This window comes from Homo sapiens, chromosome 7, assembly GCF_000001405.40.
Source record: "Homo sapiens chromosome 7, GRCh38.p14 Primary Assembly".
Lineage (NCBI taxonomy): Eukaryota > Metazoa > Chordata > Mammalia > Primates > Hominidae > Homo > Homo sapiens.
Window position 1 is genome coordinate 106,229,297 of NC_000007.14, and position 71,838 is coordinate 106,301,134.

At 39.1% G+C, this 71,838-nt stretch overlaps 1 protein-coding gene and 1 long non-coding RNA gene across 4 annotated transcripts, besides 5 other annotated features; one reads left to right on the top strand and one right to left on the bottom strand.

The window, feature by feature from the left end:
• Window positions 6,863-7,063: a silencer, noted in NCBI's record as "peak6672 fragment used in MPRA reporter construct". NCBI's record gives its function as "represses an SCP1 promoter by STARR-seq MPRAs in K562 erythroleukemia cells {active_cell/tissue: K562}" and the evidence as "EXISTENCE:reporter gene assay evidence [ECO:0000049][PMID:32103011]".
• On the bottom strand, window positions 19,002-56,592 carry NAMPT (nicotinamide phosphoribosyltransferase). Of its 3 annotated transcripts, XM_047419699.1 has the most exons (12): window positions 56,245-56,592; window positions 55,532-55,685; window positions 47,727-47,883; window positions 45,650-45,753; window positions 43,234-43,362; window positions 39,858-40,016; window positions 39,168-39,304; window positions 34,096-34,321; window positions 32,292-32,411; window positions 25,068-25,208; window positions 23,721-23,855; window positions 19,002-21,897 (listed from the first exon to the last, which is right to left on the bottom strand). In XM_047419699.1, the coding sequence occupies exons 2-12, from the start codon at window positions 55,586-55,588 to the stop codon at window positions 21,787-21,789; spliced, it is 1,476 nt and encodes a 491-aa protein (XP_047275655.1). In that variant the 5' UTR covers window positions 55,589-55,685; window positions 56,245-56,592; the 3' UTR covers window positions 19,002-21,786. The 3 variants fall into 3 exon arrangements, with proteins under 3 accessions (XP_047275655.1, NP_005737.1, XP_047275656.1); NM_005746.3 differs by lacking the exon at window positions 56,245-56,592 and having other exon boundaries at window positions 55,532-55,687; XM_047419700.1 differs by lacking the exons at window positions 19,002-21,897; window positions 23,721-23,855; window positions 25,068-25,208; ... (1 more) ...; window positions 34,096-34,321; window positions 56,245-56,592 and adding an exon at window positions 34,370-35,875 and having other exon boundaries at window positions 55,532-55,687.
• Window positions 30,704-31,230: an enhancer, noted in NCBI's record as "NANOG hESC enhancer chr7:105900446-105900972 (GRCh37/hg19 assembly coordinates)". NCBI's record gives its function as "activates a minimal SCP1, AML or CMV promoter by ChIP-STARR-seq in naive H9 embryonic stem cells {active_cell/tissue: H9 hESC(naive)}" and the evidence as "EXISTENCE:reporter gene assay evidence [ECO:0000049][PMID:30033119]".
• Window positions 31,231-31,755: an enhancer, noted in NCBI's record as "NANOG hESC enhancer chr7:105900973-105901497 (GRCh37/hg19 assembly coordinates)". NCBI's record gives its function as "activates a minimal SCP1, AML or CMV promoter by ChIP-STARR-seq in naive H9 embryonic stem cells {active_cell/tissue: H9 hESC(naive)}" and the evidence as "EXISTENCE:reporter gene assay evidence [ECO:0000049][PMID:30033119]".
• Window positions 55,017-55,376: a silencer, noted in NCBI's record as "silent region_18532". NCBI's record gives its function as "represses an Ori minimal core promoter by ATAC-STARR-seq in GM12878 lymphoblastoid cells {active_cell/tissue: GM12878}" and the evidence as "EXISTENCE:reporter gene assay evidence [ECO:0000049][PMID:35858748]".
• Window positions 55,647-56,186: a silencer, noted in NCBI's record as "silent region_18533". NCBI's record gives its function as "represses an Ori minimal core promoter by ATAC-STARR-seq in GM12878 lymphoblastoid cells {active_cell/tissue: GM12878}" and the evidence as "EXISTENCE:reporter gene assay evidence [ECO:0000049][PMID:35858748]".
• NAMPT-AS1 (NAMPT antisense RNA 1) lies at window positions 55,950-57,030 on the top strand. Its single transcript, NR_186647.1, has one exon. It is a non-coding gene; the product is annotated as an NAMPT antisense RNA 1 (long non-coding RNA).
• The last annotated feature ends 14,808 nt before the right edge of the window (window positions 57,031-71,838 follow it).

The window sequence follows — 71,838 nt, forward strand, 5'->3', positions numbered from 1 at the left end:
TCGCTGTGTTCCCCAGGCTACAGTGCAATGGTGCAGTCTCAGCTCACTGCAATCCCTGCTTCTTGGGTTCAAGTGATTCTCCTGCCTCAGCCTCCCAAGTAGTTGGGGTTACAGATGCCCACCACCATGCCAGGCTAATTTTTTTGGCATTTTTAGTAGAGATGGGGTTTCACCATGTTGGCCAGGCTGCTCTCAAACTTCTGACCTCAGGTGATCCACTCACCTCAGCCTCCCAAAGTGCTGGGATTACAGGTGTGAGCCACTGCACCCAGCCTGGGGTTTTCTCATATAGAATCATGTCATCTGCAAACAGAGATAGTTTGACTTCCTGTCTTCCTATTTGGATGCCCTTTCTTTCTTTCTTCTCCCTGTTTGCTCTGGCTAGAACTTCCAATACTATGTTGAATAAAAGTGATGAGAGAGGGCATCCTTGTCTTGTGCAGGTTTTCAAGGGGAATGCTTCCAGCTTTTGCCCATTCAGTATAATGCTGGCTGCGGGTTTGTCATAGATGGTTTCTTATTATTTTGAGGTATGTTCCTTCGATACCTAGTTTATAATATAAAGGGGTTTTGAATTTTTAATATAAAGGGGTGTTGAATTTTATCGAAAGCTTTTTCTGTGTCTATTGAGATAATTGTTTTTTGTCTTTAGTTCTGTTTATCTCATGAATCACATTTATTGATTTGTGTATGTTGAACGAAACTTACATCCTGGGGCCTACTTGATCATGGTGTGTTAGCTTTTAGATGTGCTGCTGGATTCAGTTTGCAAATATTTTGTTGAGAATTTTAAAATTGATATTCAAGGATACTGGCCTGAAGTTTTCTTTTTTTGTAGTATCTCTGCCAGGTTTTGGTGTAAAGATGACACTGGCTTCATAGAATGAGTTGGGGAGGAGTCCCTCCTCCTCAATTTTTGGGGATAGTTTCTGTAGGAAAGGTACTAGCTCTTCTTTGTACACCTGGTATAATTCAGCTGTGAATCCATCAGGTCCTGGGCTTTGTTTTGGTTAGTAGGCTATTACTGATTCAATTTCAGAGCTCTATTGGTCTGTTTAGGGAATCAATCTCTTCCTGGCTCAGTCTTAGGAGGGTGTATGTGTTTAGGAATTTATCCATCTCTTCTGCGTAGAGTTGTTCATAGTAGTTTCTGATGGTTGTTTTATTTCTGTGGGGTCAGTAATAACATTCCCATCCTCATTTCTAATTGTGTTTATTTGGATTTTCTCTCTTTTCTTCTTTGTTAGTTTAGCTAGTGGCCTACCTATCTTATTAATTTTTTTAAAAAAACAACTCCTGGATTCATTGGCCTTTTGAATGGTTTTTCATGTCTCAATTTTGAGAAAGACTTTTCAAACTGACTCTAAACCACAGTACTTTGACTGTATATTCCCAGTGAGATAAACTCTAAGGATAAAAGGAAGTGTAAAATATTGTATTTTCAATGATTATATTATTGGCAGCAATATTGGTATTATTATTCTAAGTCTGCTTTGTATGTATGGAAGGATAAAACAAAATTTATATATGTGTGTGTGTGTGTGTGTATATATATATATACTTTTTTTTTGAGACAGGGTCTCGCTCTGTTGCCCAGATTGGAGTGCAGTGGCACCATCTTTGCTCATTACAGCCTCTGCCTCCCAGGCTCAAGTGACCCACCTGAGCCTCCCAAGTACCTGGGACTACAGGCACACACTACCACACTGGGCTAATTTTTGTACTTTTTTTAGAGAGGGGATCTCACCGTGTTGCTCAGGCTGGTCTTAAACTCCTGGGCTTAAGCGATCCTCCCGCCTTGGCCTACCAAATTGCCGGGATTACAGGCATGAGCCACTGTGCCTGGTCGCAAAATAATAATTTTGATGGTATTACTGAGAACAGGATTTTTGAAAAGAGAGAAAGGAGATTTAGTGGAATCAATGAGGTAGTTATCAATTGAGCTTAAGTAAAAAATCTAACATTTTAGGTATTAATTTGATATATTTTTTCATTTAAAAAATGTTCAGAATCCCAATTTCTGGAACGGTGAAGTAGGGCCCTTCAAGATTCTTCACCTCTACAAAAGCAGTGAGAACAATGGCAAAAACCGCCAAAAATAAATGTTTTCAGAATTCTGGAAATTGAAAGCATGCAACAATTTGAGGGGTTTCATTCAAGAAATATGGCTGAACAGCAAGCTTTGTTTTATTTTTTTTTTTGAGACAGGGTCTCACTCTGTCCCCCAGGCTGGACAGAGTTGTGTTCACAGCTTACTGCAGCTTCAATCTCCCAGGCTCAAGTGGTCCTCCTACCTCAGCCTCCAGAGTAGCTGGGGCTTACAGGCACGTGCCACCATGCCTAGTTAAGTTATTTTTAATTTTAATTTTATTTTTAGTAGAGATGAGGTCTTGCTATGTTGCTCAGGCTGGTCTTGAACTCCTGAGCTCGAGTGATTCTCCCACCTTAGCCTCCCAAATTGTTGGGATTACAGGCATGAACCACTGTGCCTGGCCCTAAGCTTTATGTTTTGGTTTGTCATAATCTCACTCCTCTAACACCTACCACACAGTTCCCATGTAACAGCCTCACAACTATAATAGCTATGAAAACTAGCAGCTTGGTGGGCACTGGAGGAGGCACAACATGTTTGGGGCTCTCAAAAAACTCATTCCTGGAGAATTGCCACTATTTGACCTGTCTGAAAACTCTCTGGACAGATTCACTCTCGGAGCATTCCTTATGTGACCTGACACAGAGCTCATGCTGTGTGAACAACCCTGCCCTCAGGAAATTTGTTAAAAAATGACCAACAACAATCGTTGAACAATGCAGCTGCCCAAGGCAGCATTATTGGTTGGAACTAAGAAGAGATTGACTAAAAAAAGGAAAAACCAGGGAATGCGGCTTTGAAAACGGAATAGAGCTTTGAAAAACTTCAACATAGTCCATGGAATCTAGAAGGCCACATGCTTGTGCAGGGCTGTGCATAAGCCCAGGAAAGAAAGAGAAGGCTCTGGGTGACCCCGAGGCTTTGCACGGGCAGGAATGAAGGGAAATGCAATGTTGCAAAATGTCCGCTGGAGCACTGAAGGTGTGTTTAAACACACAGAGTTCTCAGCAGAGGCTAAGGGGTTAATTGGCTCAGGCATGAATAAATCTCTGTCCAGTCATTAGTTGACCACTAAGTGAAACAAGCAGAGACTTCAGGGGCCACACATGTCAAAGAATACAGATTTTACAGAATTAGTCCAGAAAAGTCACTAAATAAGCACACAGCAGCAGCAGTAACAATAAACAGCAATAAAAGAAAAATGCTTGGGCTGGGCTTGGTGGCTCACGCCTGTAATTCCAGCACTTTGGGAGGCTGAGGCAGGCAGATCACGAGGTCAGGAGATTGAGACCATCCTGGCCAATATAGTGAAACCCCATCTCTACTAAAAATACAAAAAAAAAAAAAAAAATTAGCTGGGTGTGGTGGCACACTCCTGTAGTCCCAGATACTTGGGAGGCTGAGGCAGGAGAATCACTTGAACCCCGGAGGCGGAGGTTGCAGTGATCCCAGATCGCACCACTGTACTCCAGTCTAGTGACAGAATGAGACTCCGTCTCAAAAAAAAAAAAAAAAAAAAAAAAAAGAAAAAGAAAAATGGTTGATATGGGGAATCTGCTTTTCAGATTTGCCACATTACATTTTTTACAATGCCTATTTTATCAACAAAAAGTTATAAGACATGCAAAGAAACAAGAAAGTTTTCTTAATTTGTCTACTGAAAAGACATAGAAACAATGATCAATCCAGTAGCAATAAGCATCCCTACTGCCAAGATTGTGGTCTCTAAATACTATTTCCTACATCAAGAAATAAAAACAGTGCGGGTGTGGTGGCTCACGCCTGTAATCCCAGCACTTTGGGAGGCTGAGGCAGGGCGGATCATGAGGTCAGGAGTTCGAGACCAGCCTGGCCAGTATGGTGAAACCCCGTCTCTACTAAAAATACAAAAATTAGCCAGGCATGGTGGTGCGTGCCTGTAGTCCCAGCTACTCACAAGGCTGAGGCAGGACAATCACTTGAACCTGGGAGGTGGAGATTGCAGTGAGCTGAGATTGTGCCACTGCACTCCAGTCTGGGCTACAGAGTGAGACTCTGTCTCAAAACAGAAATAAAAACAAAGGGTTTTCTGGAGAAATGGTTGATTGCAGGTCTGAGGAAGGAAATGTACAAAATGAGAGCAAAACTTCTTGTAATACCAGAAAAAAGAAAATTATCAAAACCAAGCAGTGTCATGTCAAAAGGACTCAGAAGCCAGTTGAATACACTCCAACTGACCAAAGATGGGATGATTTGAGTCGATAAGGGTAATAATTGCAATAGATCAAAAGTCGTCAAACATAGTTAAATTTATCTTAATTTGGGTGCATCCCAAAAGAAGACCAGGAGACAATGAATTGAATGCCAGTGGTTTACTTGAAAGGTGATCCCAAGAAACAACACAAATTAGCGAGGAAACTGAGACAGGGAAGGAAGAACAGCAAAATGTGCATGTGACTTGAGAGCCCTCTCCTAAATGATGTAGCATGTCTCTAAAAATTGTCCTGCCAAGGGAAGGTGAAGCCACCCCTCATGGTTAAAGGTTGTCTTTTGAGGCATTGAATCTCTGTCATTTCTGGGCTGCCCACAGGTGGGCTCAGCAAGTTCCTATAGCTTTGGAGAAAGCTCTCAAAGAAGCAAAAGGAGGGTGATAAGAGAAGCTGTCAGTATGCATTGTTACTATCCAGCACAAATGCAGGTGAAATCTGAGGTGAACCCAGGGGATATGGGGTTGGACATCAACAGCATCTGCTAAAAATCCTTGAGTTCATTATGATGATACTAAAACAAAGAAAGAAAGAAGAAACACACCAGCTTATTGTTCTGAAAACCAGTAAATGCAAAGAGTCAGATATTTATTGTGTTTTTCCTGTATGATATGTACCTAGAGGAAATCATATCATTGGCGAAAGAATGATTCTTTTATGGATGTATCCCAGATAATAAATGATAGAGGAATAATGGAATTCAAATACCACCATTTTAAAACCCCAACAGAATTAATGATCTAGGCAAAGATCATAAATGTCTGCTACTATTACAAAAATAGCCAGACATCATGCACCTGTTTATGGAAGTACATAAATCCTCCAACAAAAAAGCAGCACCAAAAATATTAAAACTGAATTTGACCAAGCCCCTAAATTTAACTACCACTTACAGAAAATATAAGCGGTCCAAGGAACATATTAAAAAACAGGGAGACAATCAATACACTCTACATTGCAGGAAGGTCTCCAGGACAAAAGAAACAGTTTACTCAGCAAAATAGATGCAATGAAAGGGGAAAAAATTTTCCCTCATCTTGTTAGGGGTGGCAAATATCTGAGTCTCACAGTACCAAATGTTGCCAGTGGAAGATATCTGAGTCACTGGCAGCAATTCTGTATGGGTCTGCAGCAACCCCAATTGTTCCCTCCTCAGAAGAAAGAATTAAACTGAGGGGTATAAGGCAGAAAAAGAGACCAAGGCAAGTTTCAGAGCAGGAGTGGAAGTTTATTTAAAAAGGCTTTAGAACAGGAAATAGAGGAAGAAATGCAAGTGGGCACGTGAGGGTCAAGTGCAGTGTTTAACCTTGAACCTTTATAGGCTGGCCCCTTTCCCATAATTCTTCCCTTAGGGTAGGCTTCCCGCATGCACAGTGCCCTCCTTACCCTTGGGAGGTGAGCATGTGCAGTGTGTTTAGGAAGTCCATCTGAGGCTTGTCCATCTGAGACTTTCTTCCCTTTTCAGATGGAGTGTACCCAGAAGGTCATACTCTGCCATTTTGTCTCTTAAGGCACATGCCCAGGAAGTTGCGTCTCCCTGGCATCTGCATTCAATTAATATTTTAGTGCAACAGATGTGAACCATCAGGAAATGGCCTTTCTCTGGTCTAGCTGCCAATTTAGCACTTCTAGAGAGACAATGTGATAACTTCCGAATCATCACCCAAAATTCCTAGTGGGTGGGGAAGAGCCCTCTCCTGCCCCACTCTTGACCATCTAACTACCTGCCACAATATTACTCTAAAAAACAGAGAAAGCCAGAGAAACTAGTTCCTTTTAGTCTTCTTAAATTGAGACAAAATATTGTTTGTTTGAAAACTCACGATTTGTTCTTTTTGGCTAGAGTTGCTTTAAGCAAAGCTGTGAATTCCTACAAACAGAGGAACTGAAAGAAAATTTTCTCTACTGTGAGTCTCTCAGAGGGAAACTGTCAAGTAATCTCTCCATACATCTCTCTAGATACTCCACATATCCATATATATTCCATTTATCTCTACATAACTACAATTTTTCTATATATCCTTAAGTTAATCAATACAAGAAAATCTTTAAAAGTTAGATTGGGTCAGGATAAATGCTGAATTGGCACCTGGGCAGTTATGACTTAGAGTCTTCCAACACTTTCCAGCTAAAGGAGTTTGTCTTATGTCTATCAGGCTGCCTCCTTTCCCAGGCTGTGAGTATTGGATACTTCTAGTGCATGGCCTAAGCATGTTCCTCCCAGTTTCCCATGGTACTATGTACGTACACCAGAAAACCTTTGAGCAAAATTCAAATAGGAGGGTCAAGGAGGGGAGGCAGTCTCTGGTTCTTTTTGTGCCTTATAAGTGGTTTTGCTCTTACGAGTTGGCTGCAGACTTGTCCAGGTGCCCCCTACCTCCCTCTTTATGTTCTCTGCTCTCTTCTCTCCCGCAGCCTCCGATGACCAAGGTGGCAAGCTCCATTGCTGGTGGGGGTAGCCATCTGCTCTTTATTTCCCCATCTGGAAAGCTCTGCCTACATGATTTCTAATTTTCAACCCTTGCCTCAAAGCTGCAGGCAGTCAGCTGCCTGAGAAGCAGTGTGGATGAGGCTGATACAGACCTTCCTTCCCAGTTCCTTCTGCCTCCTCGGCGAACAGTCTAGGTCAGTGATTGAGGGAACTAAAAATAGCTGAACATGCTCTAGCTAGTCATTCTCTAGTGGCTGGGTCAGATGGGGCACCGGAAAAGGGAATCATGGAGCCTGATGTACAGCCCCAAGAACTGCAGCCTCCACCTCCTGGGTTCCAGTGATTCTCCTGCCTCAGCCTCCCGAGTGGCTGGGATTACAGGCATGTGCCACAATGCCGGGCTAATTTTTGTATTTTTAACAGAGATGGTGTTTCACCATGTTGGCCAGGCTGGTCTCAAACTCCTGACCTCAGGTGATCGACTCGCCTTGGTCTCCCAATGTGCTAGGATTACAGGCATGAGCCACCGCGCCCATGTCTGGCCCACTGCCGGTGTGTGATTTTGGCAGCAGAAAAGCAATAGAATAGACATTCACACACATACTTACGTGCACTTGATACTGTGCACATGCTGCATACACAATGACCATGGAGAAAATCCAGTGCTACCTGCAAGTCTAGAGGTTGACAAACATGGCTTGGAGGGACCTTCCTGGAGGAAGTGACTAGAAAACCAGATCTGGAGTGAAATGCTGAATGTGGACAGACACAAGGAGAGTAAAGAGGAAAGCACTCTTTTCCACGTAGCTGTTGCAACAGTCAGGAGGATGAGAGTGGTGGGCTCTATGGAGTTGGACAGCCCTGCTGGAAATCTACTTTGTTCCTTACTAGCTGGGTGGCCTTAGGCATGCTCCTTTACATCCGTACTCATCCATTTTTTCATCTGTAGAGTGGGGATGATGCTTACCATAGGTAGTTGTTGAGGGGATTAAGGAGGCCATTCATATACAGACCTTGCATGCCCACCTAGCACAAGGTTGGCACATATCAATTAACTTCTTCTCCTTCTAATCTTTCTTTATATAGGAAATAGCACAGAGTGCAAGTCAGTTTATTCACTGCATTCTGAAGCTCATCTGGTTGTAGCTGGAGCCCCTAAGTTTGGCTTAGGCACCAGCTTGACTTGGAGCTTCTTGAAGAACTATGATCTTGTGACTATATCAAGGTGGGTGATGCTATACTAGGTCAGTTTAGGTCAGGGTTTTTGGACTGCAGGTCATAACCATTAGTGGTTCAAGAAATCAATTTTATGAGCTGAAACCAGCATTAAGAAAAAAATAGGTAGAACAGAACTGCACAGAAGAGATCCAGCAATATCAGACTACATGGCACAAAGAGTTTCACTAATACACGTGTGTGTATGTGTGTGTGTGTCCTGGGTTGCAGTGTGAACCATGTTTCTTACTGAGGCTTGTGGTCAAAAAAGTAAAAACAAACAAACAAAAATTGTGGTCTAGAGGATGAAAGCTTTTGTTGAGGGAGTTCTAAATGCATGAAATCCAGGCTTTCTAAATGGTAAATTCCTGAAGACAGTTTCATGCTGCTTGTAGCCGTTTTGAAGGCCTGTCGGGGAATTATCTATTTGGACCTTTTCTGGGTAAAGCAGATGGAAATGTTGGTCCAGAATTCCTCACAAGGTGCAAATGACTGAGAGCTGCTTGATTCATTGAGGAGTTCCCACTGATCACTTTTGGCTGTAAAAAGCACCAGTATTTGGCTCGATGTAATAAGGAGGTGGAGGTATGGAGTGGAAGCGGGTGGAGAATGACATGTAGCTTGACCGGGGGGGTGGCGAAAGGTAGAAGTGAGACTTGTAGGTTTATGAAACTTCCTTTGCTCAACACATAACTGCTGAGTGTCTACCATGGGCCAGGCCTGTGCTCAGGCTCTAGGAATACACATTTAAATAGGTGAGGCATTCTTCCTGCCTTCATAGTATTTAGTGGTAGAAACCAATAAGGGCCTGCCATAGAAATAGTTTTATCCAGTGAGTTAAAATTTTTGCTTATCAAGACTTTAGGCTGGGCGTGGTGGCTCATGCCTGTAATCCTAGCACATTGGGAGACCAAGGCGAGTCGATCACCTGAGGTCAGCAGTTTGAGACCAGCCTGGCCAACATGGTGAAACACCATCTCTGTTAAAAATACAAAAATTAGCCAGGCATGGTGGCATGTGCCTGTAATCCCAGCTACTCAGGAGGCTGAGGCAGGAGAATCACTGGAACCCAGGAGGTGGAGGCTACAGTGAGCTGAGATGGCACCACTGCACTCCAGTCTGGGTGACAGAGCGAAAAAAAAGATTTTAAGTGTTCCTGGGCATAATATGGGACTGCAGTATGCTTTTAAACTATTTGTGCTATATATCATTTTATTCTCTGCCTCTAGTTTAAGAACTAGTTGAGAAAGAATGAGGTATTTCTCTCTTCTACATACATACCTATGAATACACCCATACATACACAATCATGCATATAGAAACACATATTCTCAAACAAAACGCTAAATTCAATTGCTTTTTGGTTCTGTGGCCCTGTTTTTTCAATGGGCCAGTGGTCCTCAATAGCAGAAAGCTCTCCTTGCCCACTCCAGGATTGAGAAAACCCCCTCATTCTCAGGAGTTGTGGACGCCCCACTCTCTGACTTACAAGACCAGAATTTGTGATTTTGTTTGTAGAAAATGCTTGTTGTGGTTACTTGATAATAAAATACATGCACATTATAAAGTGTTTGGACAGGTTAATAAATTTCCAGAGCCTGGAAATGATATACAGCTGTCTCCTTTTCCCACAGCTAAATCATTCTCCTTTTTGCTCCTGTAGGAAAAATACAGAGACCTTTCCTTCCCCAGGCAGGCTAGGGTGATGACAAGTTGTATAAACTTCACAGAACCATTGTTTGCCATCCGTTGTGCCTTGCTAAGCAGAAGGGAGAACACTACTAATGAAGTTTAGAATGGAGGTCATATGGTTTAGAAGGCACTTAGGGATGAAGTCTTGCATCCGTATTTGGGTAGTGGTTTACATAGAGCAGCGGTTCTCTACTGGAGATGATACGTGTTTAAAAATTCTTTGGTGGTTTATCTGAACTACACAGGCCCTTTGCACGGTCATATATCCTGGCATCTATCAAATTTTCAGGAGTACGTGTATGTGGTTCGGAAAAGCCCCACAGGTAATTCTGATCCTCTCCCTCCCTCCTCTACCTACTGATATAAAAGATAAAGCACCTAAACCCTGATAAAAGATACAGAGAATGGGTGTGAAAAATATAAAAACTGGAACACTCCACAGCAGGTACTATTTCTCAGAATGCATCTTTCCCTGCACTGAACAGTCCTCTGACAGTTCTAAATGTGGCATCCTGTGCAGCATTGTGATCTGAGGGCAGACAGAGCTCTTTGCCCAAGGCACATATTATCCCAAAAGCTTGGTAAATAAAGCCACAGCATTGTGCTGGAATGCTGTATCCTTTTAGAGTGCCACACGTTGTTGGCACACTGTTCTGGAGCCCAGTGATACAATGTGTTGTTTCAGCCAGCCCCGGTCAGAAACCCTGAGCAAACAAGTCATCTGACTGAAAGGAAAATGGCAGCAATTATTTCCAGTAAATTGCAAATTTAAAAATATTTCCGATGTTTTTGCATCTTGTTTTAGATGTGTCTCTTGTAAGTAGCAAATAGATTTTAAAATTTCTTTTAACTGATTTTTTTTTTTTTTTGGACAGAGTTTCGCTCTTGTCGCCCAGACTGGAGTGCAGTGGCGTGATCTCAGCTCACCACAACCTCTGCCTCCCAGGTTCAAGCAATTTTCTTGCCTCAGCCTCCTGAGTAGTGAGGATTACAGGCATGCACCACCAGGCCTGGCTAATTTTGTATTTTTAGTAGAAATGGGGTTTCTCCATGTTGGTCAGGCTGGTCTCGAACTCCCGACCTCAGGTGATCCGCCAGCCTCAGCCACCCCAAGTGCTGGGGTTACAGGCATGAGCCACCGTGCCTGGCCTTAACTGATTTTATGTGTGTGTGGGGGGGAATATGTGGATCATTCACATTAGGTATACAGAATTTATGTATCATTATCTTTATTGTTTTGGTATTTGTCCCACCTGTTGTTTTTTTGCCTGTCATTTTATTTTGAAATATTTTAACCATTCCACCACCTTTTCCTGTTAGTTTGAAAGTAACATACTTCATTTCTATGTCTACTAGCACAATGGAGTAAAATTAATCACTTTAACTTCCTCCTGACAATTGATATGTCTCAGAACACTTTTAATTCAATTTACCCTGCTTCTAATATATGCTATTCTTATATATTTTAAATATCGTTTAACTTGAATCCATAAGACGTTGGTTCACAATGTTTTAGTTTGCCCATACATACTTACTACTTTGACTGCTCTTTATTCTTTCATCCTTTAGAATCCCCTTTAGTGACAGCATGCTAGTGTTGAACTTTCAGGTTGTGGTGGTCTGAGTCTTTATTTCGTCCTCTTTCTGAGTTTTAGGGGAACAGGGTTCTCTGTTGGCAGTTATTTCCTTTCGGGACATTGCGCTGTCTTCTGGCTCCCAGTGCTGCTGTTGAGAGTTGAGTGGTCAGTCTCCTTCCTTAGGTTACGATCTTTTTTCCCTCTGGCTGCTTTTAGGATACTTTCTTTGTTACTTGTGATTTGCAGTTTCACCATAATGTGTCTGGATTTAAATCATCTTGCTTGGGATTCATTGAGCTTTAATCTTTAGATTGTTGCTTCTCATCAGTTCAGGTAAATCCTGAACCCTTCTCTCTTAAAATATAGCCTCCACTCCATGTTCTCTTTCCTCTTCTTCCATTGTTCTGATTAGACATATGTGAGGCCTTGTGTTTCATGTTGCTTAACTTTCATTCCATTTGCTTTGTGTTGCATTCTGAATTTCTTCTGACTTGCCTTCCAAGTCATTGGTGCCTTTATAGCTGTCTAATCTGATTGTTAATTTCAATTACTGAACTTTTGATTTTCACAAGTTCTATTAATCCCTGTAGCAAATTTGTAAGGCCTTTCAAAAATTTTCCTATTAGCTGCAGATGGATATTTAAGTGTACGCCTCATTTCTTTTTTCTTTTTTTTTTTGAGGCAGAGTGCACTCTGTTGCCCAGGCTGGAGTGTAGTGGGGCAATCTTGGCTCACTGCAACCTCTGCCTCACGGGTTCAAGTGATTCTCCTGCCTCAGCCTTTCCAGTAGCTGGGATTACAGGTATGCGTTACCACATCCAGCTAATTTTTGTATTTTTAGTAGAGATAGGGTCTCGCCATGTTGGCCTCAAACTCCTGACTGCAAGTGAGCATCCTGCCTCAGCCTCCCAGAATGCTGGGATTACAGACGTGAGCCACGGCAGCTGGTCTCATTTTTAAAAAATAAGCATAATGATTTTATGTTTCATAATTTCAGTATCTGAACCCTTGGTGAGTCATTTTTCTGCTGCTCTCATTCATGGTGTCTTGTTGCCTATGTGATTATTTTGTGAGCCGTTCATTTTCCTTAGAAAATTATTTTGAGAATTCTTTAAGGTGTAGGATGAAAGTATCCCTTCAGGGAGAATTTGCATTTACTTCTGTCAGGCATTTAGGGAACTCTGGACTCTGCCAGTCCTGTTTAAGTTTATAGTTTTAAGGTGTCTGTAATATGTAGGGGAGGTGAATTTGGACTGCAAGGCCAGCTTGCAATGTCAGTTGCTTAGATTTTTCTTGATTTGCTCAAGTTAAGCAACTTTTCTTGCAGTTCCTTAGAAGAGGTATGGGGATAGAGTACCACTGGTTCATCCTCATCATGTAGTGGAGGCTTTTGGGAGACCTGCTTTATGGCAGGAGGGTCTTTGATTTCTGTTCATCATGTCCTTTCAGGCCCTAAAAAGTGAAGCTCAAAGTCCCCAGGTTTGGTAAATACTCTAGGGCAAAAGCACCTTCAATGCTTTGTTACCTCTTGGGGTCCCATTTTCACTTGGATTTGACCTAGCCTGTTTATATTTCTGGAAACAGAATTTTCTAGTTATAAGAAAGAGAACCTCCTAGTTATAAAAATACAGAGAAAGTTTTTGTCAAAAGCTTGGCGTTGCTGGTTTGTATAGAAGATTCCTGGGTTTTATTCTTAATCTTCTTTCATCATATGGCCAGATTTCTTAATTTCACTTCCTAAGCTTGTTTCTCCACCTATAAAAAAGGGCATTTAAAATAGCCACTAATTTTGAAATCTGCATTAGTGAAGTCTGTAGAATCTTTGAGTGGAATTAAAATTATCTTTATGTTGACTTGTTGCAAAAACAATTTAAGGTAATTAAAACCTTAACATTACTAAGAATACTACTAGAAGTTCAAACAGAGGAACATTTGCTAGAAACAGCCCTGAAATCTAATCTCTGCTCTGTAATTAACTTAGAGTTCTCAGTGTGGCGCCTGTGAAACGAACCTCCTCAAATTTTAGGCAAACTTGTTGTTTATTCACAAGTGAGAATTTTTCTGAGAGGAGAGTCCATAGCTCTCATCAAATTCTCAGAAGTCTAAGACCCAAGAAAAGTTATGAACTACTGAACTACATACAAGGTAACGTTAGGCAAATAATTTAATTTCTTTATACCATAGCTTTCTAATCTGTTTTGATGAAACACCTATACTTCATGAATTTAAGAATTAAAAAAGACAGTAATATGTGAATATACTTTAAAAAAATTATCCACCTTTTTACAAAAGTACTTAAAAAATGTCGTTTCACTTTTTAAAAACACTAACATGTTCAGGGTACTAGTATTACAGAGAAGTTATCAAAACACCTTAAAAGTGTTTATTTTAATGACATTCATTTACTCAGCAGACATTTCAATGTCTACTATGTGCTGATGAAATATAGATGAATGTCTCATATAGGACACAGACCTTTGGACTGTAAATGCTAATTCTGAGATACATTCAACACCTACAGAGGCCAGAGGAAGGGCATGTGAGGTGGGGATGGCAGGTGAGTTGTTGAAGGCCTCTTGGAGGTGTTATCACTAAATTGAGTCCACCTTAAGGCACTGTCACCTAAAATAAGTACCACCTACAGGGAAGGCATTCCTGGCCAAGGACTTAGAATACACAAAGGCAGATAAATGGAGAAAATGGTGTACAGCATGTGTGCATGTGTGCGTCTAAGGTAGAGCAAATCAGTGATGCTGGACAGGAAATGAGGAGTGGACATGAGGCTATAAACGCAGCACAGGCCAGATCAGGGAGGGTCAGGCTGGATTCCGAGCAGCATCCTGCAGGCTAAAGGAACACTGAGGTGCTTTCAGCAGGGGACTGACACTCTGATTTTGTTAGAATACTCTGGTAGCAGAGTGGAGGGAGGCTGGATTGGAGTTAGGAAAACTAATTAGATAATTTCTGATTACAAGTTGAGTAATACAGAAATTACTTTCTGAAATGCTTGGGACCAGAAGTGTTTTAGATTTCAGATTTTGGAATATTTGCATTTACTTACTGGCTGAGCATCCCTAATTTGAAAATCTGAAATCCAAAATGCTTCTAAGGACATTTACTTTGAGTGTCATGTAGGCATACAAGACTTTATTCCATGTTCTGGAGCATTTCAGATTTTGGATCTGGGATGCTCAGCCTGTACTTCAGGAAGAAATTTGAGATTCTGAAATAAGAGTTGGAGAGAAGACACAGATTATAATGTTATTTAGTAGGTAAATCAATAGGATTATGTGGCCGATTAAATGTATAGGGTAATGGAGAGGGAAGTTTCATGTTGGGGGCTGCCTGAGCTGCCAAATGAGAGAATCAAAATAAATATAGTAAGTTCTGGGGGAATATGGTAAGCTTGGATTTGTTGCATCTGAGTGGAAATGTATCAGTGACAGGTAGAATGATTTAGAAGTCTGGGCTGGAGACATAAATGTGTGGAGGCTGTAGTAGATAGCTCATAGCTGACACCACGTGAATGGCTGACATCAGCCAAGATGAACATGGAGATAAATGGGATGTGTCAACATTTAAAAATGTGTGAAAAACAGACCGAGAGAGAAGGGACAGTCCACAGGGATTAGAAGACCCCAAAAGATCATAGAACAAAGTAGTAAAGAAATGAATTCTTAGTAGTGGCAAATGCAGGAGAGCCCTCAGATAATGTAATAACAAAATTTATTCATTTGGCAATTAGAAGGTCACTGCTTTGTCCAATAAGAGGTGAGAACCAGATGGAAGATAACTGAATGGGAGGTGAGGCAGTAAATGGAGAGAAGTCTGATGTAAATGGGAGAAGGGAGGCTAGAGCTGGTGTTATCAAGGGAGTTCTTTAAAAAAGGTGTGAGAAAAAGGAACATGTTTGTTAGCTGAAGAGGAAGGGCTGGAAAGCGAGAGGCTCAGAGATCTGGCAGAACAACTCTGGCGAGTCAGGAAGACCTAATCAGAATTAAACGTGTAGCCAATTCAAGAGAGTTTGTAAGCGAGATCGTTAATCCATCTCTATAAAAATTACAAAATGCCCATGCCTATGTCCTGAATGGTAATGCCTAGGTTTTCTTCTAGGGTTTTTATGGTTTTAGGTCTAACGTTTAAATCTTTAATCCATCTTGAATTGATTTTTGTATAAGGTGTAAGGAAGGGATCCAGTTTCAGCTTTCTACATATGGCTAGCCAGTTTTCCCAGCACCGTTTATTAAATAGGGAATCCTTTCCCCATTGCTTTTCTCAGGTTTGTCAAAGATCAGATAGTTGTAGGTATGCGGCGTTATTTCTGAGGGCTCTGTTCTGTTCCATTGATCTGTATCTCTGTTTTGGGACCAGTACCATGCTGTTTTGGTTACTGTAGCCTTGTAGTATAGTTTGAAGTCAGGTAGTGTGATGCCTCCAGCTTTGTTCTTTTGGCTTAGGATTGACTTGGCGATGCAGGCTCTTTTTTGGTTCCATATGAACTTTAAAGTAGTTTTTTCCAATTCTGTGAAGAAAGTCATTGGTAGCTTGATGGGGATGGCATTGAATCTGTAAATTACCTTGGGCAGTATGGCCATTTTCACGATATTGATTCTTCCTACCCATGAGCATGGAATGTTCTTCCATTTGTTTGTATCCTCTTTTATTTCCTTGAGCAGTGGTTTGTAGTTCTCCTTGAAGAGGTCCTTCACATCCCTTGTAAGTTGGATTCCTAGGTATTTTATTCTCTTTGAAGCAGTTGTGAATGGGAGTTCACTCATGATTTGGCTCTCTGTTTGTCTGTTGTTGGTGTATAAGAATGCTTGTGATTTTTGTACATTGATTTTGTATCCTGAGACTTTGCTGAAGTTGCTTATCAGCTTAAGGAGATTTTGGGCTGAGACAATGGGGTTTTCTAGATAAACAATCATGTCGTCTGCAAACAGGGACAATTTGACTTCCTCTTTTCCTAATTGAATACCCTTTATTTCCTTCTCCTGCCTGATTGCCCTGGCCAGAACTTCCAACACTATGTTGAATAGGAGTGGTGAGAGAGGGCATCCCTGTCTTGTGCCAGTTTTCAAAGGGAATGCTTCCAGTTTTTGCCCATTCAGTATGATATTGGCTGTGGGTTTGTCATAGATAGCTCTTATTATTTTGAAATACGTCCCATCAATACCTAATTTATTGAGAGTTTTTAGCATGAAGGGTTGTTGAATTTTGTCAAAGGCTTTTTCTGCATCTATTGAGATAATCATGTGGTTTTTGTCTTTGGCTCTGTTTATATGCTGGATTACATTTATTGATTTGCGTATATTGAACCAGCCTTGCATCCCAGGGATGAGGCCCACTTGATCATGGTGGATAAGCTTTTTGATGTGCTGCTGGATTCGGTTTGCCAGTATTTTATTGAGGATTTTTGCATCAATGTTCATCAAGGATATTGGTCTAAAATTCTCTTTTTTGGTTGTGTCTCTGCCCGGCTTTGCTATCAGAATGATGCTGGCCTCATAAAATGAGTTAGGGAGGATTCCCTCTTTTTCTATTGATTGGAATAGTTTCAGAAGGAATGGTACCAGTTCCTCCTTGTACCTCTGGTAGAATTCGGTTGTGAATCCATCTGGTCCTGGACTCTTTTTGGTTGGTAAACTATTGATTATTGCCACAATTTCAGCTCCTGTTATTGGTCTATTCAGAGATTCAACTTCTTCCTGGTTTAGTCTTGGGAGAGTGTATGTGTCGAGGAATGTATCCATTTCTTCTAGATTTTCCAGTTTATTTGCGTAGAGGTGTTTGTAGTATTCTCTGATGGTAGTTTGTATTTCTGTGGGATCGGTGGTGATATCCCCTTTATCATTTTTTATTGTGTCTATTTGATTCTCCTCTCTTTTTTTCTTTATTAGTCTTGCTAGCGGTCTATCAATTTTGTTGATCCTTTCAAAAAACCAGCTCCTGGATTCATTGATTTTTTGAAGGGTTTTTCGTGTCTCTATTTCCTTCAGTTCTGCTCTGATTTTAGTTATTTCTTGCCTTCTGCTAGCTTTTGAATGTGTTTGCTCTTGCTTTTCTAGTTCTTTTAATTGTGATGTTAGGGTGTCAATTTTGGATCTTTCCTGCTTTCTCTTGTGGGCATTTAGTGCTATAATTTTCCCTCTACACACTGCTTTGAATGCGTCCCAGAGATTCTGGTATGTTGTGTCTTTGTTCTCGTTGGTTTCAAAGAACATCTTTATTTCTGCCTTCATTTCGTTATGTACCCAGTAGTCGTTCAGGAGCAGGTTGTTCAGTTTCCATGTAGTTGAGCGGCTTTGAGTGAGATTCTTAATCCTGAGTTCTAGTTTGATTGCACTGTGGTCTGAGAGATAGTTTGTTATAATGCATTGCCTAGTTTATGTCAAAGAAATAACAGCTCAGTAGCCAATTACGGAATTTAAAAAATATATAAAGCAGGTCAGGATAACTGTGTTTCTAACTGAATTCTGCTGCTAACCATGAAAAATGGCGCTTCTCTGGGGTGAACATAAATGAATGAGTAATAAACCACGTACAAGTGGGATCTGGCCTCCGACTTTGTAGAAAACCAAAGTACACACCTGCTTCCATCTTCTCCTTTCTTCTAGAAGGACCCCTATCATTCAAGGCCAATACCCTACCAAGTGCTTTGGATCTTACCTTTCTCCACCTTCTCTGGAACCCCAAATCATCACTGATGTCTTTTTGCTTTTATTTTCAACTCCTCCCTCTTTCCTGGACCTTTTTCAGATGTAAGGCTACAGCTAGAAGGACAAAGATACTATTGCCTCATTCTCTCCTCCCTTTTCGCAACCCACATTCAAAGAGGTATATAAGGGAGCTTCTTTCAGAAATAAGCCTCTTCTACTACCTGGAAAGGAATGTGTCTAAGGCACCAATTATTTCCAGGTGGCTAAATCCAGTAGCTGTTTTAAATTCTTCATCCTATTTGATCTCTCAGCAGCATTCAACAGCTGGGCTGAAAAATGTTTCCTCTGGCTTTTGTGACTTCACTCCTTCTGGTTGGAACTTTCATCTCTTTAGCTATGCTTGTCATTTGGTCTGCTCATGTTCTGCCACTTAACCTTCAAGAGTTACTCATGGTTTAGCCCTAGATTCTCTTTATACTCTAGCAGAGATCAGCACACTTTTCCTGTGAAGGGCCTCACAGTAAACTATTTTAGTTTTTACAGCCATAATTTCTCTGTTGCAACTAATCAGTGTTGCCACTGTGGCAAGAAAACAGCCAAAGGCAGTAACTAAATAAATGGGTGTGGCTATGTTCCAATACAGTTATTTACAAAAACAGATGGTGGGCTGGATTTGGCTCATGGCGTGGGGTTTGCCAACTCCTGCTCTATACTATCCCTAGAAGAGTATCCTTTACTGTGTGCTTCCAAAGATGTATACCTTCCAAGGTATACATCAGTCATACCTTGAGGCCCTTCTGTCCACAAACCTGTATCATCAACTGCCTACTTAATACCTACATTTAGATATGTCAAAGGCGTCTCAAGCCTTAACACGGGAATCGTGCTCTTTCCTCTCAAATCTGATGTCCCTCCAGTGTTCTTCCTTAGTAAAAGGCACTGTCATCTATACAGTTGCACAAAGCAGAAAAGGAGTCAACTCTGACACTTGCCCTTCTCTCATCTTCTAATTCTTTGAACTGGAGGAATACTTAAAACAGGTAGGCCTGAAAATGGCATTACTTGAAGCACACAAATTTAACACTTCACTAATAGAGCTAAACTTTATTTCCATGTTTATTACATGTTTATAACTTGATGTTGAGTACATATTAGAATAGACTTAACATACAACTTGGGAGAAAAGCTGACATTCTCCACTGAATGGGTTAAAAAGGAATGTAAAACTACAAAATACTTAAGTGTGAGTTCTAAATTATGGCAAACAGAACAATAAATACCTTGCCATTTTTCTTTCTAATTTTCCAAGATAGATTTCATTATAAAAATTGTTTGATAACAATTTAAGAAGGGAAAACAAGGGATACTCATAAAAAACATTTTACTTTAATTATAGGGTACAAATAAGAGTCTTAACACAGAAATCCTACCTCCTATTTAAGATATAAATACTTGATGATATAATCAATCAAGAGGGATTAATTAATGTCAGTTGAAAATCTAATGACTTAAATCCATAAATGCCATTTGCTTTTGTCTGGAAGATTTAGACTGATTTAAGGGTGACACACAGCAGAGTTCTAGTGGACATTCGTGTTAACCGTTTGGTGCTCAGAATGGAGATGGCCAAATACCAAGTGCTTAGTGACAGAAAGTCAGAATTAATCAGTTCCAAGTGACTAAGAGCCAATAGAATTAATCTCCATCTCCTGATTTATGGTTGTGAACAAAGAGATAGCTTTTTTCACTGCAAATTTCTAAATTAAACTCTATTCTGAAGCTGCTGAAATTCACAGAACACAGAGAATACTGTCTGTACTATAATTTCAATGTTTAAACACAAAATTATGGGTGATTATCAAAACTATTATTGGTAATAGTTTCTTTTGATTCTTTACACGCCCCTTAGCACATTTTGTGAAGAAATGTGTGTTTTTCTTAATACTACTCATCTTTACTCAAATACATTAAAAAATCATTTTAAAATTATTTTATATCATGGATTACAGAAGACTTACTAAAAGTGAATAATGCTTATTGTTCTCACTACATGTTTAAAGAACCATCTGAAAAACATATTCTTTCTAATACCACTTACAAAAAACATTTAATGAAGATAACACTTCTAATTAGGTTATTCTAGTGATCATTTTCTCATGTAACTATTTAAAACAGATGATTTATGGCTTTTCAATTTTTAAAATTTCACATTTAATGTCATGTTAAAAACTTTTCTAAATCAGTCTTCCAGTATCGGATTCTTAAGTGAGAAAAAAGAAGACAAAAGAGGAAAATTCCGTATCAATTATTTAGCCTCCTCCCTTCCCTAGAAACCAACATTTCCTTTTAAATGCAAGGCACACTCCTTTTCTTAGAACAGAGATCAGGAAACTTTTTGTGTAATTTTGTGTAAAGGGCAGGTTAATAAACATTTTGGGCTTTGCGATTCTCATTTGGCTTCTATTGCAGCTGTTTACCTTAGGCTGGAGTAGTGGGAAAGCAGCCATAGACAATCTGCATTTATAAAAAGAAGTCCAAATTTGGCCTTTGGGCTATAGTTGGCCAACCGCTGCCTCAGAAGAACAGATCTACATACATAAAAGAATCATTCGAAAGAAACTGGTCTCTAGTCAGATGTGATGTATGATTCAGAATCTAGTAGCTAATCACTCTAGAACATTTTGATGTCAAGCACTTTGAATTTAGCCAACTTAAGATTCTTCTATTGAAACACATGTCATGCTTTTCATTGGAGATAATTTATCTTCATTTAAGAATGTGCTTCAGTATTACTTATTGAGGGCATTCAGTTTAAAATTAATAAATGATGTCCATACAATTTAATATCCAATTTAATTTTTTAAAAACTTAATAAAAAATATAACAGAATTGAAACATTTAAGTACACTCACTACCCACTCCAGTAATTCATTTAAGTCATACCAACTATAGAATATGAAAAATAAATTCAGAAGTGTAATTACTTTAAAATACACTACTTCCACTTTTGTAAGTATTTTACATTTATGTATATATTCTATAGTGGAAGCAGAAATTCTCTCTAAAAACATTATCTCCTTAAAATCTTGAGGTGCATATTAGAGCCACAGGCAATCTCTGACATATAAAATTGCAGTACAGGCCTTTCAAATTTGGCATTTCACTGGTACAATACAACAACCAAGATATATAATAACTGTACAGTGCCTAGACATTCCAGTAAGAACCATTATTTTCTTTAATGTAGAATGATTAATACATATTCTACAAGGGGCAGTAAGGTTAGTAATTCTATAGGGTATGTCCCGACATAATTTTCAAATTGTACAATAACACAAACAACTTTGTTAAGGCCATGTTTTATTTGCTGATTAATGGACAAAAGGCAATGTAATTTATTTTCAAGTATTTTCTTGAAAGTCTGTGCTCATAAAAATCATGAAAAGTTGGAAAGACTGTTAAATCACTGAAACTTCAAATATATCTTACACAATCTTGTTTGTACAAAAATACAAGTTAAATATAAACATAAAGCAATCATGGTAATTTTATGCAAATCTGTTTTATGTGATCATCAGTTATATATAAAAGTTTCTCAGTTCTGTTATTTGTGAAAAGATCAATACCAGATTGAATGACTACCTATTGGCAAAGGGCCCTAAAAAGCTTACTTTAGCACTCATCTTTTACATGGTTAAATGCATTTCCTAATTTGAGATCACCTAAACACTGGAAAAGAAAAAAAATGAAAGGGCAGTATGTCCATAAACCAACAAATAATTTGGCTGTAATGTATCATAAAACACAAACCCCACACATCTGTACAATAAACATTATGTATTACATACACACAACACACACCCAGTCATAAAGCCTAATGATGTGCTGCTTCCAGTTCAATATTCAGCTGTGCATTTTTTCTTATTTCATCAAATGAATAGCTTTTTGTCACCTTGCCATTCTTGAAGACAGTATGGAGAAGATCCTGCATAAATGGAAATTTCATGATTATATTACATTATTAAGCAAAATACCTGAATCCTGGTTTGATGAATTAGACTAACCAACCAGTCAAATACAGAGATGCCAATGGTGTTCAAATTGTGAGATGATTTGATGCATAAAAAATGCTAGTGGAACAAGGTACTATCTAAAATGGCCAATCACTGAGTTGCCTGGTATGTAGAAATATTTAACTTCTATGAAAAGGAATGACCTTAATACTACATTCTTAAACCAGTTTTCTTAAAGGAAAACCAAGAAACCTAGCTGACCAATCTTTTTTTTCCTCAGGCTGAAGGAAGATGCCTGGGTGCCTAGGGAGAACTGTAATCATTGTGAGTGTGCAGCAAAAAAGCCTGGTAAACCCTGCCTTGTTCCTGGCCAACAAACTCAACAGTGATTAAACTTATCAAATGGAAGTTTAAGAAATTTGCTAGTGCTAAATTTGGGTCTAGAAAACCCACAAAAAGCCAAAAGCCAATCCCAAAACAGAAACAAAGAAAAACAAGTATTGCATTCTTGACTAACACACAGTGACTGGGTTAAAGATTCTGTTTATACTCCAAAAGTCAATGACAAAGGTAATCCACTTCATCCATACAAGAGTAGCAAAGACAGATTGAAGAAATTAAATTCCCTTTGGGTCTGGTAGAGCCACTCCTGTCTCACTAAGGAGTTACCTGCTTCTGGTTTCTCTCTGAAAAATCCACAGAAGTAATCTCAATTTTCCACCTAGTCTGAAGATTGAGGTGCATATGACATTATCTAATATTTCTGTCATTGTGTTGCTTCAAACCACAGTGCTTTAGCTGTAGCATTTTCTTTCACAAATTTAAATTTAAGGGAATACTAGTTCCTACTCTTAAATCAAATTGCCTAGATGATTATGAATTATTTTCTAGTTTATTCTACTATCATTCACATACTCTTAAATCAGTGTCTTTTAAAAATCACACTTAGATTTTTACTTTTAGTTTGAAGTGACTTTAGCTCATCTAGGATAAACTAAATCTGCCAAAATCTTAGTAGGTACAAGAGTTACACAAAGCTTACTCAAATAATTGCCTAACAGGCTATATAAAGGGATCTAATTCTAAAAGTTTGATTTACAAACATATTTTTTCATTAACGGTAACAAAGTTATTTCAATTCTGGCTCAAAACCTTAATAAATGTAAAAGTAACATGTTATAAGCAGTAATTGTGATGTAGTATAAAGAATCAAAATAGGAAGTAATAGTGCACTCATGTTTAGTGTACTTTTTTCTAATAATATGAATATTCATGAATAGTTCTGTCTAAAGTTTTTTTTGATCAAGTGGCTTAAAAACCAAAAATTTTTTAACTTGAGTTCACAAATATAAATGTACTTTTGTATGCTAAAGACCATTAGATCATATGAACTACTTTAGTGTACTGTAAATTTTTCTAGTTTGGTTGATTTGAATCAGAAAACTTGGTTAAATCAAGGTTTCACCATTTATTATGTAATCCAAATCAAGTCACCTTGTTTTCACATTTTATATTAAAGTAACATAGTTTGCTTTTGGATAAAGTGTATACAAACTTGCTGTCAATCACTATACTTACGTAATATTTCTCCCTATGTATACACAGGCCCCGTGTTTATGACGTAGACACTTGTTTTGTATCTTATTTTGGTAGGCCAGGTCAGCAATTGGACATTTTATAATAAAATATAATACTTTGTCTTCCACAAAAACAATAACATAAAAACCTCCTTTCTTATTAATTTGGTGAGCCAACCTACTATTGCTTAAAAAAACCAATCAGCATAGATACATACCTGACCATATTCCTCAAGGTCTCCTTTTCCTTCCTCCAGTGTAACAAAATTCCCTGCTGGCGTCCTATGTAAAGATAATCGGCCCTTTTTGGACCTTTTGTTGGGATCAGCAACTGGGTCCTTGAAGACGTTAATCTGAAATCCAAATTAAGAAAGTTAGACAAGTAGAAGACTAATCATCAGAAATGTCTAAACACTCCCTTACAAAAAAGCACATACATAATTTACATTTAAGTTTTAAGCACTTAATAGGTATAACTGAACCAATCCACATCTGGCTTTCAGAAACATAACACTTTAGCCTGTTTTGAAGGATAGTCGTTTGTAATAAAGAAAAAGTATGACATCTTGGATATCCTTTTTGCCACTGAAGAACACCTAATACTCCATTTGTAGGAAGTCTGTGAGCATTCTAACATGTGACCCTTAAGGTATCTCTTTATATTACAAACTGCCTTTAAACTGACAGTAAGCACAGCATGTACATGCTGTTGAAGAAAAGCCCAACTATACCAACTACGCCAAAACCACACACACAATCTTTGGAGAGGGAACAAGAGTATTACTAAGGTAAAGGCTTTCCTATTTCATAACGTATCCCTCTTTTGGTACTTTTTACTTTTGCCTTGTTATTGTCAGAAGCAAAAGTCTTAGAGAACCTGAAGACAGCAGAGTGTTTCTACATCAGAAAGGTAGGCAGCAAAGAAACAGAAACAAGTGGCAGTGGAACAAGCAGCAACAAATGAGTCAATCCCAGAACTTTCCAAAGAAAGATCAAAGAGTGAAGCAGGGAATCAACTCAGGTGTTCTTAATTCTTAGCATCCTCCTGCCTCTGTCCCTTGCTCTATAGAATCTCCAGCTCTCAAGACGTTACAAAGAAGCAAGGGGGGTTGTTGTTCACTTGCCTAGCTGTTCTATGGCTACTAGAACATGACTGTGGTATAACAATCCAAACCTCATATTCTACCTTCCTGTAACAGTTTGGTCAGTGATTATATACTTGCTTGTCTTTAATATATGATGGCTAGGTAAGCTGACATTCCTACTCAAATATTACTTTTTGATCTAAAGGTAAAAACGGCAGTGGGAAATGACTGACCTGTATTATCTCTCTTAAATAATCTTTTTCCTTATTGTTCTTCCTTTTTCCAAATCTCTGTCTCCTTAGGTCTGTTATTACCTAATATCTCCCTTCTTTCCTTGTTTCTGAGTTAAGGTCAGTAGTACCCAACAACATATTAACAGTCCACGGCCACATCAATCTTTGACAAATGCACTCAATAACCACATTCTACCTAGATACATAAGGAAGGTAGTAACACAGAAGTAATTAAAAGGTGACATACCCCAAGGCCATTAGTTACAACATAGCTACACTTGAAGGAACAATTCAAGAGATCTCTTGTCAACTTCTGTAGCAAACCTCCACCAGAACCGAAGGCAATATTTTCAATACTCCACATTTTTTGTTTCATGCCTTCTACAATCTAGAAGATTAAAACAAAACAAAACCAAACCAAACCTTAATTTGGAAGAGAATGGAGATTATTTTCAAGGGACAATATTGATGAATGAAGCATCCAAGACTGTTTTATAACACGGTCAATAAATAATTATAGCCCGCATTTTGTTTTTAAAGACCCACCCACCCCCAAAAGATGGATATGTGTGGAAGGAGAGGATTTCATGCATAGTTCCTGAATCTGCATTGCTGTCACTGTGGTTCTGGTAGGATTCGGGGAGTGAAGGAAATGAGAGAAAGTGAGAAAAAACTAGCTATAAATATCTAAGATTACTTGAGTCAACTTCTCTCATTCACCTCGTTAAGTTATTGTCCAGATCTCAGCAACACAAGCAATGGGAGCCAATTTACTAGACTCTAGGAATGACTGTAATCATCACCAATAAGTCACAATACACTGTATAATTACATGTCATATGTAATGGAACATGTAAGAATCAAAGATATTGGTGGCAAAAGAGTATAAAATACTTCTCCTATATAACAGTTGGTATACTGGTAGAGTCATTTTATTCTGGCTGATATACCAGTGCCAGAAACAAAATTATGCACAGGTGCTGTGGGTGTTAAGATTACTGTATCATTTTTGGGAGAATGATTAGTTATAAACCAGCTAGAGAGACCTGTATGAACAGTTCTAAAAGAGTTCTTTCAAGGGACATACAACTTTAAAGATGTGTTTATTACCAATGTCATTTGTATTTCTTTCACCAAAGTCAAGTTTATTTACCTAGCATCTGCCTTAATATATTCAATCACTTTGATGATAGAATGTGGCAAGTGAAGTTTGGTAACCATTTATTTCATGAGAATAGTCAAACAGAAAGCAACTGGAAAGGCTGACTCTGTTTTAAACAGAACTTTCAGAAGTTATTAGAAAATCATAAGTGTAACAGCCTTATGTGTATCAAAGTTACCACATTCTCACCAAATAGTCTCAAATTGACTTTTTTAATAGTCTCGAATTGACTTTCTTTGTTTTCAACACTGCAAAGGAAAAAACCCAACAAATCCCAAGCAACTTCATTTTTAAACAAATCTACATTTAGAAATGCAACTTTCTTTTTAAATGCCAACCATCTAATTTGAATCAAGATGAATCTAGAAGAATCAAGATGAAAACATATAAAACTTATTTAAAAGTGATTCTTTTAGGATGCACGCAAATCCAGTCTCATGTCTTTATTGTACCTGAACCTAAAGGTACCCAAGGCCCCTGAGTTCAGGTTTTCCTTTAAATAATTGTGAACAAAGTGAATTTCAATACAGAAGAAATGCAAAGAGTAGAACAGAAAAGGGGAAGAAAAGGGAAACAGGTAGATGGAGGGTAAGGTAAAATATAGAGAAAATAGTTTCTGACCTGTCACCTCATTTTAGATATGCTTCAGAGGCAAAAACAAAATGAGGAAATAACAAAGAACAGTATCATCTAATATCATATCACTGTATTTCAGGCCAAGTTTCTTTACCAAAAGTTTTAAAATTTAGACAATTTGGAGTTAAAGTGAATTTTGAGTCTGGGAAGAAAAACATTTAATACATGTGAGACTTCAAAGAAAGCTTCCTCTTGCCAACTCTGATAATGCAATACTATGTTAATATTTTAATAAATCACTCCAATAGAAGTTTCAATGATACCCAAGAAGACTGAATCCATAACTGAAACACAACAGAAAAAGAAGATAGGCGCTCTGTATTTTGTCCAACACAAAAGATATTTTTATTTTCCTAAATAAGCAGTTTCATTTTGGTACACAGTGCAAAGTGAAAACTTAGAGCAGGTTTACACTGTCAACCTCATGGGAATTCACAGGGGTGACAGGCTGAATAGCAAAGTCCAAGAGTGAGGCTGACGTCAAGGAAGAAAACAATTGTTGCAAATAAAGCAGATTTTTCATTTTATCAAAATTACAGCATCTAATTTAGTATACAAAGCAAAACTGAATTCTTTTTCCTGCTTCTAAGAACATATTTTTCATACCAATGAATGTAAAGAAATTACAAGTACAGATGGTCACAAACATACAATGGTTCAACTTAACAACGGTGCAAAAGTGATTCGCATTCAGTGGAACATCAATAAATTACTTGAGATATTCAACACTTTACTATAAAATAGGTTTTGTGTTAGATGACTGCTCAACTGTAGGCTACTAAGTGTTCTGAGCACCTGTAGGGTAAGGGAGGCTAAACTACGAGGTCTAGTAGGTTAGGTATAATAAATGCATTTTCCACTTAACGTTTTCAACTTAAAAATGGGTTTATTGAGACACAACCCCATGCTAAGTTGAGAGGAACATCTGTATTATCCTTTAGGTACACCAACAGGCCCAGCTTTTTAAAGGTATTTTTCTGGCCAGGCGCAATGGCTCACGCCTGTAATCCCAGCACTTTGGGAGGCCGAGGCAGGCAGATCACCTGAGGTCAGCAGTTCGAGACCAGCCTGGCTAACATGGTGAAACCCTATTTCTACTAAAAATCCAAAAAGTAGCCGGGCGTGGTGGCACACGCCCGTAATCCCAGCTACCCGAGAAGCAGAGGTTGCAGTGAGCTGAGATTGTGCCACTGCACTCCAGCTTGGGCAACAAGAGCAAAACTCCATCTCAAAAAAAAAAAAGAGAAAAAGATATTTTTCCTTCCTGAGTACATCTGCATTAACACAAAACGATTCAATCCTCTAATTGTTCTGTTTAAGTTTCACTAATGCCAAAGAGTATTTATCTCAATATTCTTGTTTATGTAGTTTATTCATGTACAGTTTTGGGCTGATTCTCAACTATACAGATGCACATACAGGCTGGGAATGGTGGCTCACACCTGTAATCTCAGCACTTTAGGAGGCCTGAGTCAAGGAGTTCGAGGCCAAACAGTTGAGACTGTTTCCCAGACTGGGAAACAGTGAGACCCCCATCTCTACAAAACATTAAAAAAAAAAAAAAAAAAGAGTCAGGTGTGGTGGCACACACTTGCAGTCCCAGCTCCTCAGGAGGCTGAGGTGGGAGGACCACCTGACCCTGGGAGGTTGAGGCTGCAGTGAGCTGTGACTGCACCACTGCACTAAGCCTGGGTGACAGACTGAGTCCCTGTCAAAAAAAAAAAATCGCACATACATTCCTAAAGTTTATATAAACAAGGAAAGAAAAGAAGGAAAAGAAAGCCGAAGAGCTTTGATTTTTGAAAGGAAAGTTTTGAGTACCTGACTGAACACCCAACTTGAACTCCGTTCAACTTGCCTGAACAATCCAACAGCTGACTGCTGGAACAAGGAAAGGTAGGCACAGCAACAGGCAGGCTAATGGGATTTCTGAAACAGATACAGTACCCTGCCATGTTCTTTCACCTGCAAGGGGGAGGGGTGTGTGTGTGTGTCTGTGTATACACGTAAGTGCTAAAGTGCCTGAAAGGCACCTGGGAACAGTACTTAACTGACACCAAGGTAAGAGACTGTCAGTTCAGCTGAGCTAAGGGGAAAACGGCAATTAGGTGTGTCAGCTGAGATTGCTATGTGTAAGGTCCTCCCCCTTCTCCCTGCAGACTTTTCTTCTATTTCTTTTTTCCTTTCCACATGAAAGCCCCTATGTCCCAACACCAAATGTCTTAGCTGAAGGAATTCCCACTTCTCTTAAGCAAGGCAGTTTGGAAGAGGTAGTGGAAGAAACCTCATCTCTGTTATTACAAGAGATCTATTCCGGACGCCTCATATTGGAACTCTAAATACACCATCACCGCAGAAATACTGTTTGATTTGGAAGTGAGAAGTATTATGTACAACAATCTTTGGAAAACTACTATAATTTGGGTACTGACCTTACTCTATCTCCACCAAACTCTTTCGAACAGAAAAAAACTTGTGTTTCATAGCTGTAGATACCATCTGAGATTCGTATACATCAAAATGTCAGTGGTTTCTGAATGCAAATGGCCTACATTATGTTAGTGATATTCTACAGAGTATTTTAGGTGTTATGATGAAATTATGGCCCTTAAGAACCTTATTTAGTAAACGAGGCAAAAATTTTAAGACAATACAGGCATACTTTGAAAATACTGTGGGCTTGCTTCCAGACCACTGCAATAAAGCAAGTCACGGGAATTTTTTGATTTCCCATTGCATATAAAAGTTATGTTTATACTACATTGTAGTCTATTAAGTGTGCAATAGCATTATGTCTTAAAAATACATACCTTAATTAAAAATACTTCATTGCTAAATAATGCTAATGGTCACTTGAGCCTTCAGTGAGTCATCTTTTTGTTGGTGGAGGGTCTTGCCCTGTTGTTGATGGCTGCTGACTGATCAGGGTTGCTGAAGGTTTTGGGGTGACTGTGGCAATGCCTTAAAATGACAACAATGAAGTTTGTCACGTCAATTGACTCTATCACGAAAGATTTATCTGTAGCTTGCGATGCTGTTTGGTACGATAGCGTTCACCCACACAAGAACTTCTTTCAAAATTGGGAGTGCATCCTCTCAAACCCTGCTTTGGTTTTATCAACTGATTTTACTGATATTCGAAGTCCTTTGTTGTCATTTCAACGATGTTCACAGCATCTTTGCCAGCAGTAGATTTCATCTCAAGAAACCACTTTCTGTATCCACCCATATGAAGCAAATCCTCATCTGTTCAAGTTTAATCATGAGACTGCAGCAATTCAGTCAGATCTTCAGGCTCCACCACTTCTAGTTATCTAGCTATTTCTACCACATTTGTAGTTACTTCCTCCACTGAAGTCTTGAAGTCAAATCAAGACTCAGTTATCTGTGAAGGTTGGAATCAATTTCTTCCAAACTCCTGTTAATGCTGACATTTTAACGTCCTCCCATGAAGCATGATGTTCTTAAATGGCATCTAGAATGGTGAACCCTTTCAGCTACAGACTTAAGAATATATTTCTTCTTTTTTTTGAGACGGAGTTTCACTCTGTTGCCCAGGCTGGAGTGCAGTGGCGTGATCTTGGCACACTACAGCCTCTGCCTCCCTTCAAGCAATTCTCCTGCCTCAGCCTCCTGAGTAGCTGGGACTACAGGCATGCATTGCCCCACCCAGCTAATTTTTGTATTTTTAGTAGAGACGGGGTTTCACCACGTTGGCCAGGATGATCTTGATCTCCTGATTGCGTGATCTGCCTGTCTCGGTCTCCCAAAGTGTGGGATTACAGGCGTGAGCCACCACACCCGGCCAAGAATATATTTCCTAAATAATAGCATCTGAAATTACTCTTTGATGGATAGGCTGTCGAACGGACGTTGTGTTAGCAGGCATGAAAAACAACATTAACCTCTTTGTACATCTCCATCAGATCTCAGATGCCATCTGCAATGATATTTCGAAACAATCTTTTTTTTTTTTTTTTTTCCTGAGCAGTCGGTCCCAACAGTGGGCTTAAAATACTCAGTACACTATGATGTAAACAGACATGCTGTCATCCAGGCTTTGTTGTTCCATTTATAAAGCACAGGCAGAGTAGATTCAGCAAATTCTAAGGGTCCTAGGATTATCAGAATGATAAATGAGCACTAGCTTCCACTTAAAAGTGACCAGCTGCATTATCCACTAATGAGAGTTAGCATGTCCTTTCAAAGCAGATGTTGTCTTCTCTCTAGTTATGAAAGTCCTAGACGGCACCTTCTTCCAATGGAAGGCTGTTTCCTCTACACTGACAATCTGTTTAGTCACCTGCATCAATGATCTTAGCTAGATCTTCTGGGTAACTTGCAGCAGCTTCTACATCAGCACTTGCTGCTTCATTCTGCACTCATGGAGATGGCTTCTTTCCCTAAACCACAGGAACCAACCTCTGCTAGCTTCCAATTTTTCTTCTGCAGCTTCATCACCTCTCTTAGGCTTCACAGAATTGAAACGAGGGCCTTGCTCTGGATTAGGCTTTAGCCTAAGGAAATGTTGTGGTTGCTTTGATCTTCTATTCAGACCATTCAAACTTTCTCCCTAGCAGCAATAAAGCTGTTTCACTTTCTTATTCATATGCTTAGTGGAGTAGCACTTTGATTTTTCTTCAAGAACTTTTCCTTTGCATTCACAACTTGGCCTACTGTTTGCCTTAAGAGGCCTATTTTAGCTTTCAGCATGCCTTCCTCACTAAACTTAATCATGTCTAGGTTTTGATTTAAAATGAGAGGGATGTGACTTTTCCATTCACTTGAATACTCAGAGGCCACTGTGGGGTTATTAATTGACCTAATTTAAATACTGTTGTGTCTCAGGGCATAGGGAAACTTGAAGTGAGCAGAGAAAGGGAATGGGTAACTGGTGAAGGAGTCACAACACACACAGTATTTATCAATTAAGTTCACTGCCTTATCTGGGTGTGCCCTGTGGTGCCCTAAAACAATCACAGTAGTAACATCGAAGATCACTAATCACAGATCACCATAACAGATATAATGACAAAGTCTGAAATATTGTGAGAATTTACCAGTATGTGTCACACAGACATGAAGTGAATACATGTTGGAAAAATAGCACCAACAGACTTGCTCAACACAGGGTGGCCACAACCTTCAATTTGTAAAAAAATGCAATGTTTGCAAAGCACAATAAAATGAGGTACGCCTGCATAACACTTATACTATCTGGCTAAATCTAATACTGATGACAGTCAATGCTTAATTTAGAAGAGGTGGCAGCTATTCTATAATTTCTGAAAAAGCACCCATTAATATTATGAGTTTTACAGATTTGTGAAGCTCCAGTCTATGAAAACTCAGACCTATGCCAGCAGAGTCAAGGCTTTGTTTTATATTCCAAGGAATATTTCTTGACTGACATTTCCTTGTTTCACAATGATACTTCTTTAGATTCATCATTCAGGGTGGCCAATGACAACTGGAAGAGTAAGTATGGCTTGGCTGGCACCTCTGTATTTTAAACTACTATTATTTCTAAACTTTAAGCAATGCACAGAGATTTATACCAACATAAACACTTACAAAGACTTAAAATTGTATTTATATTGTGTTCTTTATCAAACATAAACAAACTTAATTATAAGAAATGCCTTATTGAAACTTTTAATATAAAACACATACCTCTTGTAAGGTATTAATATCTACTCCATCCCCTTGAATAACTCTAAGATAAGGTGGCAGCAACTTGTAACCCTTTGAGTTCTCAGTAACAGGAAACTTCTTACCTAAAATCTCCAAAACCTATATGGAAAAATACACATGCAACACAAATAACTAAAGCTGAAAACAAGTATAAGAGCTTTTCAAAGTTAAATGATTTTGCTTTGATAATCGAGAATATAAAAATTAACTACTTTAAAAATTTTATAACACTATGTATATGCTCTCTAAAATTTGGTCCAGTGTACTTTAAAGGGTTAAAGTACATTAAAAACAAGCATGTTATTTCCTATGAAGTGAATTCACATCATAAAGTGGCTCAAAACAAGTTTTTCCCCTTAGACCTTTCAAATTATATGGATTCAAGGAAAAAAAAATCCTTAATATTAAATAAGTATATTTTAAAGAAGTATATAAAGCATTATTTAACAAACTCATGATTATACTTTTAATTTGGACTTATTCTGCTTGTGCCCAATGACTTTGGTTTTTGTCTGATATATAACTCCAATATGAATCCAGTTCAATCACAAAGTTCAGAGAAACTGTGAAAGGCAGACACAGCATCTAGAACCCATAGTCTCTAAGTTCTCCTTTGCTCTTAAAGCCAAACTGCACAATACACAAATCATCTTACTCATTCACTAACTACTAAAAGTTTTGTACACCAAATTAAAATTTCTCAGAAAGCTTGGTCATATAAACAAAAGAAATACATTCTCTTCCCACAACAATCATTTCTTTTTCCTAAATAAACTGATTAAAGATTCTAACAAAGAGAAAATTCCCCATTGATGAAATCAGTTTCTCATAACTAGCTGTGTACATTTTTTATTACGTAACAGTAAAAACATGAAACCTATCAAGTTTGCTAAAACCAAATATTGCAGGCTAAGACAAGACTTTCAGATTGGCCTATCATTTAATAGAATAAGAAAAGACCTCCTTAATTCTGTTTCCCTTTCTTAAGGGGTAAGTATCATCTGCTCATTAACTGACAAATGGTGTGGTCAAGTAGCAAGGCTGCAGCCAAAAGACCTACACTGGATATCTGACTCCTTATCTTTCATGTTGTGTGACCTTGAGCAAGTTACTTTAACCTTTTTAAGCCTCTGTTTTTTTCTTCTATAACAGAGACAGTAATATTTATCACTGTTTTTTTTTGTAGAGATTAAATGGCGTATCTTATGTAAATCACCTAAAATATTTTTCTAGTAGTAGGCATCAAATAAGCCTGCTATTACTACTTTTTGAAGAAGATAAACCAAGTCCTTGAACATTAACAACAAAAAGTAACACTGCTACATTATGAATCAACAGTATTTCTAAAGAACCTCCACTTGAAGAGTATTTTTGAATTATTTTTATTCCACATCACCCTGTTCCTATTTCTTCTGTGCTAACAACTTCAAAGGTCTAGCAGTGACTTATGCTGAAAAAGAAACAAACTGCAAATAAGTTTGGTGCCCAAATCATAGGATTAATTAAAATGGCAATGCTGTTAATTAATTTTGCAGGTAAGCAGAAAACAAAATATCTATTCAAATGTCTAATTGACAGTAAAACAATCCATAAGTCTTGGTATCCTTCTGTGCTATTACTGTGTGACCTCAGGCAAATCTATTACTCTCTCTGGGCTGCAACTCTAAAATAAAGGGGACTGGTCCACACAGCTCTGAAATTGTGTGTATATAAATGAAAAGTAGTATTGATGCAGCTGGCCTACAGAGGGATTCTAATAATAAAGTTACATATGAAAATTTACCTTTAACACAGTGTCAAGAGGGTTTCCAGAATCAGGTCTGATTATTAGTGGTGCCTGTGTACTTCTTGATACTATTAAATGTCTTAGATCTTCACCCCATATTTTCTCACACGCATTATAAATGTCATAGCTATCGCTGACCACAGATACAGGCACTGATGAAAACTGTGTTACAATATGTTCAAAAGCATCTTTTTCATGGTCTTTCCCCCAAGCTGTTATGGTACTAGAAAAAAAAATGAAAACACAGATTTACTTAGGCAGACACTTGATCTATCCCTGAATCACCTTTAATCATATCTCATGTTTACTATACCAAACCATCAACATCACAGAGAAGGTGAGTGACTTAGTTTAATGAATATACATCGTAAGGCAAATGAAGTAGCTGGGTCAACCATACCTTACCCAATTAGTTTTTAACGCTTTAAGTAGCCTTACTCCTCTTCAATGGTTAAGTTTCTAACCTCGTATTTTCAACCAATTATCTGTGTGTGTGTGTGTTTTCTGGTATTCCTGAATCTACTCATTTAAAATCAGTCTAACTAAAAAGCACTTGCTGAGTGCCCTTTATACTGTATGTCAAGATGTTAGAATGAATACATATTTCCATTATTTTGTTAGGCAATGAGAGCACCTGGCTCCCTTCTGTGAATTTTTGAAACTATATACCAATAATAGTACAGACATACATTTTGTTTTTTTACCTTTCAAAATCTTATACTTAGAGGCAATTATTTATACTATACCATACATACATATAGTCAACTACCTGTTATATTTTCAAGTGGCTAGTAATAGGAAGTCATGTATTTTGTTTGCAGATTATCTACTACGAATTAATATATGCCCAGGGAATAAGAATTCAAATACTTAGTTTAAGCAAAACATAATTAAGATGGAAAATAAAGTATGAGAGTTTCTATTGGATAAGAATGGTTATAGTGATTTTTGCAATGTCCTTAATATCAGTTCTTACGGGATAGATTTGTATTCAATATGTAATTATAGATTGGGTATCGCTTATTTGAAATGCTTGGGACCAGAAGTATTCTGAATTTCAAATTTTTTCAGATTTTGGAATATGTGCATTATACTTATCAGTTAAGCATCCCCAGTTCTGAAATCTGAAATCCAGTTCTGAAATCTGAAATGCTCCAATGAGCATTTCCTTTGAGCAAAAAGTTTCAGATTTTGGAGCATTTTGGATTTGGGATGCTCAACCTGTGTAAATATTTGTTAATATATAATGTAAATAATTTTAAAAGATCTCAAACAACTTAATTTTGAAAATTACCATTTAATTATGCCAAGCAATTGGTCATTCTCCCTAATTTTCTAGTCCGCCTCTAATCTGTTCTCCTCAGTAAATAATAAAAAGATAGCACATTCATTTATTATAAAGCCCAAGTAGGTATAAGTTTAACTCATAACTGTTTGAAGAGTCAGACTTTATGTCTGAAATAATCACTTTATACAATGTGTGTGTGTGTTTTTTTTTTTAAAGGACTAGACTTAGAACCTTTCCCCATACTGTCAATGGTATACCTGGGGTAGTGCAGCATGCACATTTCAAGATTGTAAAGACTACTACCCGAATCCAAAATTGAGAGAGAACCTGTTTATATAAAACTCATTAGTGAACACTCTTCTTAACAGCTACAGAGGCTGCCAGTAGCTATGATGTCAATTCTCTACTTCATGCATCTGTAGGCTAAATGGAAAATTAAGATATGACTGAAGAGAAGCTCCTCTTCATATTCAGGTCTGCAACTTTTCTCTTTAAAAAGGAGAGAATTAAGATCAATGAATACCAATACTGGAGAACTTTACAACGTATGAATTAACTCCTACAGTTAAGGGGTCACTACTTATAACGTTGTATCAGTAAGTCACCTAACGATCTACTTGTATCATGTCTAGCAAACTTCACTGTCCCCATCTTACTTGCTTTCTCCATGACACCTGAATTTTCCTGATGCTTTCTTTCTCTTGACTTCAATGACATCTCCCATGTTTCACCTTTTTTCCCCTATTTCTATGGTTCCCTTTTCAGTCTTCCCAGATGCTGTGCTCTCCTTCTTTAATCTAACCTGTCAGATGGCAATATTTCTCATAGTTCTGACTTAGGCACTTGTCTTCTGTAACATACCTTGTGTGAAACACTCAAAAGCTTAAAAAAAAAAAAAAAAAAAAAGTCCCTGCATGAGGGTTTCCAGTATCTGTATCTTAGCCTCTGTTTTTCTTCCAGGCTCTGGATCTACTTTGTTAGATAGAAAGTTGAATATCTTCATCTCAGCATCCCACAGATACTTGCTCTGGCACTCTCTGTCTAGTCCAATCATAACCTCTATTCTTCTAGTACAGTATGTGATATATGAAGATCATAAATAATCAATGAATTCTACCAATGCCATAAATCCTAATTTCAAGCACCAAATTAAATTTGATACCTTTCCAAAGTTTGAGAAAAAAAGCTTCTGTAATTAAATATTTTTAGGTGCAGATTCATCTATTAAGATACATACAATAGTGGTAAACCTCTAAATTTATAGAGTTCTCTTATTTTAAAGTTATTTAGATAGTAGCTCATTTATCATCAATGACCTTGTCATGTTGGAGATGTAAAACTTTAGCTCCTCCTTTTGTTTGGTTGGATGGAAGAAATGAAGAACAGAGAGATAAGTGACTTGCCCAAGGCCACCCACTATGTCAGCCGGAAGGTCACCCAGGTTTCCCAACTTTCAGTCCAATCCTCTTTTTGCTATACTACGCTGTTGTTTAAAAGACATTCTATTAAGAACATGTGAGGCATTTGAATATATAAGGAGTCAAATTTTACAAATGCAATCAATATGAGACCATAAAAATAAAATGGATTTTTATCCCTTGCCCACATACAGTATCCTTTTCATTTTAACAAGTCCTAAAGAAGATATTATCCTTGTCCTCCGTATCATGATGTTACTACTTTGAAATAACCATCAACGAAGAGTCTAATATGTGCATACTATGTTAGATTTTTAAAAGATGTATGTACATCTAAGGCCAAACTAAAAATAACTCTTAAAACTTTGTTAAAGACACTCTTATTTTCCCAGTTTCCTAGTCTTGAAAGTTGTATGTAAAAGTGTTCAACAAGGCCTTACTAATACAATGCTCATAAACGTCAGCTGAATCTATTTTCTACTGAGTCCCAACTCAAATTACCAACTTTGAGCAATTTTATCTCCCAAGCCATTGCTCATGTTTACCTATTTCTTTCCATTTATTTAGCACCTTGGTCTGGACTTCATTACCTTAAGACTGCTGGAATAGCTTCCTATAAAGACTACCTTCTGATTTTTCCTTTTTTCAATCCATAGGATAGATATCCTGCTATAAAAATATAAAAAAGTCCCCTAAGATATTTATCTCATAACATCACGTCTTTGCTCAAAAATGTCAGTGCCTGCTTCCATTTGAAAATGCCTGATTTAGAATAGCTAGCATGATGTGCACATAGTTAACATTCAGTGTCAAAATATGAGCGCCCTTACTAACCTGAACCTGTCTTCTCAGTCTCCCCTACGCTCCCTACAAAATCTGTGTTTCAGCCCTTATTCTCTAAACATTCTCCCTCCTCTTTCATTCTTGTGCTTTCATCACAATGCTTGATACAAGATAAGCATGCAATAAATATTTACTCAGAGAATGAATAAGTGCCCAATGTTGGCTATTAAATTTTACCAATCCTTCAAGAAGTGAAGATTTTGTATATTTCTATAAAAGCTTTCTTGATCCTGCTAGTGAAGGAATATGATTCTTCCTCTCCTTCCCTTGCAACACTACAGCATTTTAATTGTACCTCCTTACGAGGAGTTAACCAACAGAGCAGACTATTACTAGTGTATTATTTTCATCCTGAGAATAGGGTCAGTTTTTTAAAAATATCCTTCTAACCCTTGTTGCACCCAGTAGACTGCCTTGCATATGAACACCAGTCAACTAATATGCCTCAAATAGTAGCAACAATAAAGCTTAGCTTGATTCTAAACTCACTGCTGGTTTTAGCACTCTGCAATTTTAAGTATTAGCAGAACTTAAATATTCCCTAATGATTATAGTAAATAATTTTGTTATAAAAGTCAGTGATAAGGTTTGGCAAACATTTAAAAAACCTGATTTACGCCGGGCGCGGTGGCTCACGCCTGTAATCCCAGCACTTTGGGAGGCCGAGGCAGGCGGATCACGAGGTCAGGAGATCGAGACCATCCTGACTAAAACGGTGAAACCCCGTCTCTACTAAAAATACAAAAAATTAGCCGGGCGTAGTGGCGGGCGCCTGTAGTCCCAGCTACTTGGGAGGCTGAGGCAGGAGAATGGCGTGAACCTGGGAGGCGGAGCTTGCAGTGAGCCGAGATCCCGCCACTGCACTCCAGCCTGGGCGACAGAGCGAGACTCCGTCTCAAAAAAAAAAAAAAAAAAAAAAAAAAAAAAAAAAAACAACCTGATTTACTTTTAATAAAGTTAGCTCTAGGACCAGAGCAGCTGCAGTTTAGATTGTAATTTCTTTCTTGGGTAACTGGAGATAGTTTACTGAAAGCAGACAAGGAAGCGTAAAAAGAATCTGAACACCCTTTCTTTCCTCAACAGGTCCTGCTTTCTCATCTACAACTGAAGGTACAGTACAGATGACAATTTCTAGGGCAAATATAGATAAGGTCATGTAGGAGGACAGGGAAAAGGCAAAAAGTGGCTGGTACTTACAGTGAGTGCTTCTAAATTTAATGAATAAAATCTACCTACATATGACAATACAGTAATTGAAAAAAAATTCCTTAAAAGAAAACTTCTATGGCAATATAAGTATTGGAAAAAAGCTCTTAAACTGTTTCTTCTAGCATGGATAAAATTTCTCTGCCTCTCTAAGACTAATGTTTATACTTTTGTATAAATACTGAATTTGTGTTGCTCAAGTTCATGAAGATGTACTGTAGGTACCTGGCTCTGCAGTTAGGTAAAATGTCACTGAGTTACAAATACAAGAGTGAAAAAATTAGTAGTTTTAAAAAATGAACAGAATTTTTTACCTGTGTTCTGCTGCTGGAACAGAATAGCCTGGAACAGGATCTTTCGTTCCATAATATTTTTTAATTAGAGCAAGTCCTGCTACTGTATCTGTTCCTTTGAAGTTAACCAAGTGAGCAGATGCTCCTATGCCAGCAGTCTGGAAAATCAATCATAAACCAAAATCCAAAACAGAAAGAAACCCACATTAATAATACCAGGATGCAGCCAACCACATTTAAGGAATATAGCATAGCTCCCATAAGAATTGTCTTTCTCTTAGGAAAGTATTTATTGTCAGACATAACAGTTCCTAATGACAAAGATTCAGTTTTTCCTAAATATTTTAAAAAATCAACTATTATCTCCTCAAAGAGACCTATTTAACAGTGTCCCACCCCCACTTTTCATCACTCTCTCTTCCCTTACCCTGCCTTGAGCTTCTTTATGGCATTATTTCACATCTGATATATTATGTCTGTTTCTGGCTATCCATCTGTCCATCCATCTAATATATAAAGGACAGGGACATCTGTTGAAGGACATATCCCATGTACCCTGAACACAGTAGTAGGTACTGAATATGTATCTGTTGGTTGAATCTTTGGAATTTTAGAACCAAGATCAATCTCAATAACGTCCCCAAAAGTTTACAGTGGTACTCTAACCAACAATCCACATTATATTAAATGAGGTTGGTTTCAGTTACTTACCTCTTGGGAAGAGACTCCTCTGTAGCCAAAATCATGTAACTTGTATTCCAGACCATCTAAGTTACCAGAAGTTTCTAACAAATATTTGGCCAATATTTTCTTCTGCTCTCTAGAATTTGTGGCCACTGTGATTGGATACCAGGACTGAACAAGAATAGTCTGTAGTAACAAAATTAACCACAAATATTAAGACATAAAATACTGCATTCTTTCTGAGGAAAATCCTAGCTTTTTTTTTTTTTTGGAGGTATGTCCTGAACTTCCATACTATTAACTAGACACAGAACTGCGCAGCAGGATGCCTGCTGTGTGCATTCCAGATATAGTACATAGCTCAGCTCTCAAATCAGCAACAAAGAAGATAAGCACACCAGGTCCACATAGCAGAGAACTTCACATTATCAAGTTTCTATCCAAAGCTTCAAAGAAGCAAATAATATTTTGAAAGACTATGTGATAAAAGGATCAATTTTTAGAAAGTTTCATGATCTGTCATGGATCAATAGTTTATAAAGGACACTGAAACTTGGATGTTGAGGCAATGTCAAATTGCCCCAAGTTTCTAAATGCTTACTCTTCATTTCTGTACTTAATGTGGACTTGGATCAAATAGGGCATGAACCAGCATTGGTCCGTGGACTGCATTTTGACTAGTATTGGTTTAAAGAAGTTGTTCGTTTACTCCTCGAGGTAGTCTCAGATCTAATTTTCTCTTGGATTAATATGACAACTAATACTTGAAGCACTTTAGCTTACTACTAGAGAATTCTATCTACTGAGTTATGCTTTATGTACTTAGCTTTTATCAAATATATAAGTATTTGATAAAATACTCACGTAAGTTACAGGAAACACTTCCGCATATGTTGTATAATCAAGGTCACTGTCTACTTTGTAATTCAGTGACTATTAAGTTCCCAATGAGAAAATGAAAGAATTGCTGGGTTCCTACTTTCTGATAAGAACAGTTCCTTGATTTCCCCTTTTTTCTTGGTTGTCAGGAAGCTCCACAGAAAAGTCTGTCTAATCACAGCAACCGTAATAATTATCATGGCTTAGAAATTCACTTCTTCATTCTAAGATCATAATTTTCTATTTTCATTTTATAAACCAGATTGTTATTTGAAGCAGCTTCAAATCTGTTTGAAAAAGAGCTGCTAAGATGATGCAATGTCTGTGCTGAACCAAAAAGATATTAACTAAATTTTACAAAGCAAGCTTTTACTGAATACCAGCTAAGTGATATATAAATAAAACAAATAAAAAGATTAACCTTGAACTTGCCAATCTAGTCATCTTTTTAAAAAACTACTTTGTAGCATTAGACTCCTGTGACTGATTAAATATGGCCTTTGCAGCTCTTCTCATCAAGAGATGGAATCTCCTTTCTTATCCCTTGAGTCTGTGCTGTCCTTATGATTCGCTTTTGACGAACAGAATGTGGAGAAAGTCATGTGTGACTCCCAAGCCCCAGTTTCAAGAGGTTTTGCAGCTTCTACTCTCATTCTCTTAGAACCCCAAGACTACCATGCTCTGAAGAAACCTCTTCTGGAGTGAGACCCGGTAGTCCCAGCTATCTGACCTGAGGCCCCAGACATGGGAATGAGGCCATTAAAGGATGTCCAGCCCTGGCTGAACCCTCAGCTAAATGCAGATGCCTAAGTCTAAGCAAGAGCAGCAGACGACCATCCAGTCAACCACAGAATCAGGAGAAATAATAGTTGCTTTAAGCCATTAAGTTTTGGGGTAGTTTGTTACACAATAGAAAATCAGTACAATTCTTAAACTCTATAACCAATCACCTCCAACATCTGACCATTCTGCTTCTGAAATTACTCTTTCAATTCCACTGCCAATGCCCATGATTATCCTACCTCTCTTCTTTAGTCTAATTATTCTTCATATTGCCAGTGGTTACCATTCTAAAACAAGTTTTTTTTCTTTTTTTCCAGGTTGCATCTTTCCTTAAAAGCCATTAACGGTCATCTACTGTCCATGGGGCGGAGGTGGAGCTGATTCATACAGAATTTGAGAATCTTGCCTTGCTTACCATCTAAAGGTTTATCTTATACATTTTTCACTTTTATGCTGCAGTCCCCATAGGACTATCTGTCATTCTAAGAACACTGTGCCATTTCTTCAGCTCTTCCTTCTCCTTATTAAAAGCTTATTTATTTTCCATTTCATGATTCCTTTAGACAGAATTACCTATTTCCTGCTACCAACTCAGCACTAATTCTTAATGATATTAGTGGTTAGTTCAGAATGAATTGCCAACTCTCACTCAAAGGCCCTTTAAGTAAAACATCTTACTCTAACTTCTGTGCCCAGCATTTTTTGGGTACATAGCTGGTACTTAATCAATATGTTATTTCAGTCCTAAATATTAATTTAGTTTTAGTATACGGTATAGACTATTTAAAACCTTTATTTAACTGTACCTTTTTTTTGAGTGTATTATTAGTTAATGGCCCATAAAAAGTCTATTAATTTCCTGTCAACTTAGCAAAATGTGTTTCAAACACCCTCTTGGACCTCTTATATTTCGATGTTTTCCAATTTTTATAAGTGAGCCTCAAATGTACTATTTTACAATATAATAGCAAATTACTTTAACCGATAAACTAATTAGTCAGTTCTAAGAACTAAGTAAATGCCACCAGATAGTAAGGTGTTATTTCTATAGTAACTTTCGAGGGTATTTCCTCTCACGGATTAAATCTATTATTAAACTGTTCAGAAGCTAGGTAGAGTATTATTATCAAAACTCTGACCATGTGAAAACATATGACTACTTAGGTATACATACAAGAAAAACAAAAAAAAGGCTCGCAGTATAAACCCAAAGCCCAAAATGTACCCTTCCTGAGAAATTAAACAATATGAACAGCAGATCTTGTTTTATTTAGATGAGAAACTGAAAAGTAACAGATGGTAGATCCTAAGACCTAAACTGATGAGAGAAAAATGAAGAAAGTAGTTACTAGAAGTTGGAATAAAGTTCCTTTAGTCTAACTTGAACATTTATCATTCATCGAATGTCGTAAGTTACTAGAAATGTGCTGTTTTTCTAAGTTTGCTCTAAAATAATACACACTTAAAATGGCAATGAATTAGATGAAAGCCAACTAGGTTTTAAAAACAATCACTCTCAATAATTTGATTTAAACAAAATCTCAGAACATTCTATTCTACTAGAAGAAACCTTAAAGATTATTTAGTCTGTCATTTTATAGATGAGGAAATTGAAGCCTGGAAAGGTTAAGTAAATTATAGGAGATTATATAGCTTTATTAGTAACAAATTCTAAACTGTAATCTCAGTTCAATGGTCTTTATTCAATTAATGTTAAATAAGAATTAAAAAAACAATTTACCTCAATCCAATTTGTAAGCCAGTAACACTCTGGATCTGTGTTTTCCACCGTGAAGAGAACATTTCCTCTGGGAATGACAAAGCCCTCAGGAACAGCTTTTATTTCTATTGGAAGATGCCCATCATACTTCTGGCAGGATAAAATGATAAATTTATTTATTCAACAGATGATACTCAATTCCCTGCTGTTTTACTAAAGGTTCTTTACGTTTTATAGAAGCTAAATTTACTGTCATAGAAATTGCAATTGTAGATGTTACTGTAATCTAGTCAGAATATCCTTATCCTTCTAAAATAAAACTAGTTAAAATTATTAACATACGTACTGATATTAATTTTTAAGTTTAATGCTGCCACGTGCTTCTGCTAAGAACATTTATCACTACAAGTGGCAGAAAATTCCAAACTCATCAAAACCAAACTGTTGCTTCTTCCCTGCTTTTTCAGAAAATGAGAAAGGATGACTTTATTCCAACATATTCTAAAAGTATTCCAAGAACACTACCTTTATTCTAAATTCGTTATTTTCACAAAATAAAGGCTGCAGATTGAAAGATAAAGGATTGCTATTAAAGAACAAAAGAAAACAAAACGAGAGAGAAGGAGAGCTAGGGAAATCCCTGCAGAAGAACCGAAATAGGTTCCCTCTATTCTGGTCGTGGACCTGAAACTATGAGACAGGCCAAACACAGAATCTTGGCAATTAACACTCGAGTATGACTTAACTGACTTCCTCTTAATGTAATAATTGCCTCCAAAATTAGGCTGAAGGTTATTTGTTATGTGACACTGTACCTCCCTTTTAAAGCTAAGAGCTGTGCCTAACTTTTCACTAGGAAGGCAAGCTGTTTCAGAAATCCTGATAATTTATTTATGTGATTTGGGACAAGGTAATTAAATACAAGAAAAATCTGTTTAATACAAGCACTGGAGGCACAGTGTATAGCAAAAAGAACATTGCCCTACAGGTCCTAGTTTGGACTCAAAAGCAGCGGGGAGACCCTGGACTAGTCACTTGCCATCTCTCGGTCTCAGATTCTGTTTGTAAAATGGGGTTAGACCAGATTATCTCTAGAGAACCTTTAGTTCCCCAAGATTTTCTGATCATATAATCAAACGACTTATTGCCCTGGCCACTGGACAGTATAGTAATAAGCATAGTACCTAACTTATTACTGTATTTATCCTTACAACAAACCTCACAGAAGAGAAATGGAGCAAGTACAGGTGATAGCTCACAGATTCTATTGACCTTATTTAAGATACAGGAAAAGTGCAGCACAGAGTACTTACCTGACTTTTTCAAGACCCATAAGTACCAAATAGTATAGCTCAGTATTGTCATATAGGCATGAAAGTTAAAGTATTTCTAATTATTCTGTGTTTGACAGTCTTTTCAATGTAAGAAACTTTCGTTTGTGAGACTTAAAAGTAACACTCAACATCAAGATACGCCAACAGATTCCATTCCCAACTGATCATTGTAATAAAAGGAAACCACCACGGGATATTTAACTCTTATAATTCTATTACCATGTCTTTGAGTGCCTTAATATTTAGGCAATGAATTCAAACATACTAGATATAAATATAATACAATCAAGACTAAAAATCAACTTTGTGGATCAGCACCAAGCCATTCTCACTATACAGTGAGAAACTTCCCAGAATTATGTGTAGTGATAGACTCACAGCATCTATTTTCAGTCAAGAAAACAGACCTACATTTTGAAATTGCCAAATAACCATGCCCTTTCCTACCTATAGTGTATTTTCAAGAATGAATTATCTTTCTCAAAAATGTTATTTAAGTTATAATTCATTTTTATTAATTACTTAGACTTGCTGTAGATTCTATATGCTAATGATTTAACATGGGGGATGCGGGGAGAGGGATAAAATGTCAACCTTAACTTTTCAAAAGGATATATTGGCTATAATATAACTTTTCAAAAGGATATATAATGGCTATGAAATAGCCATTATATTCAGATCACAAACAAAAAAGAACTGTAATGATACTCTAATCTCTTATTCAAATTCTGGCCGGGGATGGTGGCTCACACCTGTAATCCCAGCACTTTGGGAGGCCAAGGTGGGCAGATCACTTGAAGTCAGGAGTTTGAGACCAGCCTGGCCAACACAGTAAAACCCCATCTCTACTAAAAATACAAAAATTAGCCAGGTGTGGTGGTGCGTGCCTGTAGTCCCAGCTACTAAGGAGGCTAAGGCAGGAGAATAGCTTGAACCTAGGAAGCAGAGGTTGCAGTGAGCCGAGATTGTGCCACTGCACTCCAGCCTGGGTGACAGAGTGACACTTTCTCTCAAAAAACACAAAACAAAAACAAATTCCTTTGCAAGAAGTTTTGAACTGAAAGAAAAACCAAAACAGATCAAAAGATGAAACCATCTTTTACCTCAAGAATGTAGTTCCATCCCTTTTCATTAAAGACATCATCTTGGAAATGTTCTTTGTAGACATCTTTGGCTTCCTGGATTTTCTCTTTGGTTACTACTTTACCTAGAAGAATATACATGTCCTGTTTACATTTCTAAAGGTGCATTCTGTGAGTTGCTGAACTGTCACAGACTTAATATCTTTGGCTATTTCACCCATTCTATGGATTAAAAATATAACTAAGAGGTTAAATGCTCACCCAGAGTCAACAGCAGAGTCAGAAAAGGAATTTGTACTTTTAATAACTCAAAGTATAAATGTTTATTTATTGTAAAAGCAGATGTGTAATAGAAAAAATTATTACTTGCACAGCTTTTAAAAATGATATTAACTTAATTTTTTTCTCTCGATTAATTTTGGTACTTTTCAACTTTGAGATGACTCAAAAGCTTCTTACATCCAAATGAAACGTCTCACTTCGTTCGTAAAGAATGTGGCATCTTTAGGGTTGGTAAGTCAGTAATTTCCACAATTACTAAATGTCTGCCCCCCAAACAACACACTTTTAATTAACTTTTCTTATCCGTAAATGAGGATAAAAGTCGAGTACCCACTTATATGATGTTTGTGAGGACAAAATGAGTTAAGACATACGAACCACTTACAATAATGCTGGCCTAGAATAGGTAATCAATACATTTTAGTTATAATTAAAAATGAGTAATATTTTACAAAGTTCTTAAGTTGTATGACTAAATTAAAGTGTGCTATCAGTTGCTGGTAACTTAATACAAGATAACTAGTAAACTCGTTTAAAGTATCTTGGGGCCAGGCGTGGTGGCTCATGTCTGTAATCCCAGCATTTTGGGAGGCCAAGGCGGGCGGGTCGCTTGAGAGCTCAAAAGTTTGAGACCAGCCTGGTCAACATGGTGAGACCCTGTCACTATAAAAAAGTAGCCAGGCATGGTGGTGCGAGCCTGTGGTCCCAGTTACTTGAGAGGCTGAGCAGGAAGGATCTCTGGAGCCTGGGAGGCAGAGGTTGCAGTGAGCCAAGATTGCACCACTGCACTCCAGCCTGGGTGACTGAGTGAGACCCTGTCTAAAAACAAAACAAAACAAAAAAACTTTGGTATTAACTTTGGTATTCTTGCCACTAATAATTACTTCTGATATCTAGCTAGGTTTTCAGTAGTATAAGACTATCTGAACTGCCTAATCTTAAAAGAGTCAAGATTATAGAAAAGAGTTATTGGCCTAAAATTCACCTTACTGTTTTCAATTCTGAAATTGTTTAATTCAAAAGGTTAGAGATAAACTTTTCCAACATGTATAATGTGTTTGGGAACTGTTTTCCCCCTAGAAATGGCCTTTCAAATAAGAAAGCACAGAAATTGGGGGATTTTTGTTTTAATATGCATTTGCAACTAAGTCCAGAGACACAGGTAGTTTTTAAAAATAGGTCTTCAAGGTAAAACTGGCTAATATAAAAATATTCTGATTGCTACCATAATTCAAAAGGAGTTTCCAGTTCATTAACAACTCCTTTACTTTGAATTAATGACTAAAGTATAACAAACAAGATTAGCCTCCAAAAATTAATGACTTTTCTAAACTTATTTCAAAACTTTTAGTTCGGCCAGGAGTGGTGGCTCACGCCTGTAATCACAGCACTTTGGTGGGCCGAGACAGGTGGATCACCTGAGGTCGAGAGTTCAAGACCAGCCTGACCAACATGGAGAAAGCCCGTCTTCACTAAAAACACAAAATTAGTTGGGTGTGGTGGTGCATGCCTGTAATCCCATCTACTCGGGAGGCAGAGGCAGGAGAATTGCCTGAAACCAGGAGGCGGAGGTTGCGCTGAGTTGAGATCATGCCATTGCACTCCAGCCTGGCCAACAAGAGCGAAACTCGGTTTCCAAAAAAAAAAAAAAACCTTTTATTTCAGAAAACTTTTCTCATACTTAGAACATCAAACACACACCAAATTATATGATTTAATGCATCCAAATTAACAGATTTGTTAAAAATTCTAAAAGAACTCCTAAAGGAGTTAAGAGTAATAAGCAGTGTTTAAAATATACTAGGAAAAGTAATACCTTTTAAGTACTTATTAAGAATGTACTGCAACCCATAAAATACTGTTTCCTCATATTTCACCTTCCTTAATTTGGAGTTTTCTGTCTTCTTTTCACGGCATTCAAAGTAGGAATAAACTTTGCTTGTGTTGGGTGGATATTGTTTATAGTGAGTAACCTATGTAAAGAAATACACTTCTGTTAGAAAACACCGATGAGTAGACTATAAATCACAACAGAAAAGGCTTGAAGTTATTTCAAAACCAGAGAAACTATATTTCTTGTTTGCTATTAACCAGTTTCTTTTCCTGGCTATACCAAATAAAAAATAAGTATCTAAGATATTTTCAGAGTTCAGTATCTTAAAACCACAGGAGAGCGTTAAATTTTACATACAAGCACACTAAATCTACTACAAGGCCTCTAGGTTGGAAAAGTATTTCATTTGGTTTTGGGGAACAGTCCTTCATCCAGGCGAAGAGAGAGAGAAGCAGCTGCCTAATGGGCACACACAACAGAAAGGAATGAACTGAAAGACAGCAGAATTTGGTACTGCTAATATCTCAATGTGGTATGTTCCAAAAGTCAATGACTTAACATGACTACTTTACTTGTACAATGAGGTACTGAGGATGATCACTTTTAGCCTTCACAGTGACACTATGAAAACCTGGATGACAGCAACGGCGGTGGCAGCAAAGTAAAGCAGCAAAGTAAAAAAAAATCCTGTTTTGTAATCTCCCTTTGTCAAATCACCCACCTAACTGGAAAATAAATTCTTAAACATCAAATCCTTATGAGTTTAAAATACGAAGAGGTCTTCCTTAGCACAAATTTCTTTTCCATGAACTTGGGTAAGAGCCACCATGTAAAAAATTTATCTGCTTTTAAGAAAGAAAAAGTAAAAAGTGAGTGTTCATTATACTTTTAATATGGTTAAAACATGGAAATAAATTCAAACATTTTACCAATAAAAAATAAAGTGGAAGAATAATGTGTATCTGCCCAATTTCAAGAGTAGGAATAACAGTGCCTTGAGGTTTAAGATACAGGGTGAATCATGGCAATGGCGGAATAAATCTTTGCAGACCATTTTTCATGAGTGATCACTGTGAACATAAATCATTTTTCCTGTTTAGCTTTGATCTCAAGTTCAGGAAAGCCAATGCTGTCTTTGGGTACACAGTCTCAATCTCAGTAAAACTTGGCTCTATCCTCAAGAATCTTCATAGCTTAGTACAAGAATCCTAAGATGAATATATTTCCATTGATGATTCTGAATGAATGTGCTGTTTCCTTGCCAATGGTAGCATACTTGCAACTCTATAAAAATAGCCCCTAATGCAGCACACAGACAACCTTGGAGGTAAATCTTTATAGTAACAAGTGATCTGAGAGTTTAAGTCAAGCAGGAGACTTGGAGCTGTTTTCCTTAAGTACAACAGATAGTGATATACTAAAAGGTACAGGGAAGACTCATCAAAAGCTAGAAGTATATGTCAGGGCTTATTAAGGTTAGAATCCAGGGACTGATCCCACTTTAATAAAATTTAAGAAGTAGCTAAGCAAGATAGCTAATACAGAATCTGCAGCAATGAAATTTATGTCAATTCACTAAAATGCAAAAACAAATATATTTATGAATGAGTCTGTAGTAATAAATATGACCACTACCTCAACTACTTATGAAACTGAAGAAAAAGACACCTCTACCTAAAAACACACCCAAGATGTATGTAAAAATGAAAATGTCCAGTTTACAATGTAAATAACTCCAACTTCTTTAGTGGGACTAAGTAGTGAGATAGAAGAAAAGCACACACGATGAAGTAAAACTTGAAAAATGGTGTGGATCTTATAGCACAAGTTTGTAAGTCTGATTCATAGTTTTATTTCTCCACAGTTTGACCCTTACTGTTCAGGTACTTAATGATGCATTCTTTATCAGATTTAAAATTACTAGAAGGCAAGTTATTTTCTTTTTCTGAGAAGACGAAGAGTCAAAAGCAAAATGGAAATGTCTCTAAGCTATTTAACTCTGTATCTTGGTCTAAAAGTATACTGAAAATGTTCTTTGTACAAATACAGCTCCAGTTCTGGACAATAATTAAATATTTATAATTTTAAAGCTTCAGCTATGTTCTCTAATTATAGTACTTTAAAAACCTACCTTTACTTAGAATGCCTTCTCTGAAAACAAATACCATTTAAAATACAAAAATGTCTGAACTGCTTAATTAGAAACGAAGTATGAACTCTAAAAATCTTTGGAGAACCTTAAGAGTATCGTTTTAGAATATAGCTAACGCATCTAAGTTATCTAGGCAAACTCGCAGGTAATTAGCCAAGAAACACCATTTATTAACTATCTACTAACACCCAACAAGTTTACAGAAGAATACAGAGCATGTTTAGGTCTACTTATAGGGGTATATGTACATGTTGTTTAATGGGAAAATGTTTTTAAAGCAGAGCTTTTTAAGAAAGTATTTCTAACAATGTAGTCAAAAGGATTTATAATGATTCTAGTTTTGCTAGCTTACTGTCCTCTTCATTTTACTTTCTACTAAACAGGCCATTTTGAACCTTCACCAGAAAATTGGATGATATAGCATAAATTCAAATCAACTGTTATTTTATAAATACTTCATTCACAAATACATACTCTGTACCTACTTCAGACACTGAGGATGAGAAAGTAAATAGAATGACATGGTCTCTATTTTCAAAGGACTAATAAGGGCTGAAGAAGGAAGAAAAAAAATATATTAATTTCAGATCAAGATAGATGCTATGAAAATGTAAGAGAATGATGGGCTAGAGGGGGCCAGGAAGACTTCTTTGAGAAGGTGACATGTGAGCAAGACCTAAATGACAAGGAGACAGGAAATGCTTTGGCATAAGGGACAGAACAGAAGGCAGGCCAATGTGGTAGGTACTTAAAAGTATGGGGGCGGGGTGGGGACAGTAAGAACACGATAAGGTCAGAGGTAGGCAGAAATGAGATCATGTAAGGCTTACAGACTACCCCAAGGAGCCTGGATTTTATACCAAGTGCAATGGGAAGCCATTATGTTTTAAGCTGGGGTGAATATGACATGATTCACCTTTTAAAAGGATTAGCCTAGTGGTGGATAAGAATGGATTATAGGGTGACCAAAGAGTGCAGGAGTTAGGGGCTATTAGGTTAGATGGGAGAATTTGCCCAGTGTTTTTGGAGGTAAAGGGGAACTACGCCGATAAATTGGATGTGGAAGATGATAATGAGGGAGAAGAATTAATACCTCCCACATTTTTGGTTGAGCAACTGCATTAATAAGAGTGCCATTTATAGAGATGGGGAAGGCTATCAAATGGTAGGGAAATGAAGTGCTCAATTTTAAATGTTAAGTAACGCTAACAAAAAGTTTCATAGTATTCTAAAGTTAACACAGAAAGCTCTTAAATCATGTTAACTTTTTTAGCACTGACTTGACTTCTATTACTAAAGAAAATGGTTCTACAATAAATACAAAATTATTCCGTAGATGTAAACCAAACAAAATACCTAATAAGATCCCAGCAAACCTTCCCAGTGAAAATGCTTCCTAAACTGGCATGGCCCTCCTGCTGTTAAAAGAACACCATCTGAACATCAATACATATGTGGTAAAGAACTGGCCGGGCACGGTGGCTCATGCCTGTAATCCCAGCACTTTGGGAGGCCAAGACGGGTGGATCACGAGGTCGGGAGATGGAGACCATCCTGGCTAACATGGTGAAACCCCGTCTCTACTAAAAATACAAAAAACTAGCCGGGCGTGGTGGCACGCGCCTGTAGTCCCAGCTACTCAGGAGACTGAGGCAAGAGAATCGCTTGAACCTGGGAGGTGGAGGTTGCCGTGAGCTGAGATCGTGCCACTGCACTCCAGCCTGGGCAACAGAGCAACACTCCGTCTCAAAAAAAAAACAAACATAAGCACAAACAGAAAAATGTAGTTCTTTTAACATAACTCTTCAGTTGTGTGATTAATTTACTTCATGAAAGGATAAACTTCTAAAAATTATTACATACTAGATAACAGTAACTGGTATTATTTTAATGCCTAGAACAAAAACGGTCTAGCCCTAAGTCAAATGATGGACAGCTGTTTCCATTAAGGAGTGCTGGCCAACCAACTGTAACAAAAAATTAGATTCCCAAGGCTAAATATCCTTGTTCCAAGTATGACAGTTTTTTTAAAAAAGTATGAGATATGACACATATATTTCAGTTGAACAGAATCCTTTTGGGAAAAGAAAGCCTAGTTTTCTCTAGATGCTTCTCTAGATGTCCCATAGGGCTGATTTGATGTCTTAGGGTTGATTTGAAGATCTTTCCTCCCACAATGGGATCACATGACCAAATGCAAGTACTACTATCTTACTTTTTCAGTTATACTTTTTAACTGCTAAAAAATCACAAGTCAACATTTAAAAAATAAGCTGTATATGTAAGATCACATGGGATAACATACCCAAGGTCACAGGGCAAGTTATGTTAGCTATATAATATCTAAGGGCAATCAGAAGAGGATACACTCTGCCCAACACTGGCTAAGACTTTCTGCTGCTTCAAAGCTAATGTGCTAGAAACAGCAAAAACCATAACCGATTCTTCTTTTCAGTATTATTTAAGATTTCTTAAACCCTGGAAATCTGTCTGTTGCCCCCAAAAATAATTCACTGCTATTTGGCTTTGAAGCAATACTCACTCATAAACATGACTTAAGGATTTTGGGTTATTTGGGGAAGGAGAGAAATTGCAAAATCACCTATAATCATATTGCCTCTTCCCTTAAAACCTCTTGCATGGAGTTTCTAATGACTTGTATCTCTTTTGCCACACCTTTAAACCAGATTTCATTAACTCACAACGAGAACACCAGCTCAATTATTAATGACCTAAATTAATCTCCCTATGAAGTATATTCATGATTTATATATTTTATTTATGGTGCTCAAGTTTTTCCTATATAACAAAACATAATGGAAAAATTGAAATATATGTACAATGTCACATATATCTTTATGAATGCATAGGCAGTCTCTGGGGTACAAGCTGCAACAGTACCCCACTCATGAGGCTCAGGTTGACTCAGGAGCCACCGTGACAATACCGAAGCATCCGCTCAGAAGCAGTGAAAGACAAGCAACAAAAATTTGTTACTTGGCCATTAGAGGAAGCAAAATTTTCTTTTTTTTTGAAAAAAAGCTGCCTTGAATTCCTAATCACCATATATAAATTTCACAGCTCTTTGAAACTTCTATAAAATCAACTTCTGTCCCTCCTGGATTTCAAAATACTACTTATCTTTGTCTTCTTTTATAATACCCAATAGGTCACCAACATTTATTAAATGAATGGTTAAAAATATGCTGAATTCTAGATAACCAGCTTACAGATGACCCTTTGAGAAGCAACCTACACCGGACAGCACATTTCATAACTAATGGATAATGCGGTTTAAACGGTGTCCTTACTTCTAACAAGAACCACGATGAAAATAGAGGAACCACAGTCGTCAGTGTCCTTAATTCCTTACTATATACAATAAAGTATGAGTTTACAGAAGTGAATGTATATACTTCAAATGCTCCTTTGGTCCAAATAGTTCTGGACTCTCTTGACAGGATACAAGACAAAACAAAACTCCCATTGTCATGTGCTTGCTACCATACCATCTACTTGCAAAATAACTTTCGTAGTGCTTAGGCAATCAATTATTCTTTCTTCAGTTTTAGAAAGAAGAAATCAACAATATTTTGCTCTCTTCATCAACACATCTGAAACTACTAGAGTTCCCAACTTTGGCCAATAGTTTGTAAGCACTGATAAGGATATGTAACATTCTCGTGTAATTTCTAAATAAGTTTCATTACTTCTAACCTCAAGATTATCATTTTTGTCCTTTTTCCTAAGATAAAAAGACAAAAATGTAAAATAGGTTATAAGGACCCCTAAAAACATAAGGGAAATGAAACCTAAGACTTAAATGTGACTGTGGAATACACAATCTATTTTAGCATACTGCGGTAAGCCACTGGTATAAAACATATCGACTTGATTGAACCCTCTAGAGGTGACTTTTGGGGAAAAAATGAAAAATCTAAGATGAAAATATTCTGAAGTTTCATATTATAAAGGATATAAAACACACCAGTCTGACTTGAAAGTTGACAGAAGTAAAATTTATTAAATAGGTGCAAATTCTAATAGTGCAATTAAGTATGGCTCACTAGATTAGAAACCTTTAAGATAATTCACTATTCTAACTAAAAGCACCCCAGAAAACTGATGTTAAAGTAATTTTACATTCCTTATGTATAATGGTTAGAGGAACTGCAAACTAAAGGAAGTTGCATTCTTCTGTTTTTAAAATTTAGACTATTCAACCTCCCTTTACATTTGGCTAACATGTAAAAAAAAAATCTGACAGTTATTTTAGATTTAGTTAAGAAAAAAATTCTACAAAACTATCAATGAGGCTATTCTAAAATCACTATTTAAAATTTTGAAAACACTATGATTGAACCAAGAGAACACAAGAGGAGGTTTTAGGACCAAGTAAAGGACCATACTTGAGGTATTATCACGTATACTTGACAATATTCAAGAATCATACTTGATAGTGTTCGGATTTTGCAATACTTTAAACTTGCATCTAAAAGACAACTTGTTGATGGATCTTGGCTCGATTTCAAGAACCTATCTAAATATCATAAACAGCATTTTAAGCTGATTGGAAAAAAACAGACAAAACTTAAGTAAAATGGAATTCTCTAAAATACTTTCTCGGAATATCGGAGGAGGGCTAAAAACAAAGGAAAAAAAAAGAATCAAAACAAAAACATGAGAGTACTATGTTTTACCACTGTATTCCAAACCACTATGCTGCTCAAGTAAAATTTACTTTACCTCTTCCCTTCACTACTGCGTGCTTCATATCAACTGAATGTGGCAGCTACCCACACAAGTGTTCAATGGGCATGTGAACGCAACGCTGTGCCATTTCCCTCTCCACATGTTCTCTAGGGTTAAAACTACAGTTCCTTTAAATCCTCGTGTTTCATTTTCCTTTTCACAGAAATCCTGTAATGACCCTAAAGCAGATAAGAGCAGAGCGGCCTCTACACCCAGGGATAAGGAGCACGAGCAATCACTAGGTGCCAAGGAGTTTGAAACGGAGCCCGGCGGAGTGGGACAGGGGAATCCACTACGGCTACCGGGGCCAGGCGAGTGTCCTCCGCGCCGGAGCCGCAGAGGACCGCGGCTGCTCCGGCGCCCGCGCCAGGACTTCTCCCACCTCGCGCCCCGGGAGACTTACCTGCCCAGCCAGGGGCGAGCGCGCCGGGCTGGCCCGGGGGAAAGCCCCGCTCACTCTCCACTGCGGGTCCCCGGGGCCGTTACCTAACTGGTCCCAGCTCCAGGCCAAGAGGCCGCGCTTCAGGGAAGGGCATGCGCTCGCCGGCGACGCCCAAGCCCCGAGCCCCGAGCCCCGAGCACCGGCGCCCGGGAGTCCGCTGGGGCCCGCCTCAGCCCCCCGCCGCGCCGCCGCCGCCGCGCGCCCCCAGGCCCCGCCTCCACCGCCCAGCCCTCCATCCTCCTCAAGCCACCTCCTGCCCACTGCGGCGCCTCCTCACCTGCCCCAGCCGCCGCCGCCCGCGCCTCCCCCGGGCCTCCCCGCGCCGCGACCCTAGCCCCAGCCCCAGCCCCAACCCCAGCCCCAGCCGCCCCCGCCCCCCTGCCGCGCGCTCGTCCCCAGCGCGCCCCGCTCCTCCTCATCTGCCCGGGCCCCGAGCTTTACCTTGTAGGAGTCGGTGGCCAGGAGGATGTTGAACTCGGCTTCTGCCGCAGGATTCATCTCGGGCCGGAGGACAGGGGCCGCGCGCCGCGAGCTCCCTGGCGCGGCTGCGAGGAAGGAGAAAAATGAGCTTCACCGCGCTCCGTTGCTTAAGTCACTGCTCGGTCGGCGGAGGAGGGGGAGAGGGGGAAACGGAGAGAGGGGAGGGGTCAGAGGAGGGCGGGCCCGGGAGCCGTGACGCGGCGCGGGTGACGGCTGCGGCGGCTCGCGTGCTCGCAGTCTGGGAGCTCTGGCGGACTCCCCACCTCGGTTCCCCCGCCTTCACCCCGTCACCCTCCGGGGGCCGAGAAAGGGCGGGGCGCGGCAGCGCGCTGCGCAGTGCGCGGAGGCGGGGCGGGGAGGAGGACGTGATGCACGCGCTCTTCCTCCCAGACGCCAGCTCTGGGAAGCTGGAGGCAGCGGGGCAGCCCCGGCGCGTGACCCGGGCGCTTACCTAAGTTCGAGTTCCCGGCACGGGCGCGGGAGGGCGGGGCCTGGAGGGGGCGTTCCCAGCTTTGCCAGTGCCACGAGGAGCCGGTTCGCCCGCCCCGCCTGGGACCTTCCGTCCTACCCAGTCCTGGCCGGTTTTCTGGGTCCTCCTGAAGTCACGCCACCCGGCTAGGGGGCGAGGAGCCTCCTACTGCCCATCTTCCCGTCCACCACGCGCAGTTACTCACCTTTGTCTCCGGCCTGGATTAAGGATCCAGCCTTTCGCCTCCATCCCTCTTGTCCCTCCTGATCCTCCTGACCCTGTCTTTAAGATCCCAGGAGCTGCGGTGAGGAGTGAGGCTGAGGGGCCCCTTTCATCTGATGCAGCGACTCCGCTTTCCTCCGGCGGCTCTGTCTATGGCTGAGCTCTTTGATCCTTTGAGAGATGGTTTGACTTTTCCCGAGCAAAGAGCCTGCGTTGAAAAGCGGGGGTGGAATTCAGTCCTCACAGATAATGAGGGGACAAGACCTAATTGAACCGAGTATTGCCGGGAAGGAAAAGGCAACGGGCCAAGCCTTTGACAGGGTGCGACACTGACTTTTATCATCGTTATAGTCTTTAAATCCTGGGAAACGAGTTGGCAACCCCAAAATAAAGAAGTGTAATGACGTCTGATGACTTCACCCAAATACAGACCATTCCAAGAAAGACTTGCGCAGTTCTCATGCGTGGTTGCGTTTTTGCATAAAACTAAGATTCCCTTTGTCCGCATGTTTAATAGCTTAAAAATAAATTGAGGTTTTTATCGGATAAAAGTAGCCAGGAAAAAGTGATACAGTGAAAACGATTACAGGATATTTATAGACTTGTCTTTCAAGTTATTAGAAGTCTCATTCTATCTGGGGGCAGTGATGGTGGTGGTGGTAGTGGAACTTGTGAATTGAGATTCATAGTGGAACTTGTGAATTGAGATTCATCTCGAAACTGGAGGCATGGCTGAGACTTCTAATAAAGACAACCTCAGTCAACACTATGTCTTGAAGTCAGTATATATTTTTGACAATCACCTCATCTACACGTAGATACAATACAGGGCAAAGATCATGGAAGTGGAAGGTATCACCAGGCACTCACCAATGTAGTAAATACTAGTACACTTACAATTATTTTCAGCAACGAGGTTTGAAACAAGAGGGCTTATGTATTTATTGGTTGATCTTCCCTGTGTTTTACCGGGGAAAATTATTTGTAAACGCATTTAAACAAATTATTATTTCTATTTTGAGACGGAGTCTCGCTCTGTCGCCCAGGCTGGAGTGCAGTGGCTGGATCTCGGCTCACTGCAAGCTCCGCCTCCCTGGTTCACGCCATCCTCCTGCCTCAGTCTCCCAAGCAGCTGGGACTACAGGCGCCCGCCACCACGCCCGGCTAATTTTTTGTATTTTTAGTAGAGATGGGGTTTCACCGTCTTAGCCAGGATGGTCTCGATCTCCTGACCTCGTGATCCTCCCGCCTCGGCCTCCCAAAGTGCTGGGATTACAGACGTGAGCCACCGCGCCCGGCCTAAACAAATTATTTTTTAATATTTGATTTTGGGAGTTTTTTTATATTATTTCAAGGAGTGCAATTCAAAGAAGGAAAAAGATAATTTTTGTCCTTAATTTGGTGTTTTTTCCTTCATTTAAAATTTATATAACCTACTTTACTTATAGTACAAATTCTTATTTGTTTAGCTTCCTGGAATTCATGTATCTATAAATGACCGTTGTTCTATGCTGCTTTATGCAGAAAAGAAAGTAGGATTCTGATTATAATGTGGGCTTTGTTTATGGTAGTATTTTTTTAAGATGCAAAATTTGATCTTGCAATCTTTGAGTTGAATTTGCAGTTTTAAAATAAAAAGGTCTTATATCTGTGCAAAGAAAAAATATTGTATTGACATTGCTTGTTAAATTAAGGAGTGAGGCCTGCACAAGTATTAGTAATGTGAATCCTCACAGTAGTCTCCAGAGAAAAAAAATGACAATGAAGTCATGTTACCAATAGGACAATCACCATTTGCCTGAGATAGAAATAGGCACATTCTCTATGTAACTACATGCTTAAGCTGGAGCAATTCAGAATTAATTGGGGTTTAGAACTATGAAATTATCACTGAAAACAGAGCCAAGATTTCATTTTAAAATGGCCTCCCCTGAAAGACAGTTTAACAGCTAGCATTAAGGTTGGACGTGGTGGCTCACACCTGTAATCCCAGCACTTTGGGAGGCTGAGGCGGGCTGATCACTTGAGCCCAGGATTTTGAGACCAGCCTGGGCAACATGGTGAAAACCCATCTCTACAAAAAATACAAAAATTAGCTGGACGTGGTGGCATGTGCCTGTAGTCCCAGCTTCTCTGAAAGGAGACTGACGTGGGAGGATTGCCTGAGCCCGGGGAGGTTGTAGCATGTAGAGGACCTGAGAAACTGTTTTTCATAGGTCACAACAACATGACAAATAATAACACATAGACTCAAATGGGCCCCCTCACTTGATTCAAAGCCCTGGATTATTATACCATCCTACCAAATAGCAATCAGGCACTGCCAATTGGGCATGCAGCTCCTTGTCTCCCTCCCTCAGAGTGCTATGAAAGACCTAGGGCTCATATATTTGTTCAGGCAAAGTGAGTGTATCTGTGCCACTCCTGTTGCCACACACCCTTGCAGACAGCCTCGGGTGCACCTTTATATTTCAAAGTTGCCTCAGATACTCCAATCTGACCTGATTTGACCTCAGTAAAAAACACTGGTGAAGTAGGTATGGAACTCACCTACCTGCAACCCCTGACGATGGTCTTATCCATCTCCCTTTATAATCTCCTCTAGACTCGCCAATTAGCAACAGTTGTCACAAAGACAAATGTGAAAAAGAGAGCTTTTAAAAATTAAACTTGGACTTTTTTTCTTATTCAAACTTCCAAGGCCCTTTGGGAACCTCCCAGAGTTTTAATTTCCTAGGGAAAGGCCTCATCCACAGAAAGACACGGTCTTCACAGATTCAATGATTTATCAGTGTTACACTCTGTAATGACTCAGTCGGCTAAGCCTGTACAATCACACAAAGAGAGGCACAGGAAACTATGGAGTCCTCGTCTAAATGTACAAAAATGATAGAGCAACTGTCATCCACACACAGTAAGAATGAGTGCACATATATAGACTATCCACAGACATTCCATTGCAAAATGTAATTATGCCCTTTCTATGGTGTCTTTGTGGTCTGACTGTGCTGCACTCTCCTAACCGGCAATGCTGAGTCGATCATCTATCTGACTTGAAACTGTCTTCAAATTTCACACAGGACGTCTATCGCAATCTATGTTTGCTGCATGGCAAGTCTCGATTTTCCCGTCTCTATTAGTTGTGTTTTTGTTTTCCATTATATTCAAGCATACATTTTTCTAATTCCAACCAAATTCAATGGGAAATAAAGATAAACAAAAATAAAAGGTTTAAATTCACCTTTAAAAGTAAGGTAAACATGCACATTATGATGCCACATGTGGGGATTCCAATGTCATCATTACTTACAAATTTTGCTAATGGCCCAAATTTAAGAGTTGCTAGCCCATATCAATGACTGAGAGAATAAGACCGTTTGAAGTATATAGGAATGTCAAGAGCTTTGAAATCAGTGTTTTCCTAAGTGAGGTCTGCTTATCATTGATGTACATGAAATAACTATCAATGGTACTAAGATACATGTTTTTGTCTTTAATAATTATGTACTTATCTTAAATGAGTTTTGTTTTGTTTGTTTTTTGAGATGGAGTCTCGCTCTATCACCCAGGCTGGAGTGCTGTGGTCCGATCTCAGCTCACTGCAACCTCTACTTCTCAGGTTCAAGTGATTCTCGTGCCTCAGTCTCTTGAGTAGCTGGGACTACAGGCATGTACCACTATGCTTGGCTAACTTTTATATTTTTAGTAGAGAAGGGGTTTCACCATGCTGGCCAGGCTGGTCTTGAACTCTTGACCTCAAGTGATCTGCCCACCTTGGCCTCCCAAAATGCTAGGATTACAGGCATAAGCCACTGCCTTTGGCCTCTAATGAGTATTTAAAAATGTAACTAGCACATAAAACCTGATTTTTTGTGGGAGGGGTATTATTACTTAGGATGAAGCTGAAGGAGGTGGGCACTCAGACTGGTGAACTTTCTATTTCTTTTTCTTACCTTTCCCTAACCTATATGCTGTTTTCACATCCTCCATATAAGACTGGTTTTCTTGAGGAAGCTGAACATGAAAGGCTATATGTCTGATTCCATTTATTTGAAATTCTGGAAAGGGCAAAGTTATAATGAAAGAGAGCAGATCAGTGGTTGTCAGAGACTGGGATTATGAGAAGCAGAATGACTGCAAGCAGGTCTGAGGAAACTTCTTGGGGTGATGAGAATGATATATGTGGTTATACGACTGTATACATTTGTCAAAATTCACTGAATTCTAAGCTTAAAGTTGGTGAATAGCATATAAATTAGATCTTAATAAAACTGAACTAAAAAAGACTGATTTTCTTGTAATCATTTTAAATATTTTCCCCTCTTCTCCCATTTTGTTTCCTCTGTTTCCATTCTTACCTTGTGTTGTTACCATGTTGCTTTACGTGATAGGGGATGAGCACCATTTTTGCCCTCCTCCAAGGAAGGACAGTTCTTGAAGTTGCTGAATGTTTTCAGATGCCAAAAGGAGTCTGAAAAATCCTGCTATTGAGTAGGAAGCAGAAAAGGGAACAATCTCAATGTGACTCAATTCAGGAGGAATGTATGAACACCTAGTATACAGACAGTACCATACAAAGAAGCACTGGAGGACTTTAAAAAGAAATGTTATCTTTTTCTCAGCTCTTTTTTCCAAGCAAGTGTGAAATGACTGGGGTCTGGATTGGGGAGGGGGAGACACAACAGGATAGGTAGTTAATTCATTATTCCCAGGAAACTCAGCATTCGAGTCAATTAATATAAAGCTGCACATGGACATAACCCTTGACTACAGGGACAGTGTCTCAGGAACAATTAAGACCTGAATAATCATAAACCAGTCCCCACCCAGCTTCCACACCCTGGACTCTTCTAGATCAAGAACTGCCCCACCTGTGAAACCTTGAACTGCAGCAATGCATTTCTTGATCAGTTCGTCCTGCCTTTCTAGGTCACTCACTCCCCTCCCAATACACCTAATCTTAGCTCCCAAGACCTTTGTCTCTTGCTCAGCATTTGCCCACATGACTTTCCTTCCTTTCTTATTACCTAGCCCGACCGTATTACTTCGTATTGTCAACATCATCTCTGGCTCCTGTGTCTCCTAGCCCTCCGGTCCCCCAGATCCTTACCTTTTTTGCTCTTAGAGTATCCAGGAGACTGAGCACTGACAGGGAACATAGCCATGAGGTTGCCAACCATAGTGACACATGTAATGCTGACAGGCAATCCATTTATTTCCCCCATTCAGCTTTCCTTCTCTTTTTGTTTAGTGGTGATTTGAAATATTTACCTCTCTCCTCAAACTCCTTACCTTCAAACAACTTTCTCTTGGCAGATGATGTAGTCCCCTATGCCAGTAAGAAAAACCAAGGCCATCAGGTGGAAATTCTCTAAATTGTAATATCTACAAGACCAAAGGTCTGTCTTATTTAGAGGTCTATGAGAAAAGTGTAGCACCAGGTGCAAAGTAGGGGCTTACTCAATATTTATTGAGTGAATGAAGGAGCAACTTTTTCACCGGCAAAAGCAGGATGGCCCAGTAGTAGATTATATTTTTTGCCCAAAGTCAAAGCCCCTGTCTACTGGGTTGTTCTCCATATTCACAGCCCCTCTCTATGTCCCTGTTCTTGTGAACTCAGACATGATCGTGGGAGTTGCTTCGGCCATGAAATGTGTACCGAGATGGTGTGTTTCCCTTCCCAGCAGCAGCTTTAAGAGCTTGTGCATGGTTTGGCATTCTCTCTTTTCCTTCTGCCACCGAGACTGCAGTATTCCAGATATGAGCCAATCCTCTCACTTAAATCCTGAAATGTGGACAACATGGAATCAAGTCAGAGCCAACTGGTTCCGGACACGGGTATGAAAGAGAAATAAATCTTTTCTGTTGTAAGCCACAGAGATTGTGGGATTGTTGCCACAGTATGACCTGGTTAACCTTGACAGGTACAGGGCTCCACACACACTGTTTTCTTTCTTCTCCTGGCTCAGGAAGCGAAATGTTCCTCCTTTTGCCCCAGGTTAATCTCCCCAACCTCCACCAGTCTCATTGGGTCCCTTCCCTCAGTTGTCACTTCTCTCTTCTGAACTTTTCAAGCACTCCCTTTCTGTTGACTTCTCCTTAGCACATAGACATATGTGAATATCTCCCATCTTAACAAAACCAAATGAATAATCAAACTCTTCTTAGACACCACTTCCTTTTCCAGTTATCCCAACTTCTCTCTATTTTTCCAAAAAAGAGGTTTCCACCTCCCATCTGTATTTTCTTTTCTTACCTATTCTGGTCTATGTGGCTGTGGCACTGACACTTTGGCCATACAAGTGAGACAGCCAGGCGAGAGGGGGTCCCTGGAGAAACTCCAACCAGCCTGCCCACTGAGGGGGAGACTTGGGAAGTTCGCACCCTTTGCAGTGGGGAGAAGCCTGGCCCCTCCTCTTCTTGAGTAGAACCTGGGATTCAAACAGCCAGGTGGGAAGCACTCTAGCCGGGATTCTGGTCTTGTGAGAGTCCCTGTTTCCCCCTTTTCTTCCTTTTCACCCAATAAAACCCTGTCTTACTCACGGTTCAAATTGTCTGAGAGCCTGAAATTTCATGGCCATGGGACAAAGAATGCCATCTTTAGCTGAACTAAGGAAAAGTCCTGCAACACAAGCTGGTTGTATTTTGCAGATATTGGCTAGTAACACCAGGAAAAAATAATAATTTGTTGTCTTTGCCTCTTCTAACCATTATTCCTCGTTTTTTTCTTCTGAAACCAGGGCAAGAGAGCATTTCCTCCAAAGGAAAGCTGAACCTATTATTACTTCACAGTAGTACAGCATGGACCTTGGCTGTAGGTTCCAGAAGAAATCACTGTTTCCTACCTCAAAATTTACACACACAACGGGGAGTCCTAGGCCTAGGCTATACACCTCTTTCTTTCCTGATGGTGAGTTTCCTATTCATCTATAACATCTGTTAATCAGAGGCTAGGGAACACTGTGTATCACATATTTGTCTGGGGTGTTAATCATATTATACTGTCCTGGGGCCACCTATCAGTCCCAAAATACTTTTCTCTATTATTCATAGAATGTCGGGGGGCTCCTCATGCAAAGAAGAATGGCTGTGGCCTTCTCTGAAATTCAGAATTTTGGAGTTAGACACATGGACTGGATTCTGCACAGATATATTACACTGTAAGTTGCATGTAAGGAAATTGATCTGCTCTTCAAATTTATTTAAACTCAGTAAGAATGAACATGGCACTATCCTAAAAACTGACAGCATGTCTGTGCATACTGTTTAATTAAAATAACCCAACATAATTAAAGCCCCTGGCTCTTGCCAAGGGTTTTTAAATGTTCTGTTCTGCTGAACTGCACCTATGATGCTATAGACACATAGTCATCATTCTAGATTTTCTTTTGTTTCCCCCGGTCATACCAACTTTGTGGAATAACCAACAATTTGTGAAACAAACACAATGGTTTAGGACGTAAAGTCCTCTCTTTCCCTTCCAAATTATCCCAGCCCCTCTGATACGGTTTGGATTTGTGTCTCTGCCCAAATTTCATGTTGAATTGTAATCCCCAGTGTTGGAGGAGGGGCCTGGTGGGAGGTGACTGGATCATGGGGGCAGATTTTCCCCTTGCTGTTCTCGTGATAGTGAGTGAATTCTCAAAGATCTGGTTGTTTAAAAGCTTGCAGCACCTCCCCTCTTCTCTCTCCCTCCTGCTCCAGCCACATAAGACCTGCCTACTTCCCCTTTGATTTCTGCCACGATGCTAAGACTCCTGAGGCCTCCACAGCCGTGCTTCCTGTACAACCTGCAGAACCATGAGCCAATTAAACCTTTTATTTATAAATCATCAGTCTCAGGTAGTTCTTTATAGCAGTGTGAGAATGGACTAATACACCTTCCCTTCTCACTGTCTCTAAGACAGGAGTTCCCAGTCCCTGAGCTGTGGATTGGCACCTGTCAGTGGTCTGTTAGGGACCCTGTGGTGGGTGCACAGCAGGAGGCGAGCAGTGGGCAAGCAAGCACTACTGTCTGAGCTCCGCCTCCTGTCAGATCAACTGCGTTAGATTCACATAGGAGCATGACCCCTATTGTGAACTGTGCATGCAAGGGGTCTAGGATGCATGCTTCTTATGAGAATCTAATGCCTGATGATCTGAGGTAGAACAGTTTCATCCTGAAACCATCCAACCCTCCACCCCCGCCCCACCCTGCCCACTGTGGAAAAATTGCCTTCCACAAAACCAGTCCTTCATGCCAAAAAGGTTGGGGGCTGCTTCTCTGAGACTTATTTCAATGCATTGATCACTTTTGGATTTTGGGGTCATTCTCATTGCTCTTTATTCTGATGCAGGGTGGCCTCTTCTAGCCTGACTGCCATCCTTCTGCAGCCACATTTCCTACAGCTGTGCTCATCTGGTAGTTTCATGCTTTGTAAATTGTACTGCTGAATAAGGCTCTTAGTCCATCAGTGACTGTCACTCTTAAACACATTTCAAAAGTATTCTGGCTTTCATGGTTCTCTCACCTCAGATACCCTTAGGACAACTTTCCAAGAGTTTACCTAGAGGATATTTGAATGGTACCATCCTGTTTTAATAAAAAGGTCCCTCCTCACTTTTCTGTTAGGATGCTTTTGGTTGTAACACAATAGCACATTAAAGGTGGCTTAAGGAATAGAGAGCTAATTTCCTCCACAACAGGAAGTCTTGAGGTAGGCTTTCCTAGGGTTGGGTCAGTAACTCAAAAATATCAGGATTCTTGGCTCTTTCCTATTCTTTTCCTTCTGTTATCCTCAATGTATTGAAGATTTGTCCGTGTGTGGTCACAAGATGCTTACCATAGCTCTAAGCATCATGGCCTCACACAAAAACACAGAAGCAAGAAGGGAAACTGGTGTTTTGTTTTGTGTACATCTCTCTCTCTTTTTATTAGATGTGAAAACCTTTCCCAGAAGCCTCTAGCATATTTCCCTTGGGCCCTACTGGCCAATATTGGATAAGCACCCATGCTGTATCTGCAAGGGAGGCTGAACAGGGAGAAAGCTGGCATACTTAGTTTCTACAATGGGAGGAAAGCTCTGCCAGCAAGGAAGAAGGGAGTTAGGAATGGCCATCGTGTGAGCAACATCAGTGATCACCACATCACTGCCAACTAAGATCCCAGGTGCCTTGGGTGTCTCCTGCCTCAGAGTGAATTCTATGTCTAAATAAAGGAACCTGCCCCTACAGTTGGCCTCCCACGTCTCCTTTGTTAGGAAGTAATAATCTCACCTTTCCAGACAGTTCCACCATTCCCAAAGACCTCTTAATAATTTCTTCCCACAGCCCAAGGCAGTCTTAGGGCAAATAGAACTCCTAGTGACTTTCCTGGTACTCCAGAATCAACCTGAGCAGGATATGTAGATTAATATCCTACTTCTTCATTCTTCTGTCCTCCCATCCCCCAACCCAATTTTTGCTAATTTAAAGCAACAGAAAGCCATGTTTACTCCTTATGCAGGCTCAGAAAAATTGTGTATGGGCTAGCAAAAATATTTGTACTTTTTTCCAGGATGATCATTAATATCTCTGAGGAGTAATGACAAAGACGACTTACTCTCATATACACTTATTGACCTAATCTTGTTTCTTTATAACCTTACATCATGTGTGCATTATATCATTATACAGAATCTAACACAGTATCAGCTCTCATGTTGTCAATAACTGTTGTTAGGTACAATCTAAATCCTTTTTAACATATCATGCCTAGATTTTAAAAACTTAATGTTGGTGAAACCCTGTCTCTACTAAAAATACCAAAAAAATTAGCTGGGCGTGGTGGTGTGTGCCTGTAGTTCCAGCTACTTGGGAGGCTGAGGCAGGAGAATCACTTGAACCTGGGAGGCAGAGGTTGCAGTGAGCCGAGATTGCGCCACTGCACTCCAGCCTGGCGACAGAGCGAGACTCTGTCTCAAAAAACAAACAAACAAACAAAAAAACTTAATGTGAGCTCTTTTTGTCATTACTACCATCTGAAAGCATTTATTAGGCATCTAATTCCATGTGGTACTATTCTGGCTGGTATATAAAACAAAGCAATGCAACAAATTTTGCCTAGGAGTTTAATATCAAATGTACACAGAGTAATTAATAGACTTAAAAATTCACAATTATCAAATGACAAAGAGGGAAAGCAAGCTCAGGCTGGTCTCAAAGTGGTGGCACATCTCAGAAAGGCCTTTATGCAATTTCATTAATATCTCTTGAGTACTTACTATGCTCAAGACCCTGTTGGGCCTATAGGGATTGATGTGATAAAAATCTCTGCCTTCTAGGGGCAAATAATCTTATAGGGAAACATATATTACCCAATAATAAGTTTTCCTCCTTCTAAAGGACAGTTTTCTGTCCCCTCAGGTATACTTTAGCCTTGCTCTGCTGAAATCTTACCATGAACCATTACTCACTTTGTCACTTCCAGCACCTTATGATGCACAGGCTGTATTTTCCTTTGAGGTCATGATGCCATGTTTGCAGGGGCCTTCTGGCAGGGAAAGATGGGACAGGCTTTGCTTCTTTTAAGGCCATGTCCTTCCTTAGATTGCATTCCCCCTCATAAATTATGGATTAAGATGCAGTTATACTTAGTTGGCTGTCACAAAACCCAAAAACACGGTGGCTTCAATAACATTTAATTTACTTTGAGAATAAGCAGTGCAAGAATGGCATAATGGTTCAGGAATCTATGCTCTGTCTTCTTGCTGTGCCATTCTGAACTCCAGGCCTTCATGCTGTGGTCTAAGTTGGCTGCTCCAAACTTTGCATGAATATGGCTGCTGTGTGCAGCACAGAATATAGCAGGTAAGGGAGAAAGCATGGAAATGAGTCAAGTCATCACTGTAGCCTATGTGAGAGAGGATGGTGGCTTAGACTAAGATGGTAGATGTGGAAAGAGAAAGAAATGGGCAGATCTGAGATATTTGGAAGTAGCATCAACTGGATTTGTTGCTACTGTGAGGGGGACTGTGAGGGAAGATTCATGAGGGTTGTGCAGAGGGAAGAATGCAATCAATGATGACTTTTAGGTTCTGGCTTTAACTACTGGGTGATTCCATTAAATGAGTTGTAGGAAAGGAGAGATTTAGGGGATCAAATCAAGCGTTCGGTGTAGGCATTTTAAGCTTGAGATTCCTATCAGACAATTATGAGAATACCTGCTTGCCTACTGAGTTTTTGACTATTATCTGGATTTCTCCTTCTTATGTCCTAATGCCTAAATGGGTGCTCAATCCCAAAGGCTTCCATAATTAGGAATAAATCTGTGCCCCTATCCATTCTTCAGTTTTGTTGCTGGAATTTCCTGGCTGCATGTTTGTAGCCAGGAAACATACCAGAGTTTCAGTATGTTTCAGACCAGAGTTTGTAGCTCTCAATTTCCCCAGCTCCATTCTGCATGGTGCTGGGTTCCCATTTCCCTCTCTCTTCCTGACCCTGTGTTTCTGCAGTTGTAGGATGCCTTGGGACCAAGTCAACACAAGTCAAGCTTTTGGGAATAGACTAATGATTTTTTCAAATGAAAGAAGATCTTGGAAATTTTTGTCTTGTATAATTTTCTTTTTTTTTGGTGTTGTCCATTCATTGGGTATAGGCAAATTAAATAAATACATTTTTAGAAAATGGCCAAACAGTAAATAAATGTTAATAAGTTGGGTATTTATTATTGGTAATTTCCTATTTTGATAATAAATATCTATTGCAAATGAAGGCAGAAGCAAAAGGGAAGCTACTGTGTTCTTTATATAAAAAATCACAAGCATTCTTATACACCAATAACAGACAAACAGAGAGCCAAATCATGAGTGAACTCCCATTCACAATTGCTTCAAAGAGAATAAAATACCTAGGAATCCACCTTACAAGGGACGTGAAGGACCTCTTCAAGGAGAACTACAAACCACTGCTCAACTAAATAAAAGAGGACACAAGCAAATGGAAGAACATTCCATGCTCATGGGTAGGAAGAATCAATATCATGAAAACGGCCATACTGCCCAAAGTAATTTATAGATTCAATGCCATCCCCATCAAGCTACCAATGACTTCCTTCACAGAATTGGAAAAAACCACTTTAAAGTTCATATGGAACCAAAAAGGAGCCTGCATTGCCAAGTCAATCCTAAGCCAAAAGAACAAAGCTGGAGGCATCACACTACCTGACTTCAAACTATACTACAAGGCTACAGTAACCAAAACAGCATGGTAGTGGTCCCAAAACAGAGATATAGATCAATGGAACAGAACAGAGCCCTCAGAAATAACGCCGCATATCTACAACTATCTGATCTTTGACAAACCTGAGAAAAACAAGCAATGGGGAAAGGATTCCCTATTTAATAAACGGTGCTGGGAAAACTGGCTAGCCATATGTAGAAAGCTGAAACTGGATCCCTTCCTTACACCTTATACAAAAATCAATTCAAAGACTTAAACGTTCGACCTAAAACCATAAAAATCCTAGAAGAAAACCTAGGCATTACCATTCAGGACATAGGCATGGGCAAGGACTTCATGTCTAAAACACCAAAAGCAATGGCAACAAAAGCCAAAACTGACAAATGGGATCTAATTAAACTAAAGAGCTTCTGCACAGCAAAAGAAGCTACCATCAGAGTGAACAGGCAACCCACAAAATGGGAGAAAATTTTCGCAACCTACTCATCTGACAAAGGGCTAATATCCAGAATCTACAATGAACTCAAACAAATTTACAAGAAAAAAACAAACAACCCCATCAAAAAGTGGGCGAAGGACATGAACAGACACTTCTCAAAAGAAGACATTTATGCAGCCAAAAGACACATGAAAAAATGCTCACCATCACTGGCCATCAGAGAAATGCAAATCAAAACCACAATGAGATATCGTCTGACACCAGTTAGAATGGCAATCATTAAAAAGTCAGGAAACAACAGGTGCTGGAGAGGATGTGGAGAAATAGGAACACTTTTACACTGTTCGTGGGACTGTCAACTAGTTCAACCATTGTGGAAGTCAGTGTGGCGATTCCTCAGGGATCTAGAACTAGAAATACCATTTGACCCAGCCATCCCATTACTGGGTATATACCCAAAGGACTATAAATCATGCTGCTATAAAGACACATGCACACGTATGTTTATGGCGGCACTATTCACAATAGCAAAGACTTGGAACCAACCCAAATGTCCAACAATGATAGACTGGATTAAGAAAATGTGGCACATATACACCATGGAATATTATGCAGCCATAAAAAAGGAGGAGTTCATGTCCTTTGTAGGGACATGGATGAAATTGGAAATCATCATTCTCAGTAAACTATCGCAAGAACAAAAAACCAAACACTGCATATTCTCACTCGTAGGTGGGAATTGAACAATGAGAACATATGGACACAGGAAGGGGAACATCACACTCTGGGGACTGTTGTGGGGTGGGGGGAGGGGGAAGGGATAGCATTGGGAGATATACCTAATGCTAGATGACGGGTTAGTGGGTGCAGTGCACCAGCATGGCACATGTATACATATGTAACTAACCTGCACATTGTGCACATGTACCCTAAAACTTAAAGTATAATTAAATATATATATATATATATATATATATAAAGGACATCTTCGTGGCCTTAGAGCATGCAGATGTAGTTCTACCAGGTTGCTCAAAGCTCATCAAGACTGAGAAATGCTAACTAAACTGGCAAGCAACTGATTGGTCTTTTTGAGGGAAAATTTAAGAAATTGTAATGTGGGCCGGGCACAGTGGCTCATGCCTGTAATCCCAGCACTTTGGGAGGCTGAGGCGAGCGGATCATGAGGTCAGGAGATGGAGACCATCCTGGCCAACATGGTGAAACCCCATCCCTACTAAAATACAAAAAATTAGCCAGGCATGGTGGTGCATGCCTGTAATCCAGCTGCTCGGGAGGCTGAGGCAGGGGAATCACTTGAACCCGGGAGGCAGAGATTGCAGTGAGCTGAGATCACGCCATTGCACTCCAGCTGGGTGACAAGAGTGAAACTCCATCTCCCAAAAAAACACAAAAAGAACCCCAAAGAAATTGTAATGTAAAATAAACCTGACTTGACAATGAGATCCTGTTATCTGTACTGAAGGTATCCTCTGAAAACCAGTTTACATATCAATAATCTGCTTGATAGGTGCAGAATAAGATGTAATATAGAGTGTTAAATGTCCTCAAAATATGTGTTCATTAACCCTTGTAAGTCTGGGAAACTAGCTTTCTTTAGTCCAGGGATATTTCTGTCAAAGTTAGCACTGTTGAGCAGTGGTTTGTAGTTTTCTTTGAAGAGGTCCTTCACATCCCTTGTAAGTTGTATTCCTAGGTATTTTATTCTCTTTGTAGCAATTTTGAATAGGAGTTCAGTATGATTTGGCTCTCTGTTTGTCTACTATTGGTGTGTAGGAATGCCTGTTATTTTGCACATTGATTCTGTATCCTGAGACTTTGCTGAAGTTGCTTATTAGCTTAAGGAGATTTTGGGCTGAGACCATGGGGTTTTCTAAATATAAAATCAAGTCATCTGCAAACAGAGACAATTTGACTTCCTCTCTTCCTATTTGAATACATTTTATTTCTTTCTCTTGCCTGATTGCCCTGGCCAGAACTTCCAACACTATGTTGAATAGGAGTGGTGAGAAAGGGCATCCTTGCTTTGTGCTGGTTTTCAAAGGGAATGCTTCCAGTTTTTGCCCATTCAGTATGATATTGGCTTTGGGTTTGTCCTAAATAGCTCTTTTTATTTTGAGATACAGTCCATCGATACCCAGTTTATTGAGAGTTTTTAGCATGAAGAGCTGTTGAATTTTGTTGAATGCCTTGTCTGCATCTATTGAGATAATCATGTGGTTTTTGTCATTGGTGTTGTTTATGTGATGGATTACATTTATTGATTTGTGTATGTTGAACCAGCCTTGCATCCCAGGGATGAAGCCGACTTGATTGTGGTGGATAAGGTTTTTGACGTGCTGCTGGATTCGGTTTGCCAGTATTTTATTGAGGATTTTTGCATCTATGTTCCGGGGATATTGGCCTGAAATTTTCTTTTTTTGTGTGTGTCTCTGCCAGGTTTTTGTATCAGGATGATGCTGCCCTCATAAAATGAGTTAGGGAGGATTCCCTCTTTTTCTATTGTTTGGAATAGTGTCAGAAGGAATGATACCAGCTCCTCTTTGGACCTTTGGTAGAATTCAGCTGTGATCCCGTCTGGTCCTGAGCTTTGTTTGGTTGGTAGGCTATTAATTACTGCCTCAATTTCAGAACTTGTTATTGGTCTATTCAGGGATTTGAATTCTTCCTGGTTTAGACTTGGGAGGGTATATGTATCCAGGAATTTATCCATTTCTTCTAGATTTTGTAGTTTATTTGTGTAGAGGTGTTTATAGTATTCTGTGATGGTAGTTTGTATTTCTGTGGGATCCGTGGTGATATCCTCTTTATCATTTTTTATTGTGTCTATTTGATTCTTCTCTCTTTTCTTATTAGTCTGGGTAGCAGTCTATCTATTTTGTTAATCTTTTCAAAAAACCAAGTCCTAGATTCATTGATGTC

What these genes read in the sequence shown, in the direction of transcription:
- NAMPT (XM_047419699.1), bottom strand. Translation starts at nt 55,588, where the DNA reads ATGAATCCTGCGGCAGAAGCCGAGTTCAACATCCTCCTGGCCACCGAC. An exon ending in GTTCCAGCAGCAGAACACAG is followed by an intron (nt 34,322 to 39,167) that starts GTAAAAAATTCT and finishes TTTTTTTTCTAG; the next exon opens with TACCATAACAGCTTGGGGGA. An exon ending in TTGTAACTAATGGCCTTGGG is followed by an intron (nt 23,856 to 25,067) that starts GTATGTCACCTT and finishes TTTGGATTTCAG; the next exon opens with ATTAACGTCTTCAAGGACCC.